The sequence below is a fragment of the Nicotiana sylvestris genome, chromosome 12 (assembly GCF_000393655.2).
Source record: "Nicotiana sylvestris chromosome 12, ASM39365v2, whole genome shotgun sequence".
NCBI lineage: Eukaryota > Viridiplantae > Streptophyta > Magnoliopsida > Solanales > Solanaceae > Nicotiana > Nicotiana sylvestris.
This window is the reverse complement of record NC_091068.1, coordinates 17,975,587-18,047,078: the sequence shown is the minus strand read 5'-3', so window position 1 is coordinate 18,047,078 and position 71,492 is coordinate 17,975,587. Positions and strand designations below refer to the sequence as shown.

The 71,492-nt window shown below is 39.4% G+C and overlaps 5 protein-coding genes across 5 annotated transcripts; 2 read left to right on the top strand and 3 right to left on the bottom strand.

The window, feature by feature from the left end:
- The first annotated feature begins 23,515 nt into the window (after window positions 1–23,515).
- Window positions 23,516–36,480, top strand: LOC104220125 (protein KAKU4). The gene is made up of 11 exons (XM_009770940.2): window positions 23,516–23,868; window positions 26,104–26,159; window positions 28,388–28,464; window positions 31,505–31,623; window positions 31,747–31,874; window positions 32,456–32,629; window positions 35,067–35,283; window positions 35,362–35,441; window positions 35,578–35,665; window positions 35,802–35,895; window positions 35,968–36,480. The coding sequence occupies exons 1-11, from the start codon at window positions 23,613–23,615 to the stop codon at window positions 36,281–36,283; spliced, it is 1,605 nt and encodes a 534-aa protein (XP_009769242.1). The 5' UTR covers window positions 23,516–23,612; the 3' UTR covers window positions 36,284–36,480.
- Window positions 36,481–37,207: 727 nt separating this feature from the next.
- On the bottom strand, window positions 37,208–41,740 carry LOC104220126 (cytoplasmic 60S subunit biogenesis factor REI1 homolog 1). Its single transcript, XM_009770941.2, is given in 7 exon segments — window positions 37,208–37,805; window positions 37,885–38,103; window positions 38,214–38,266; window positions 38,268–38,328; window positions 39,146–39,201; window positions 39,283–39,867; window positions 41,511–41,740. Coding segments are annotated over 7 exon segments (1,239 nt in total). The 5' UTR covers window positions 41,616–41,740; the 3' UTR covers window positions 37,208–37,645.
- A 1,771-nt stretch (window positions 41,741–43,511) lies between these two features.
- On the top strand, window positions 43,512–45,379 carry LOC138882741 (protein FAR1-RELATED SEQUENCE 5-like). The gene is made up of 3 exons (XM_070163370.1): window positions 43,512–43,947; window positions 44,122–44,732; window positions 44,936–45,379. The coding sequence occupies exons 1-3, from the start codon at window positions 43,512–43,514 to the stop codon at window positions 45,377–45,379; spliced, it is 1,491 nt and encodes a 496-aa protein (XP_070019471.1).
- A 686-nt stretch (window positions 45,380–46,065) lies between these two features.
- Window positions 46,066–51,559, bottom strand: LOC138868100 (uncharacterized). The gene is made up of 11 exons (XM_070163368.1): window positions 51,329–51,559; window positions 49,492–50,319; window positions 49,184–49,387; window positions 48,863–48,994; window positions 48,675–48,780; window positions 48,506–48,571; window positions 48,309–48,374; window positions 47,839–48,235; window positions 47,605–47,731; window positions 46,398–46,936; window positions 46,066–46,312 (listed from the first exon to the last, which is right to left on the bottom strand). Exons 1-11 carry the CDS (start codon window positions 51,557–51,559, stop codon window positions 46,066–46,068), a joined length of 2,943 nt encoding a protein of 980 aa, XP_070019469.1.
- A 2,468-nt stretch (window positions 51,560–54,027) lies between these two features.
- Window positions 54,028–59,176, bottom strand: LOC104220129 (probable E3 ubiquitin-protein ligase RHG1A). Its single transcript, XM_009770945.2, has 6 exons — window positions 59,021–59,176; window positions 56,062–57,195; window positions 55,914–55,964; window positions 55,731–55,829; window positions 55,122–55,286; window positions 54,028–54,433 (listed from the first exon to the last, which is right to left on the bottom strand). The coding sequence occupies exons 2-6, from the start codon at window positions 57,169–57,171 to the stop codon at window positions 54,281–54,283; spliced, it is 1,578 nt and encodes a 525-aa protein (XP_009769247.1). The 5' UTR covers window positions 57,172–57,195; window positions 59,021–59,176; the 3' UTR covers window positions 54,028–54,280.
- Between the last annotated feature and the right edge of the window lie 12,316 nt (window positions 59,177–71,492).

The window sequence follows — 71,492 nt, the reverse complement described above, 5'->3', positions numbered from 1 at the left end:
GAAGATACTGAATAAAGCTCATGTGCCCAATGAAATTGCAGTAAAACACCTTGAAACAATTGCCAACAAAAATTTTGAGGTAAACAGGGTAACGTTCTCTGATGACACATAAAGCTCTCTACTTGACTGTCAAATGTGAAGATTCGGCAATTACTCGGGCGTTTGTGGATAACGGCTCGAGTGCCAATATTTGTCCCTTATCCACCCTGAACCAGTTGAAAATTGACCATGGTAGAATCCATAAGAACAGCATTTGCGTCCGAGGATTTGACGGAAGCGAAATAGCCACCGTGGGGGATATTATACTTGAGTTGACCATCGGTCCGGTCCAGTTTATCATAGAGTTCCAGGTATTGGATGTCGCGGTATCTTATAACCTTTTGTTGGGATGACCGTGGATCCACGCGGCCAAAGCGGTGCCATCCACCTTGCATCAAATGGTCAAGTTCGAATGGGACAGACAAGATGTCGTGCTACATGGGGAGGACACTGCGTGCACCATGGGAGACGCCATTGTGCCCTTCATAGAAACCAATGATGACAAAGGTCCCTGGGTTTACCAGATTTTCGATGTAGTGTCAGCAAACAAAGTTCCCGAGGGTGAAATCATTCCACACCCCAGGGTAGCTTCCGCAACGGTCATGATGGTTTCAGAAATGCTGGGTAATGGGTTTATGCCAGGAAAAGGCCTGGGGGCTGAGCTTCAAGGGATTGTTCAACCTGTCTCCTTGCCCAAGAATTTGGAGACCTTTGGATTAGGGTTCAAACCTACTGTGGCAGATGTAAAGCAAGCGCAGAAAATGAAGAAGAGAGTTTGGTTTCTTCCCAAACCAGTTCCGCGTCTCTCCAGATCCTTTATTAGAGCAAGTGCCAAGGGGTCACCGGTCCCGAAAATTCTCGGACCATTGATTGGGATGGACGGGGATTTGAATCAGAGCTTCGAAAGGCTGTTTGTTGATGTCCATGTGATAGAAGTTGGAGAGGGTTCCAGCAGAGCAGACATACAGTTTGTGGGGCTTGAGGCCAAAACCAATAATTGGACGGTTACTCCTCTTCCTACCCGGGGGGAGTCCTAGTAGTAGGCTTTGATTTTTGCTTTCTTGTTTTCGGATTATTCCAGGGTGTAATCCAAATCTCATTTTATTTTGTAAAAGTGTGAACCCTGTTATCCCGCATTTTAATAAAATTCTCTTCTCTTGTCTCATTTTGATTTTTTTTTCCTGAACAGTTCTCTTTTTACTGGTTCTAATGATATGGCATGCACGGCGGATCTTCGACCAAGTCTAATAAATCAATCTGACTCCGACTTAATGATACAAGAGATCGATTGTGACAATGAGTCTGAATATGACGAGGATGAAGCCTTCGAAGAAATAAACCGAGAACTGTGCCAATTTGAAGAGAAACCCAAGCCTAATCTGAATGACACCGAGGCTGTAAATCTAGGGGATGCAAACAATGTCAGAGAAACCAAAATCAGCATCCACATTGAGCCAAACGTCAGGGAGGAACTAATCAAAACCCTCATTGAGTTTAAAGATGTCTTTGCATGGTCATATGACGATATGCTGGGACTAAGCACCGATCTAGTGGTTCACAAATTGCCCACTGACCCGGCTTACCCTCCAGTCAAGCAAAACCTGAGGAAGTTTAGAACAGAGATGAGTGTGAAGATCAAAGAAGAGGTGACTAAGCAGCTGCAGGCGAAGGTTATTCGGGTCACTCGATATCCCGATTGGTTGGCCAATGTGGTACCAGTGCCGAAGAAGGATGGAAAAATCAGGGTATGTGTCGACTACCACAATCTCAACAAAGCAAGTCCTAAGGATAATTTTCCATTGCCCAACATCCATATCCTGATCGATAATTGTGCTGGGCGCGAGATCGGATCCTTTGTGGACTTCTATGCAGGATATCATCAGATCTTAATGGACGAAGAAGATGCGGAAAAGACGGCTTTCATTACACCATGGGGAACTTACTGCTACCGGGTAATGCCATTCGGACTGAAGAATGCTGGGGCAACGTACATGCGAGCAATGACTACTGTGTTTCATAACATGATACACAACAAAATTGAAGTGTACGTAGATGATGTGATCATAAAGTTTTGGCGTCAGGAAGACCATGTAGCAGACCTAAGGATATTCTTTCAAAGACTTCGAAGGTATGATATTAATCTCAACCCGACCAAATGCGCCTTCGGGGTTCCATCAGGAAAGCTGTTAGGATTCATCGTCAGTCGACGGGGTATTGAGTTGGACCCATCCAAGATTTGCCACCGCCAAAGAACAAAACGGAGGTAATGAGTCTATTGGGAAGACTAAATTATATTAGCAGGTTCATCGCTCAACTCACGGCGACTTGTGAACCCATATTTTGGCTGCTGAAGAAAGATGCTGCGGTAGACTGGACGGCGGAGTGTCAAGAGGCTTTCGACCAGATCAAAGGGTATCTGTCCAATCCACCTGTGTTGGTTCCACCTGAGCCGGGGAGACCATTAATTCTTTATCTGACGGTCCTGGAGAATTCGTTTGGCTGCATGTTGGGGCAACACGACATTACAGGAAGGAAGGAGCAGGCCATTTATTATCTTAGCAAGAAGTTTACAGTGTATGAGGTTAAGTACACTCAACTCGAGAGGACATGTTGCGCCCTAACTTGGGTTGCTCAGAAGTTGAAACACTACTTGTCCTCGTATACTACTTATCTCATTTCCCGTTTGGATCCATTAAAATACATTTTCCAGAAACCTATGCCTACGGGAAGGTTAGCAAAATGGCAAATCTTGCTCACAGAGTTTGATATCGTCTATGTGACGAGGACGACCATGAAAGCGCAAGCGTTGGCCGATCACTTGGCCGAGAATCCCGTTGATAAAGAATACGAGCCTCTGAGGACGTATTTCCCAGACGAGGAAGTAATGCATACAGGTGAGCTGGAATTATCCGAGTAACCAAGCTGGAAGCGTTTCTTTGATGGAGCCACAAACGCAAAAGGGGTTGGAATAGGAGCAGTACTCATTTCTGAAACAGGATGTCACTATCCTGTTACAGCTCAGCTATGCTTCTATTGTACCAACAACATGGCCGAGTATGAAGCACGCATTTTGGGTCTGCGATTAGCTGCAGACATGGATGTCCAGGATGTTTTGGTCTTGGGAGACTCGGACCTCCTGGTACATCAGATTCAAGGTGAGTGGGAAACACGGGATTTGAAACTCATACCATATCGACAATGTTTGCACGATCTGAGCAAGCGATTTCGATCAGTGGAATTCAGACATATCCCGAGAGTTCATAATGAGGTTGCCGATGCATTGTCCACCTTAGCATCAATGTTACACTACCCCGACAAAATGTATGTTGACCCCTTGCACATCCTGGTTCGTGATCAGCATGCTTATTACAGCGTGGTAGAAGAAGAAGTGGATGGCAAGCCATAGTTTTATGACATAAAAGAGTACCTCAAGATGGGGATATATCCGGAGCAGGCCACTGGAGACCAAAAAAGAGCCCTTCGGCGTTTGTCAAATGGTTTCTTCCTCAGTGGAGGAGTGTTGTACAGAAGAACACCAGACTTGGGATTGCTAAGATGTATAGACGCCGGTCAAGCCACGACAGTTATGACAGAGGTGCATGCTGGAGTTTGTGGGCCACATATGAGCGGATATGTATTGGCAAAGACGATTCTTCGAGCAGGGTACTATTGGCTAACTATAGAGCATGATTGTATCAATTTCGTGAGGAAATGCCATCAATGTCAGATACACGGAGATCTGATTCATTCTCCGCCGACAGAATTGCATACAATGTCAGCGCCATAGCCATTTGTCGCATGGGGCATGGATGTCATTGGGCCTATTGAGCCGGCAGCGACCAACAGCCATAGGTTCATTCTGGTGACCATCGACTACTTCACCAAGTGGGTTGAAGCTAAAACTTTCAAGTCGGTAACCAAGAAGGCAGTGGTGGATTTTGTTCACTCCCATATCATCTGCAGATTTGGGGTCCCAAAAGTGATCATCACGGATAATGGTGCAAATCTTAACAGCAATTTGATGAGAGAGGTATGCCAATAGTTTAAGATTACACACCGCAATTCCACCCCATATCGTCCCAAGGCGAATGGAGCAGTTGAAGCAGCCAATAAGAACATCAAGAAGATACTGAGGAAGATGGTAGAAGGATCTAGACAATGGCATGAGAAATTACCCTTTGCCTTGTTGGGTTATCGCACTACAGTCCGAACTTCCATAGGTGCTACTCTTTATTTGTTGGTATACGGAAGTGAAGCAGTAATACCAGCAGAGGTCGAAATTCCATCCCTCCGAATTGTCGCTGAAGCCGGGATTGACGACGACGAATGGGTCAAAGCTCGACTGGAGCAGTTGAATTTAATAGATGAAAAAAGATTGGTAGCAGTGTGTCATGGCCAGTTGTATCAGAAAAGAATGGCAAGAGCATACAATAAGAAGGTGCGCCCCAGAAAATTTGAAGTAGTGCAGCAAGTATTGAAACGGATCCTCCCACATCAGATCGAAGCAAAAGGCAAGTTTGCCCCAAATTGGCAAGGGCCTTATGTCGTGACCAGAGTGTTGTCCAACAGCGCTTTATGTCTAACAGATATCGAAGGAAGATGCATCGACATGGCTATCAATTCTGATGTAGTCAAAAGATATTATGCGTAATTTCTTTTATTATGATAGTTATTGGTTCGTTTGTTCGTACTTGGTACTTATTGGATAGTGAAATGACGGAGGCAATTCTTTCTTCTATCCAAACACTTTTAACCTTTGCTCCCCCCCTTTGAGCCTTAGTTATTCTTTTATACCCCTCTTTTGGAATCACTAATGGGAAAAAATATATGAAAAAAAAAGAAAAGAAATTAAAAGAAAAATTAAAACAAGATAAAGGTCATAAGAAAACAGAGGAACTGTGGGAACTACGTTTGACCTGATTCCTCAAAGAGGAGACGTAGGCGCCTCACGGCTCGGTCATAGGGCACCCTAGTGTGCATAGTGTGCATAGCTCCACATAGTGTAAATGTAAAAATCCCCAAGCAAGAAAACTGGGGTAGGAGTTATGTTTTGAAGTTTCAAAAAGGGGTTGATTCCAAGAGTTGTAGTGTTTCACCCGTCGAAGTTATTTTTGAATTTTGATAGCCTTTCTTTAAACTCACACAAAACCAACATCGATGTCCCAAAAACACCTCCCGATCAATATCCGAGAGGTGCTGAGTCAAGCAAATGAAAACCGAGAATAATACACTGATCCCCAGCAAAGAAGATGATCATAAATTGGAAATGAATTGATAGCCGAAAAGAATTCCCGGAAGAGAGAGTCATATCGGCAGCACTTCCCCGTTGGAAAATAAAATGAGAGAGTCTTATCGGTGAAAACCTTCACAGGCACCATAAGGCGACGAAAGATGAGAGAAATAAAATGAGAGAGTCTTATTGGTGAAAACCTTCACATGCACCATAAGGCGACGAGAGCTAAGATAAAGGAAAGAGTCTTATTAGTGAAAACCCATCGAAGGGCACTATAAGGCGCAAGATAGATTGGCAAAAGGATCCGCATCTGCAAAGAGGTGGGCACATATTTATCCCCAGCAAGTAAGACCATCAGGAAGGTTGATTGATACAAATAGACTGGGTCGATTAATCCGTAATGCACGACATGATCGTTGGGACCGGTCCTACCATCCAGATAAGTTCTTTCCTTTTCTTCTTCCCCAGCATTTGTTCAGAAAGATTTTTCTCTTTACTTTTCATTTTTCTGTCTAAAAAGACTTTTCCAGAAATTTGTTTTGAAAAGGATTTTTCAGAGTTTACTACCAGGGGCCAAAATGGTACAAAGCAAAATGCGAATGGGACAGGCCAAAGCCGAGGCAATAAGACAAAAGGCGTTTGTTGCAAAACCAAATGACAAACTGGCTTAGAAAGTTAAGGGGGGACATGGAAAAGAAGCGGAAAACGACGGTTGAGGGACTTATGAACCAAGTTCCAAGAAGATCCCCAGCAAAACTTTGATAGATCACGGACCAAGGTCCGAGGTGGTCAGACACCACAGAAAGGGGGAAGGAAGAGAAAATTAATCCGCCGCAAGATAACCCTAACAGTCCTATCCCCAATAACGTTATCCCAGGTGATAACATTCTATGCCCTATAGTGCTGGGAGGAAATAAACTTTTAAGGGAGTAGTTTTGGAGTTGGAAGGGACTCCCACAGCTTGTTTTGAAACAAAAGAGCGGGGAAGGGATAAAGGGAAAACCATCCCCAGCAGAAATATCATCCACAACAAGCAATTTTATCCCCAACCAGTTTTGGGAGCGCAGAGCAAGGGAAAGGGAAATGGAAAGGAAAATCATCCCCCAGTAGGAGTGACACGATCACTCACCATATTAAAACTAATGAGATTCTCTTTAATTTCTACAGGAAAATAAAGGTTGATGATGGCAGAAAGACACGCCACAAGGAAGGTCACTAGGACCGGGGCAGAAAATTTTCTGCCGTTGTCAAAAATTTTCTCGGAGGAACGAGGAAACAAATTCAAATATTTTATGTCTTAGTTAAATAGGCGCCAACCTGTATAATGAGAGGAATATTTTTATGTCTTAGTTTAATAGGCGCCCACCTGTATAATGAGAGGAATGTTTTCATGTCTTAGTTAAATAGGCGCCCACCTGTATAATGAGAGGAATATTTTTATGTCTTAGTTAAATAGGCGCCCACCTGTATAATGAGAGGAATATTTTTATGTCATAGTTAAATAGGCGCCCACCTGTATAATGAGAGGAATATTTTCATGTCTTAGTTAAATAGGCGCCCACCTGTATAATGAGAGGAATATTTTTATGTCTTAGTTAAATAGGCGTCCACCTATATAATGAGAGGAATATTTTTATGCTTTAGTTAAATAGGCGCCCACCTGTATAATGAGAGGAATATTTTTATGTCTTAGTTAAATAGGCGCCCACCTGTATAATGAGAGGAATATTTTTATGTCTTAGTTAAATAGGCGCCCACCTGTATAATGAGAGGAATACTTTTATGTTTTAGTTAAATATGCGCGCACCTGTATAATGAGAGGAATACTTTTATGTCTTAGTTAAATAGGCTCCCACATGTATAATGAGAGGAATATTTTTATGTCTTAGTTAAACAGGCGCCCACCTGTATAATGAGAGGAATATTTTTATGTCTTAGTTAAACAGGCGCCCACCTCTATAATGAGAGGAATATTTTTATGTCTTAGTTAAATAGGCGCCCACCTGTATAATGAGAGGAATATTTTTATGTCTTGGTTAAATAGGCGCCCACCTGTATAATGAGAGGAATATTTTCACGTCTTAGTTAAATAGGCGTCCACCTGTATAATGAGAGGAATACTTTTTAGTCTTTACATTTCATGTCTCAGGCGCCCACCTGTATAACGAGAGGAATACTTTTCAATCTTATACTGCAGATCTTGAAATCAGTAACCCACCGGAAGGCAGAAGGTTACAATAGGAATCCCCAGCAGGAAACAATAAAAATCCCCAGCACCGGAAAGCAGAGGGTTGCAATAAGAGGTCCCAGCACAAATTCAAGCGCATGAGTCAAAAGGAAGAAAAGACGCGTCTTGAAAGAAGCGGCCTGTGAACATTAAATTATGCCCAGCATAACAAATATGATGAAGAAAGCCGTATCCCCAGAGGAACCACCAAAAGCTTAATGAAGGAAGCCATATCCCCAGCGGACCGAACAAAATGAGGAAAACTGGTATTCAGAAAGGCAAAGGGCCAGTGTCATCCCCCAAACTCATGGAAGAAAAGAACCGGAAGAAACACAATCCGACAAGAAAGCAAGGCAACAAGAAAAAGTTGAAGATAGATGAAATCTTATGATCCGTAGTCTAGCCAAGCTTCTTGTTTTCTTTTAAGCACGGTGTAACAAGGAGATCGGTAAGCAGTGATAACAGCATGCAGCAGTAGTAACATTGCAGTTCCATGGTAGTCCCAGCTACCAAAACTTCCCGAACTACATTAACCTAATTCCCTTCTAGCCAGGGATATGTAGGAAACCTTTGAAGCAAAGGTTCGGTTAAATCTTTTTAAAAAAAAAACAAAAACAAATGCTTCACACGGAGTCTTCCAACGAGCAAAGTCGCTCCTGTCTGCTCACTTTATCTTTGCAAGAAAGCTCCTTGTTCTTTCGGACAAATAGGGGCAGCTGTGAGCACGTGATTTTTGCTTCACGGAAACTACTCCAAAAGAAATCGGAAAAGAAATAAAAGAAGTTACCTTCGGGTACAATTTTGAGGATTTGTGTGACATTTTGATAATTGTTTTGTCCGTAAATCCTCACCTTGCTATAATTAGAAAAAAAAACATATGTTGCATGCATTTAGGAAAATGGTACATTTAGGAATTAATTAACCATTATTTGGTTTTAAAAGCGAAAATCACAAAAATACGCATTTCTATTCTATCTGTTGTCATGGTAATTTTATTAAAAGTTTTAAATTCGTGGATAATTGTTGTTAGGTGTTTATGTATTTTAATCTTGGGTTTTAGGAAATTTTTGTTTAAATTATAAGAAGGAAAATACCGAATTTGGGCCAAAATTTAAATGAAAAATCAGGCCCAAACCAATTACCACAACCCAGTCCAAACCCAGGCTTCCCAGGCACGCCCCCAAACGACGCCGTATTAGCGTCCCCATTCTGAGCCATTGATTGATTCAAATGAATGGTCCAGATCAGGCCATTCACTTACCCAAACGACGTCGTATAGGGCTATCTGATCTCAACCGTTAACCCAATCCCATCCAACGGCCTCAGGTCATCCCCATATGCCCGACCTATTTAACCCCGGACCAGCCCGACCTCCTTTTGGTTGGAAAGACACCGTTCCCTTTAAGTGAAGGGATCCTGGCCCTCGATTTCACCTGATCCAACGTCCAGGATCCATTTTCCCCCTCCCTATATAAGCCCTTCATCACACCGCACGCCCCATATCCAAACCACACCCCCACCTCCCGTTCATCATCGTCTCTCAAGAGACGAACCCGTTCCAAACCTTAGCCGCCCCCATACACTCTCACCATAAACCCGGCGGCAACGAAGCCGGTGACCACCAAAGTAACACCCCTGATGCACCTAACCACCCTGAACACGGATCTGTTACCCCCTTGCCTCAAATCATCCCCCACCGTCTCGAATCTTAATTTGAAGATTCGAGCCCAACCCTGACCTACACCAACCCACCCCATTTTCACACCAGTCACCACCCTGGCCTCACTCATGACCAAACCAAGCTTGGTTTGGTCCGAATCTACCCACAAATCCTCAAGCCCTAAATCAGACTGTTCGAACCCTAGAACACAAGAACTTTTGGGAATCCGACCAGTTTTAATGGAGAGTTGGGGTCTAATGGACCTTAATCGAAGTGTTCTCGGTTGAGAACACCTCGATTAAAGTCTGTTCGACCTCAAAATGGGCAAACCCAGTCAAAGCTGGGGTCGTTTGTTGTTGAGCTTCCAGAGTGAGTTCCCTTTTTCTTTTCTATTTTTGTTTAAATGTTGTTTGAGTTGGTCAGCATGTTTAATTAGTTTGTTTGGTATTTCTGATATTTTCTTCCAATTTGTTCTCCATCTTCGTAAGACCTTTTTATTTGGTAGATTGTTCTTCTGTTTATGTTTGAATACGTGTGGTGATATACATGTTTCAATTTGATTAATATCGTCGAATAGATAATTCATATAGATTCCCTGTGTCGTGCAAAGTTGTTGAAGGCAGTTGATGCCCCGTTCATGTTGTTCGTTTAATCGGCTGATTGTTCTATTTTATAATTAGTATAGTCGATTAGATAAATGTCGTCGATTAGTACTGAATGTGCAAATATTCTAATTCGTATGGCTTCTTATGACTAATCGAATCATTGTCATTTAGCTGATTGTTTGACATTATCTGTGAATGGTTTGTAGCTGCAATGTTATAGCTAGAACTCAGTTTAGGTTAGCTTGAATTTGAACTTTCAGAAGTTCAAAATTTCCTGCTGTTGAAATAGGGTAAAATAGTAATAACCAGGGGGTTAACAGGGGTAGTTTGGGGGTGTGAAAAGATCAAAAATGGTTAGTTTAAGTTAGGCTTACATAGGGTACTAAAATAGGATTAAACTAATACAATAGTGGGGAACAAAACTTGGTAGCATGGGGGGGTAATTGAATATTATAGACTGCCATACCTTTGAGTAGAAAACACATGCTAAGGGGTTGTCAGGAGGATGGGCATTGGGCATTTTGATTAGTTTAAAAGAGTTATGGGCAGAGTTGAGGGCTGGGGAAACGAGGCAGCCTGGGGCTTGCTTGTGTTTTACCTATAAATAGGTTCATTAGACATCAGAAAAAAGGGGGAGGGAGCAGGAAAAAAAATCAGAAATTAGAGGCTGGACAATTTTAAGTGTTGAGAGTGAAAAGAGTGCTGGTTTTCTGAACATAACAAGCAGAAGTCACTGTGTTTCTGCACCTATTTTCTTTCTCTGCTTTGGTCTGGTTTGGTTGGGTGCACTGCTGAGTTTTCAGTTAGCTTCCCTGGGTTCCTTACTTGCTAAAAACTGTTTCAGTCTAAGTGTCTTGGTTCTCTGTTTGGACTGAAAGTCCACTAGTTGTTGCTGTTGGGTTTTCTAAAATTTCTGCTGGGTTTTCACTTAAGTTGCTGCTGAGTTTGGGTTTATTATTGGGCCATCCCTGTTGCTGCTGTTGCTGTGTTGTTGCATACTACCCTGCTGATCATTCCTCTTTTCTTTTGCTTTCCTATAGCAGGTACACGACTGATACACTATCAATGTAAGCTTAAATTTGAAGCTTGAATACAAAGAAATTGGAAGAGTTGAAGTTATTCTGAATTAGCTTAGAAATGTACTGAAAAATAGTTTGTCAGTATGATAATTTACTTTCCCTAATAGAACTATGTAGTTAGCTGTGATGTAACTGAACTTTTATGCATATCATTTAGTTGGAAGACCCTGTGTGTTGCTTATAATTGAGAGTGATTAATGTTGTAGTAGCCATGTTCTATTAGTTCCTTATCATTTTGTCAAGAAGCATGTTAGGTACCCAATAGTTCCTGCTTTAAACAAATGGCCTGTTTTAAGTTGGTGGGAATATGGCTTGATTAAGGCAAATAGTACGTTTCATTTCAGTTCCCCCCCCCATTTGTTTTTAAATGCCAAACATATATCAAACACATTAAATATGCCCAATTGGAATAAGGGTGGCCCAGGCCGAGTTTAACTTTATGCACATTGGGCCTAGGCCTGTGATATCTAAACAACTGCTCATATACGTGTTCATGTTTCGGATTTTGCAAATCATATTCGGAACCCAACTATAACTAACTTGTAAGCATGTAAGTAAAGTTGGACCATTCTTCTTCTTTCATTATTCGAGACAAATTCAATAGAAAACATAGCCACTATAGGATCGTCCTTTTAAAATAAACGAGATTAGCCTCGCCAAAAAAAATGCAAATTGCGGGGCCCTCAATAATTGATCATAATAAATACTTAGAATTTGGGACGGACTGTTTAGTGAATTTCACTGCCTTCCCCAAAGATAATAACGCGTTAGACTCTTTAGACGCGATTTAATTAAATTACATCCTTAAACTCGGGTGCACATTTATGTGACCCAAATCCAAATCTCAACGGAGTCGAAATGTGTCTCTAATCACGGGTACATTGATTGTGACGTGGTTCGAGATGTGTGTCCATGACGTTGCAAATCCCTTTTAAAAATAAGAATGAGATGAGCCTCACCGAATAAAAAATACAAAAATTGCAGGGCCCTCAGTAAATATTTGCTTTAAGATTGCTTAGATTCCGGGACGGGCCGTTTAGCAAATTTCACGGCCCTACCCAAAATAATAATACGCTAGTTGCTTTAGGCGCGTATTTAATAATGTTAACTTCCTAAACTCGGGTGCACATTTATGTGACCCAAATCCGAATCTCAACAGAGTTGAAATATGCCTACAACCACGGGTGCATTGATGTGACGTGGTTCGAGATGTGTTTCCACGATGTTGCAATTCTTGATAAAAATAATAATTATGACAAAAGCGGTTAAAAGTTAAAATTCGCACATAGGTTCAATATGTATTAAATCAGATAATCAAGCCGAATATGACAATTGAGCGACCGTGCTGGAACCACAGAACTCGGGAATGCCTAACACCTTCTCCCGGGTTAACAGAATTCCTTATCCGGATTTCTGGTTCGCAGACTGTAATACCGAGTCATTCTTTTCCTCGATTCGGGATTAATTTGGTGACTTGGGACACCCTAAATCTCCCAAGTGACGACTCTAAAATAAATAAACAAATCCCGTTTCGATTGTCCTTTAATTGGAAAAACTCTTTCACCCCTCGCGGGGGCGAAAAAAGGAGGTGTGACAGTAGGTACTGTCTAGCCTCGTCACTACTTCTCCGGGGTTAGGCCAGGCACTTACCAACACATGAGGTCGGTTGTGCTGATGCTACACTCTGTGCATTTTTGGTGCACAGATCAGGGAGTAGCTTACGGACCGCAGCAGTAGGACTTCTGGGAGCTATCTTCAGTCCAGGGACTCTCGAGGTAGCCTAGATGGCATTCGCAGGCCGAAGTCCCTTTCCATGTTTTTTGTTTGTTTATCTTGTATCAGACAAACATGATGTATTTTCCCTTCAAACATTGATTGTAGTATTTTGTAGTAGTCCGTGAGCTAGTGACACCAGACTCTGGGTAGCATTTTGGTTCAAACTTCCGCACTTTTAGTTTTCAGTTGCTTTAGATTTAAAGTCTTTCGCTTAGATTTTGTCTCGTTTATTATATTGTTTGAAAGAAAGCAGGAAAGGTGTTTTAAATATTTGGCTTGCCTAGCTCCGATAGTAGGCACCATCACAACACCCGATGGTGGGAAATCCGGGTCCTGACAAGTTGGTATCAGAGCACTAGGTTACTTAGGTCTCACAACTCACGGACAAGCTCAGTAGAGTCTGAGGGATCGGTACGGAGACATCTGTATTTATCCCGTAGAGGCTACTGAGTTAGGAAAACTTCACCTTGTTCATTCTTGTCGTGCGATTCTGTTTCTCAAGTACTGATTGTCTTTCCACTATGTTCTTTCGCAGATGGCAAGGACACGTGCTTCCTCTTCTACCGCGCAACAGCCTGAACCCCCAGCAGCAGCCCCTATTAAGGGCAAAGGGCGAGGCCGAGGTCGTGCCAGAGGCCGAGGCCGGGGCAGAGCTCAGCCCTGAGCAGCATTTCCAGCGACGGAGCCTCAGGTAGATTTTGAGGATGAGGTTCCGGCCCCAGCTGTTCCAGTGGGCCCAGCTCAGGTCCCAGAGGGTTTCATAGCCACTCTAGTGCTTCAGGACGCTTTGGTCCGACTGGTAGGCTTTATGGAGGGCATTTCTAGAGTGGGTTTGCTTCCCGTAGCTCCAACCATATCTCAGGCTGGGGGAGGAGTTCAGACTCCCGATACTCGTACTCCAGAGCCGGTAGCTCCTCAGGCTCAGGTTCCAGCAGTTCAACCAGCCATGGTAGTTCAGCCAGCTATGGCAGCCCAGCCAGGTATTGCGGCTCAGTCCAGCGATGGTGCGGCTATGTCCGCGGATGCTTTGTGGAGGCTTGATCATTTCACCAAGCTCTTCACAACCACATATAGTGGCACCCCCTCAGAGGATGCTCAGGATTTCATATTCAGTTGTCATGAGGTTCTACGGACTCTGGGCATTGTAGAGACCAATGAGGTCGACTTCGCCACTTTTCGCCTGGCAGGATCCGCCAAGACTTGGTGGAGGGATTTCTGTTTAGCCAGGCCAGCAGGGTCACCATCATTGACCTGGGATCAGTTTTCAGAGTTATTTCTGGGGAAGTTTCTTCCAGTTACTCAGCAAGATGCTCTTCGTAGGCAGTTTAAGCGTCTCCATCAGGGTCCTATGACGGTCACCTAGTATGAGACCCGGTTCATTGATCTTGCTCGTCATGCCATTGGGATACTCCCCACTGATAGAGAGAGGGTGCAGAGGTTTATTGATGGGTTGGCCCAGCCGATCCGTGTTCAGATGGCCATGAGTGCCGGTAGTGAGATTTCATTTCAGGAGGCGGTAGATGGTGCCCGCCGGATAGAGATGGTGCCCGCCGGATAGAGATGGCACTTGCTCAGGGAGGTGGTCATGGGTCTGATAAGAGGCCCCGTCATTCTGGTAGATTCAGTGGTACCTCGTCTGGAGGTAGGGATTCTTATGGTAGAGGCCATCCTTCGAGGCCCTTTCAGTCAGCTCTCTAGGCTTCTCATGGTACACCAAGTGGTCGTGGTTCTCAGTCGTAGTATTCTGACCAGTAGCTCTTCAGTTCACCATCAGCACTTATCAGTGCACCACCACTTCGTTTTTCTCAGCAGCCAAGGGCTTGTTATACTTGCAGCGATGTGAGTCACATTGCTAGATATTGCCCTCGAGCTTCCAGCAGCTCGCAGTAGCAGGGTTCTCGCCCGATGATCCAGGCACCAGTTGCCCCACAGCCTGCCCAGCCAGCTAGAGGCTGGGGTAGAGGACATAGAGGTGGAGGTAGAGGTCTTAGAGGTGGAGCTCAGACCGCTAGAGGTAGGGGTCAGCCAGCAGCAGATCGTCCCAGGGATATGATTCAAGGAGGTGGGGCCCAGCCCCGTTGTTATGCCTTGCCAGCCAGGCCAGAGGCTGAGTCATCAGATGTTGTGATTACAGGTACTATTCTGGTCTGTGATAGGGATGATTCTGTGCTATTTGATCCCGGATCTATGTATTCATATGTGTCATCCTATTTTGCACCCTATTTGGTTATGCCTAGTGAGGCCTTGAGTATTCCTGTATATGTGTCTACGCCAGTGGGGAATTCTATAGTGGTGGACCGGGTTCATCATTCATGTGTTGTGGTATTCAGGGGTCTTGAGACCGGTGTTGACTTGTTGCTCTTGGATATGGTGGATTTCGACGTCATATTAGGGATGGATTGGTTGTCCCCGTATCATGCGATCTTGGATTGTCATGCCAAGATCGTGACCTTAGCCTTACCAGGTTTACCCCGCTTAGAGTGGAGAAGGACTTCTGGTTATTGTACCCGCAGTGTTATCTCGTATGTGAAAGCTCGGCGTATGGTCGAGAATGGATGTTTGGCCTACTTGGCGTATGTTCGCGATTCTAATGCGGAGGCCTCTTCTATTGATTCTGTGCCCGTTGTTCGGGAGTTTCCTGAGGTTTTCCCTTCAGACCTGCCGGGTATGCCGCCCGACAGGGATATCGACTTTTGTATTGATTTGGCTCCGGGCACTCAACCCATTTCTATCCCGCCATATCGTATGGCCCCGCCGGAGTTGAAAGAGTTAAAGGAACAGCTGCAGGATTTGCTTGAGAAAGGTTTCATTAGACCCAGTGTTTCGCCTTGGGGTGCGTCGGTGTTGTTTGTTAAGAAAAAGGATGGTTCGATGAGAATGTGCATTGATTACCAGCAATTGAACAAGGTTACAATTAAGAATAAGTACCCACTGCCGAGGATCGACGATTTATTCGACCAGCTTCAGGGTGTGAGGGTGTTTTCAAAGATAGATTTGAGATCTGGCTACCACCAGCTGAGGATTAGGGCATCTGATGTCCCTAAGATAGCATTTCGCACTCGGTATGGGCACTATGAGTTTTTGGTCATGTCATTTGGATTGACTAATACCCCAGCAACGTTCATGGAGTTGATGAACCGAGTGTTCAGACCTTATCTGGATTTGTTCGTGATAGTCTTCATTGACGATATTCTTATATACTCCCGTAGTCAGGAGGAGCATGAGCAACACCTCAGAGTGGTCCTTCAGACCCTAAAGGATAGTCAGTTGTATGCTAAGTTCTCAAAGTGCGAGTTTTGGTTGAGTTCGGTCGCATTCCTGGGTCATGTCGTATCAGTAGCAGGTATTCAGGTAGACCCGAAGAAGATAGAGGCAGTCAAGAACTGGCCTCGACCAGCTTCACCTACGGATATTCAGAGTTTCCTGGGGTTAGCAGGTTACTACTGTCGGTTCGTGGAGGGGGTTTCATCCATTGCAGCCCCTATGACCAGATTGACCCAGAAGGGTGTCCAGTTCAGGTGGTCAGACGGGTGTGAGGCGAGCTTTCAGAAGCTCAAGACGGCTTTGACTACGGCACCAGTATTGGTTTTGCCCACAGGTTCAGGGCCATATACGGTCTATTGTGATGCATCTCGTATTGGGCTTGGTGCAGTGTTGATGCAGGAAGGCAAAGTCATTGCTTATGCTTCGAGGCAGTTGAAGATCCACGAGAAGAATTATCCGGTTCATGATCTCGAGTTGGCAGCCATTGTTCATGCCCTGAAGATCTGGAGGCATTACTTATATGGCGTGACGTGTGAGGTTTACACTGATCACAAGAGTCTTCAGTATCTGTTCAAGCAGAAAGAGTTGAATTTGAGGCAGAGGAGGTGGTTAGAGTTGCTAAAGGATTATGATGTTACTATCTTATACCACCCGGGGAAGGCCAATGTGGTGGCCGATGCATTGAGCAGGAAGTCCGCCAGCATGGGTAGTCTTGCTTATATTCCAGTCAGCCAGAGATCGCTTGCTTTGGATGTTCAGGCCTTGGCCAATCGTCTTGTGAGGTTGGATATTTCTGAGCCTAGCAGAGTGTTAGCTTGCACGGTTGCTCGTTCCTCACTATTAGAGCGTATCCGCGAGCGGCAGTTTGAGGATCCCCATTTGTGTGTCTTGAGAGACACGGTGCAGCGTGGAGGTGCCAAGAAAGTAACCTTAGATGATGATGGTGTATTGAGATTGCAGGGGCGAGTTTGTGTGCCCAATGTTGATGGGATTCGAGAGTTGATCTTAGCGGAGGCCCACAGTTCTCGGTATTCTATTCACCCGGGCGCCGCGAAGATGTACCAGGATCTGAGGCAGCACTATTGGTGGCGTAAGATAAAGAAAGACATCATTGCGCATGTGGCTCGGTGTTTGAATTGTCAGCAGGTTAAGTACGAGCATCAAAGACCCGGTGGTCTATTTCAGAGGATTGCACTTCCCGAGTGGAAGTGGGAGAGGATTATGATGGATTTCGTTACTGGACTCCCGATGACTCGGAAAAAGTTTGATGCAGTTTGGGTCATTGTTGATAGGCTGACCAAGTCAGCGCATTTTGTTCCTGTTGCATCCACCTATTCGTCCGAAAGGTTAGCCGAGATTTATATCAGGGAGATTGTTCGCCTTCATGGGGTGCCGCTATCTATCATTTCAGATCGGGGTACGCAGTTTACCGCACATTTCTGGAGAGCGATTCAGCGAGCGTTGGGCACCCAGGTTGAGTTGAGTACAACATTTCATCCCCAGATGGACGGTTAGTCCGAGAGGACTATTCAGATTCTTGAGGACATGCTCCGAGCCTGTGTCATTGATTTTGGAGGCTCGTGGGACCAGTTTTTGCCTTTAGCAGAGTTCGCCTACAACAACAGCTACCAGTCCAGCATTCAGATGGCTCCGTATGAGGCGTTGTATGGTAGGCGATGTCGGTCTCCAGTTGGATGGTTTGAGCCGGGAGAGGCTCGATTATTGGGTACGGATCTGGTTCAGGAGACCTTGGACAAGGTCAGGATTATTCAGGATAGACTTCGTACAGCTCAGTCCAGACAGAAGAGTTATGCAGACCGCAAGGTCAGAAATGTTGCTTTCATGGTCGGTGAGCGGGTATTGCTCCGTGTATCGCCTATGAAGGGCATGATGAGATTTGGGAAGAAGGGCAAGCTCATCCCTAGGTTCATCGGTCCATTTGAGATTCTTGATCGTGTGGGAGAGGTGGCTTATAGACTTGCCTTGCCACCTAGCTTGTCAGCTGTGCATCCCGTGTTTCATGTATCTATACTCCGGAAGTATCGCGGAGATCCATCGCACGTGTTGGATTTCAGCACTGTCCAATTGGACAAGGATCTGTCATATGAGGAGGAGCCGGTGGCTATTCTAGACCGGCAGGTTCGACAGTTGAGGTCGAAGAGTTTTCCTTTGGTGCATGTTCAGTGGAGAGGTCAGCCTCCTGAGGCATCGACCTGGGAGTCCGAGTCCGATATGCGGAGCCGTTATCCTCATTTATTTCCCGACTCAAGTACTTCTTTCTTTTGTTCGTTTGAGGACCAACAGTTGTTTTAGAGGTGGAGAATGTGACGACCCGAAGGGTCATCACCGTAGTTCTTCCTTGTTCCGCGCTTTTGAGGCCTTGAAAACCTCGCTTTTAGTTGCCTCGATTGGCGTGCGCAGTTCGGGCGCGTAGCCGGAAAGTTTTTATGTTAGAATATGTGAATTATGTGAAACATTTGATGAATTTTGGTATTAATATGCATAATGTTGACTTCGGTCAACATTTTGGGTAAACGGACCCGGACCTGTGATTCGACGGTCCCGGAGGGTCCGTAGAAAAATATGGGACTTGGGCGTGTGCCCGGAATCAAATTCTGAGGTCCCAAGCCCGAGAAATGAATTTTTGAAAGAAATTGTTTTTCTGAAATTTGATATGAAAATTTGAAATGAAAAAGGGGTTAGAAAATATAGGTATCGGGCTCGTATTTTGGTTCCGACGCCCGGTACAAGTCTTAAATATGTGTTAAGCACTATCTGTAAAGTTTGGCTAAAAACGGACGTCATATGACGTGTTTCGGACTTAAAATGGAGAATTTGAGTTATGAAAGTTGAAGAAAGAAAATCATGTGTTTGAGGCTTGATCCTATGTATATGATGTTATTTTGGCGATTTGATCGCACGAGTAAGTCCGTAAGATGTTTTTAAGGTTGTGTGCATGTTTGGTTTGGAGCCCCGAGGGCTCGGGTGAGTTTTGAATGGGGCCCGGGAGGTCTTGGACTTAAGAAGATGCAGGTTCAGGTGTTGCAGACACCAGCGCGACCGTGGTCATTTCCGCGCGGTCCGCGCTGGAGCCGCGCGACCGCGATGCATTTTTGTGCGGTCCGTGTGGCTGAGTCTGAGGGCTAGGGTTTCAGGTTAACCAGCGCGGCCGCGCACTAAAACAGTGCGGTCCGCGCTGGAAGGGTTCAGAGAAGCCCCAATTTTTCTCCCACCCGGCGCGGCCGCAACACATTTTTGTGCGGTCCGCGCCAAGTCCTCAGAAAAGTATACAAGTTCGGAAAATCTCAGTCATTTTTCACTTTTCAAAAACCCAAAACCTAAGAGGTGATTTTCCCAATAACTTTTCTTCCCCAAAACGATTGGTAAGTGATTTCTAACTTAATTTCTTTATTCCTCAACATCTTTTAACATAATTTCAACTTCAAATCAAAGATTTTCTTGGGGAAAATTGGGTGTTTTGGGTAGAACCTAGGTTTTCTACAAATTGAGAAGTTGGACCTCAATGTGGGGTCTGATTTAAAAACAAATCATATATTTGGATTCATGGGGGAATGAGTAACTGGGTTTTGGTCCGAACCTCAACATGTGGGTCCGGGGGTATTTTTGACCTTTTTGGGAACCACTTATATATGATATTATGGGATCGTGTGGCACGCCGTCCACTTATATATGATATTATGGGATCGTGTGGCACGCCGTCCACTTATATATGATATTATGGGATCGTGTGGCACGCCGTCCACTTATATATGATATTATGGGATCGTGTGGCACGCCGTCCACTTATATATGATATTATGGGATCGTGTGGCACGCCGTCCACTTATATATGATATTATGGGATCGTGTGGCACGCCGTCCACTTATATATGATATTATGGGATCGTGTGGCACGCCGTCCACTTATATATGATATTATGGGATCGTGTGGCACGCCGTCCACTTATATATGATATTATGGGATCGTGTGGCACGCCGTCCACTTATATATGATATTATGGGATCGTGTGGCACGCCGTCCACTTATATATGATATTATGGGATCGTGTGGCACGCCGTCCACTTATATATGATATTATGGGATCGTGTGGCACGCCGTCCACTTATATATGATATTATGGGATCGTGTGGCACGCCGTCCACTTATATATGATATTATGGGATCGTGTGGCACGCCGTCCACTTATATATGATATTATGGGATCGTGTGGCACGCCGTCCACTTATATATGATATTATGGGATCGTGTGGCACGCCGTCCACTTATATATGATATTATGGGATCGTGTGGCACGCCGTCCACTTATATATGATATTATGGGATCGTGTGGCACGCCGTCCACTATATATATCATGGAAACCAGAGTTTCTTCTGTTTATTTCCGATATTTCATTTTTATCTGTTACTCCCCGATAGCATGTCCCCTCCCAGTTTTACTTTGTATTATCTTGTTATTGTTTTCTTGCACTTGTTGTATATATATCTGTACAGGTTAATTGTGGTAGGTACTGTCTAGCCTCGTCACTACTTCGCCGGGGTTAGGCCAGGCACTTACCAGCACATGGGGTCGGTTGTGCTGATGCTACACTCTGTGCATTTTTGGTGCACAGATCAGGGAGCAGCTTACGGACCGCAGCAGTAGGACTTCTGGGAGCTATCTTCAGTCCAGGGACTCTCGAGGTAGCCTAGCTGGCGTTCGCAGGCCGAAGTCCCTTTCCATGTTTTTTGTTTGTTTATCTTGTATCAGACAAACATGATGTATTTTCCCTTCAGACATTGATTGTAGTATTCTGTAGTAGTCCGTGAGCTAGTGACACCAGACTCTGGGTAGCATTTTGGTTCAAACTTCCGCACTTTTGGTTTTCAGTTGCTTTAGATTTAAAGTCTTCCGCTTAGATTTTGTCTCGTTTATTATATTGTTTGAAAGAAAACAGGAAAGGTGTTTTAAATATTTGGCTTGCCTAGCTCCGATAGTAGGCGCCATCACGACACCCGATGGTGGGCCGGGTCGTGACATAGACAGTGCTATCTTAGCTAGCATGAAGAAGTATATCGATCATTGATTGCCAAGTTAATTGATCAAAGCAAAATACTTTCCAGTTTCTACTCAATAGAAGATGATACTAACAACTGTTACGAGGAAGAATATTTGATAATTTAGCATCAAATAAATTCCACCACACAGGTACAATGTCTAATTTATTGTTTCTCATGTATGTTAATATCGTGTATGTATATAATGGACAAAGTTAAAGTTGATCTTCCATTTTATATAAGTTACTTTTGAAGAAAATTATGCTCTTCATGCGAGTTTTAAGAAACTTATATCTATTAATGGTTTATGTAATGATACAAGAATGGTATGTAGAGGTTGTGACAACGTCATACATATAGAAATCTTGATGGGTCAATGTGTTTTCACGCACGTATTTATCCCTACAATTCAACTTTTACTCTTACAAAAATGAAGAATATCTTTTTAAATTTGTTCGAAAATAATTTTTTAATCTTAAATACAATAACAGAATACACAACTTTTCTACAAAGTATATGCGAGCATCACTAGCAAAAATGGATATGATGTCTAATAGTATTTAGTATAGAATTTATCTCAAATTTATTTTTCCTTATGTAAAAAATCAAAAAAAAAAAATCCTTATTGTAACCCTTAATCTTTTTTATATAACCCGTTGGTTACTAACAACTATTCCCTCCATTTCAATTTATTTGACACAATTTTCTTTTTACTTTATCTAAAAAGATAATAGTACATTTATATATTTAAAGTAATTTAATTTTAAAATTTCCTTTTACCAATAGTGCGCTTAATGAGAAGTTTCTATAGCCTTACAAATTAAAAGTGTCACAAAAGCTCATACTCTTTAAACTTTTAAGACCATAAATTTTAAAAGTCTTACTTTTTCTTAAACTTCACGCCGAGTTAAACTATACATTTCAAAACTAAGGGGCCGTTTGGTAGGACGTATTTCGGAAAATGATATATGCATTAGCTTTGGTATTATTAATCCCTTGTTTGGTAGTGTTTTTCAACTTATGTATAACTAATATTTGTATTAGTTATACATCCTATTCAGTACCATAATTTTTAATACATGAAGTCGTTTGGTAGAGTGTATAAGAATAATGCTGAATAGAGTCTACTAATAATGCTGGTATTAATTATGGTTGCATTAGTTATGCTGACATTAGTTATGCTCAAATATTTCTTATCCATTGTTTGGTTTGATGTATTAAAGCATTGCATAATTTCTAAAAGAATCATTTGTTTACAAAAATACCCTCGTAACCAGTCCATCACTTTATCCCTTTAAAAGATAAATGTGTTGAGGAATGTTTTTATCTGGAATAGGTTTAAAAAAATATTTGATTTGTCTACCTATATTGTATTATAGAACTTAATATTTATTTATAAAAATAAAATATGCTAAGTATTTATTTATTTAATAAGGATGTAATTTTATTTCTCACTTTCTTGGATTATTTCAAACTTGCATTAATATAATAGCATATTTTAATCAAGCATAAATTTTGAAAGACAATTTTATCTTTAAGCTAATGCATGCATTAAAACATTTATAAGCTAATGCATGCATTAAAACCCATAGCATTGTTAATACCATGGTTTCTTATGCATTAGTTATGCATAGGATAATACCAAATAGGATATATAACTGATGCTTGCATAACTAATGCATATGTTCAAAAAGTGTACCAAACAAAGTATTACTCATACACAAAGCTAATGCATACATTATTTTACCTAATGCATCATACCAAATGACCCCGAATAAGCATGTATAAAGATAAAAATATCATTTTAATACACCAAATCGAACAGTCGATAAGAAATAACTACAACATAAGTAATTTCAACATTACTAATATAACCCATTCAGTACTATTCTTACACACCCTACCAAACGACTTTGGTGGAATCATTTAGTTCGCAGACAAGGTTATTTTGGGATTGTAATTCTGGAATTATAATCCTAAATTAATAATCCCTTAAATTATATAAGGCTATTGTTTTGTTTGGCTCGTTGGATTAAAATTAGGATATACCATACAATCCAAAGCATGTCTTTAGTTTGAAAGTGAATAAGCTTGGATAACATTTTGTTTCCTATTTTAACCTTGGTCAAAAAATAAAGAGGTTGCAGTGCAAAAAGAAGAAGGATAAGGTGGTCATTTCAATAACTTTTCAGGATAACTAATCTCGGTATTAATTGTTCCACCTAAAAGATGGAATAATTAAATCTCAGTTTATGATATAATTTTATATTGCACTTGATTAATAAAACAAACCAAACATAATACGGAGTATAAATTTAATCCTAAATTTTATACCACCTATCTCATGAATCAAATGACCCCAAAGTATAAGCCTTTCTTTTTTACTCGTCCTCGTTTGTTAACCGAATAAACTTCGGATTTCAAAAGTTATGCTCTAAATTTTTAGTTTTTTAAGCTTTCGGTTTTAACTTCCAAAAAAAAAAAAAAAAAACGATCAGAAGGAACCAAAAAAAAGAAGAAAAAAAGAAGAGAAACTGCTAACAGATAACAAGAAAGAACCTGTATAATGCAACTTCTTTTTGAATCCCCTTAACCTCTCTTTCTCAGACAAAACAAAAACGCAGAAAACCAACAAAAACACACCCGCTTTCACTCTGGGCAAATTACCACGCCATGGATTCCCGTTCCGGTGGAAAATTTGTGACGAACAGGCGAAAGAGATACGCCGTCGGTCCATACGACCGTCCACCACCACCACCACCGCCGCCGGAAGAACAACAACCGTTTCCAAAAAGCCCTAATTGGCTTACCAGCCGTGTTGTTCCGGCGACGCGTACGATTCTCTCCGGCGCCGCTAAGATTTTAACATCTGTCTTCAATTCCGACTCGTCTTCTTCCTCGTCTTCCTCCGACGCTGATTCCATGTTTGGTACTCTTCTTCAAATCTCTCTCTTTTTGCTTGTGATCTAAAAAGTGATTATTTACGAAATGCCACTTAATATTCATCTTAAAGTAGTGAATTCTCACTTTTTGTGCATTCTGGTGCCTTTATTTGATGTTTGTTTGAGTATTATGTTTGCATTTTGGTGTTAATTTTTTTTATTTTTTTTAAATTTTTGTTTGAGTACTTTGAAGAAAAGTTCCTCTTTTCATGTTTTTGGTGTTGTAATTAAATTATAGTAGGTTGGCTTAATTTCTGTGATTTTTGTTTAAAATACCAGCTTTGCTGGAAATGTTATAGCAGTATTCTGCTAGGTGATTTTAGTTTAGCCTGTGTGAGAGATTTTAGTCCAGTTAATTTTTTTCGTGATCTAAAAAGGGATAGATTTCAAAATACCACTTAGCATTCATGTTAAAGTAGTGGAATTTTATATTTTATTTTTTACATTTTGGTCTCTTTGATGTATTTGTTTGAGTATTATGTAAAAATTTTATCTTTTCATGGTTTTTGTATTGCATTTTTTTTTTGCATCGGATTGGCTTTAATTTTGTGATTTTTGTGCAAAATCTAACTTTTCCCAAAATGTTATGGTATGTACTAGGTGGTTTTAGTTTTTTTGGTTGTGCGTGTGTGTAGGAGATCTTAGTTCAGTTACTTCATTAATACATTTATTTGAAGTTCTAGAGGGAGAGAGAGAATTTGAGATTATTAAAGTTGGTGGATGTAGTCTTCAGAAGATACTTTTGAGTTGGTAACGATTTTCGTTAATAACTTCTCAAAAGGTTATTTTTTGTTAAGAACTATGGAACTGATAATTAAGAGTATTAAGTTTGGACTATAAAGATTTAATGCCCGCACCTGACATGATTTCTTGAGCATTCTTTATGACATTGACAAGACAAGAGGGGTTGCTCTGATGGTAAGCAACCTCCACTTCCAACCAAGAGGTTGTGAGTTCGAGTCTCCCCAAGAGCAAGGTGGGAAGTTCTTGGAGGGAAGGATGCCGAGGGTCTATTTGGAAACAGCCTCTCTACCCCAGGTAGTGGTAAGGAATCCGCTTAGTCAGGAAAAACAATAATATTTACATATGTAATTTGTACTGAAAAAAATATAAATTTGGTATATATAGTAAAGGTTAAACCCACTTGATACACTTTCTTTAATAACTGAGAAATTCCCGAGGGTTGTGAGACACGGTTCAGAACTCGGTGGATTATGGACCCCTCTTCTGCCGTTCTCTGCTTAACTACTATGCTTTTGTCTTTGGTAGGGTTCGAACCCGTGACTTATGCCTAACCCACACATTATGCGTTGCGCTCTTACCATTAGACCAAAGCCCCGAGGCAAATACGTGCCTTAAAAATCATAAATATAGTATATGTAGTAAAGGTTAAACCCACTTGATACATTGACGTGACTTAATGTATTGGTTAGGTGGTATTACACCTGTGAAGCTGCATGTTATAACTCTGCCTTGCCTTTGAGTATTTGATTTTATTTATCTCGTCTTTTTGAAGAAAGGAGACCCGTTTCTTACTTAAAAAGGGAATGGCAAGTAAAAGCGTGTAGCAATTCCTTTACGCTTGACAGATGCACATTCAGCGAAGCGGTTCGTTGGAAAAAAGTACTAGTTGCATATGTGAATTGTATTAAAAATATAGATGTAGTATATGTAGTAAAGGCTGTATATGGTCCCTGTACATTTGTACAAGATGGTGTGGTTTTCTTAGCGCTTAAATAAAGTGGGCAGTCTGAAAAAGACGCGTTGACACTTGTTATAACCCCCCCCCCCCCAACCACCACAAAAAAAAAACATAAATAGGAAAAAGGAAAAGGTAGTAGCAAAGTGTCGCCTACCGTACTTGGTGCAGCCCTTAACGCCGATTGCACTATGGTTTTGCTCAAATCAAATTGCTCGCAATATCCCGCATATGAGTTATGCATGTCGAGATGCATTGCTTGTTCTATGTGCCACTTGGAATTTTGAAACTCCCTTGCATTCATTATATAGTCTTGACATGTGTAGGAAGAATGCCTCATTCAAGCTTTAAATATGTAAAGCTTTCTTGTGCCGGTACTATTAACTATCTCTTTGACAATTTAGCATCGTTTCATCTCTGTATAATTCAAATACCATTGTGGCTGATAAAACCAGTTCTCATGGGATTGTCCTCTCATTTTCTATTTGTTCCTCGACTAGCTGACGTCTGGCTTTTATTGTAGCGGATGATGCTAGAGAACAGGACGATATTGGCTTGGAAGTGGATGAGTTAAACAAGGTAATTTCACAAATCTGCTTATGTTATTGATTTTCAAGCATTAAGAATTGCGTGATTTTATACCATGATTCTCCTAGTGATACTAGTTTGTTCGGTTGGTTTGGGTGAAAGTTATCTGTTGCATATTTAAGTGTTTGTGATTTTGTACCATGATACTAGTTTGTTCGGTTGGTTTGGATGAGAGTTATCTGTAGCATATAGGGTTTCCTTTTCAATGGGGGATACCGTTGGTTTGGATGTTCTTTTTTTTTTTTTTTTGATAAGTGAGTTGGTTAGGATGTATTAATGTGGTTCACCCTTGTTGTCTGTCCTCTGTCAATGTAAAGGAGAAAAATAGAGGACCATTTTTACCTGTTTCATATTTGAGCTGTGCTGTTAGGAGATTATTACCTCTGAGGAAAGATAGTCCTCATAATCCAATATTCCTGCATACTATCTCTATTTTGTATTCCAATAGTAGTGGTAAGAACTGAAGAACTAGTCATGAATTTTCTACACAAGTGGAGAGAAGTAGTATCATCCTGTGGAATGGAACTAGGTGACTACCCCTTTATTTTAGGTAAGCCTAGGTAACCGCAAAAAAACTACTTTCAATAAAGCACAGTTAGAACTTATCGAAAAGTAAAGCACGGTTAGGAAAGTGTCTATGGGGATTTGCTATTAAAAGATGATTCTTCATGGGAGAGCATAATTGTTATAAAATACGGGAGTGGCATGAGTGAATAACTTTTAGAAGAGATGACATACTCATATAGGCTTATATAAATAGAAGTACTCATATAAGGAAAATATGTTGAAAAAAAATTGTGAGGGGAGTGGTCTAGTAGTTTAGTGGTCAATGAAGTGGATGCAAACATGGAGACTAGGGTTTAAATTACAGTAGAGACAAAAAACATTAGGTGGTTTCTACCTTCTGCCTAAGCCTTGGTGGATAGTGTTACTCTATACCTATGCCGATGGGAGGTAACAGGTACCCAGTGGAATAGTCGAGTTGTGCGCAAGTTGACTCGGAGATTACTTAATTTTAGTTAGTAAATTGGAAGTGAATTTTGTTTCACAGAAAACAAGTTTATAATGATGGCAAATTTCCTAACCAGGAATAATGTTAACATATCGTGGAACCTACAATTCAGGAGACCTTACCGTGGCCAGGAACTGGACTAGTTGGAGGACTTTTTCATAAAGATTTTATGGTTATATCTAAATTGATTCGTAAGTTAATCGCAGGAAAGAGTTGGTTGATCTAAAAAATAATCTTTCTGTCCGTGATGACCAATGGAAGGATATGAAATGCCTACATGGTAATTTATATACAACTCGTGTCTTGAGAAAGATCTATTGCATGGTGTTCAACATGGAATGTCTTCCTAATAATCAATCAACTATCATTCAGTCCCAAACTAGTTGAGCTAAGTCATGTGAATACTCTGTAAGCATTGCACTATGTTCATGTCCATTTCATTTAGTACTAAATTATTTGTTTTATAGGCAAGTTAGAGGTTCTTTAAAGCAAGAAGTTACCTATATACCTCGCAAATCCGTACACGGACACAAGTCTTTAACTGGAATAAAATTCCTGGCAAATACTAGACCTTAACTAAGTGTGATAGAATAGTTCAACCTTAATACCAACTGGTTGATATCGTCTAGATGGACCCTTTTCCTCCATAGTGTTTTATTCTTGGCCAATTCCATAATATTCCAGAGATTGTAGGTCTTTTAAGACAACGTTTCTTCATGTATTTTTAGGTCTACCTTGTCCATCGTTGAGAATCCGTCTCATAAAGTTCATTCTCTCACTCCCCTAGGTGGCTACTGGCTAGGTCTACCTTGTTCCATCACCTTCCATCAACATATTGCCATGACTATGAGTTTGTGCATTTGAAACGCCATCGTAACAATAATGTAGAGAAGAGAAAACAGATTGTTGTAGACCGCATCTTTATGTGCAAAAAAAAAAAAAAGAGGTTTCTCTTTCCCAAGAACCAAAGGAAAAAAAAAGGGAAAAAGGGAGAGGATGTTGATCATGTATATGCCCCTTTCTGGTCATTTTTTTTTTGTAGAAAAGGAAAATACCATTTCTAGAGTTTGCTAGATACTTTTGAGCTGAAAACGAAAGATTTACTTGTAAAGTTTTCGACACCAAGTTGCTGTAATATGATTACTTACTTTTGGATTATCAAAAAAGAAATATTTATACTCTTTTTAACTTTCTTTTTGGAACGAAGGATCCTCAATTAAGTGGGGAGAGAACTACAATGAAGCACCTAATTGAGCAGCTACTTATGCAGGAGACATTTTCAAGGTTAGTACAAACCTTTTATTTATTTAGTCTGCTGAAATTTCTGTTTTATTAGTGTTAAATTGATCGATATTCTTTGTATGAGACTTGTGTCTTATCTTTCTGTGATTTTTCCTGTCTTTCCGTCTCCAGTCTTTGTGGAAGTTCACTTACCTTATTCTTAAACTTTAACTTTATATCTTAGCTTTTTATGCGAGTGTCATATTGGCCTTGATTTGTTTGAATTTTTTTATTTAATTGCTTCCTAAGTTTACTTGATGCGGAGCTTAAAGTTAATTTTATTGTTCTATCGCTTGTCTGCTCCCTTTGGCCAGTTTGGTAGTTCTTCTAGGGTTTGCTAACATTTGAAACTCGTCATGCTGATGTAGTTTGTATAATTTTCTGGGAAAAGGATAACAAGAAGTTCAAATTTGGATTTTTTCGTGATTCAGACTCATGATTCTTCCCTGATTCATACTCATGATAAACATTCTCTTTATATTTCATTAGAGGCCTTTTTTGGTGTGTTTAGCTCTCGTATCCTGTTTCAAACATCAACTTTTATTACACTTCTCAAAAGATAGGAAAAAAAGAGAGATTAGCTTTTTCTGAGTTTTCCTTGTTTAGGCTTATTTTTTTTATTTATAAAATTTCTGCAATTTGATGAAAATGGGTGTCATTTGTGTCTGATTTTGGGGTTGAGTTGTTGTTTATGGTTTGAGTTCCAGGGATAGCATCATATGTTTAGTTGGTTAGCTGGTTCTGAAATTCTTTTGCAATTGGCATAGTTCTTAATATATAAATGGTTTGCAATGCCTCCAATTCATAGGAATAAGTGCATTTACTCTTTCACTTGATGCTCAAGAGATCTAGCAATGTTTGAGAGAACGTCTGTTCTTCCTAGAGCTACGTTTCTCTTTTTCCATTCTATTTGAAATTGTTCATTTTTCTTTTGTGTTCTGAAATACTATCAACTGACACCTATTTTCATATCTTTTTAACCCTTTTTGTCATTTTTGAACCATGAGGTCCTTGAATTTAAAGGCCCAATGGTTCTCTTTTTGTATCTGCTATCGTCATATCTTGTTTGGTTTTAACAAGAGGAAGACCCTCATGCTTGTCCTAAATTTCAGTGGGATATAATTTTGAAGCTAGTTTAGCTCCTGAACCTGATTACCAATAGATTTAGAAGATCAATTCGTAGTCATATCTTCAGTGAATAAAATACACACACACACACACAGAGTTACGACCTACCATCTAACAAAGTAAGATGCTTAGACTATCTAATTGAATGGGTGTTAGATTTTAATACAACTTTTTTTTTTTATGAGGATGTTGATATAATTGTTTACTTCTAATATTGAAAGAATGAAGAAAATGTTATGATCGCGTAAAAGCTAAAAAGAAGGAATTGGATAACAAGAAAGTTTTATAGAATCTAGAAAGAAAGTGAGCAGTGAGGAAAATCTTTCAATAGCTGCATAAAAGTTAGAGTATCAAGCAAAGTACCTATGTATATTGCTCTCCCAAGCTGATATACGAATGTTAATTGCATACTCATTTCTCCTAATAAAAACAAGTTGCATTATATTTCTAATACTTGTCAATTACATGGTCTGTCACAGCTTATGCAGCATGTTTGACTCTGTTCAGAGATTAAAAAGTTAGTTTGGCTTGTATATTCTATTATCAATAGTTGAAAGAAGTTACTTGTAAAAAACTATTATAGTTGAAAAAAGCTTGATAAGTAGTAGTTGAAAACTTAGTGGAGATGGATACCATGTATTGTGTTTTAAATCTGAATTGCTAAATCAAATTTTAACTTTGATGATGTGAAAGTCGTCTAGGATATTTCCAACTGTAGGAGTTGGGACATCCAAAATGGGAAGTGTCGCATAAATTGGATGTAGTAAGTATTGAACAGAAGAAAGATTTCCCAGCACATCTGGGAACTGTTACCACATGATGTCTTAAGTAGTAATCAAAGGGTAAAAAATGCACGCAAGGGTGTGAGCTACTAGTCAATAAAGTGGGTGTAAACCTTAGAGACTAGGGTTCAAATCCCAGCAGAGACAAAAAGCACTAGGTGATTTTTTTCCATCTACCTAAGACTTAGTGAGCAGAGTTACTCGTGTGGGAGGTAGCAGGTACTCGGTGGAATAGTCAAGGTGCGCAAGCTGGACCGGACAAATAAAGTAATATAAATGTACAGTTGAGGTTACGTGAACAGTAAACTACTGTGGCAAGAAATTGTTCTGCCTACTTGTGTCATTTCCGAAATTTGAAGTAACCTCTGAATCTGAGATAATACTGAATATAGAGTTGGAATTTCAATTTTCTGTTGGGGAAGAAAATGAAGAAGACGAGCAAGGAAGAATATAGTAATGTGGTTGCTCTTCCTCTTTCTGCACTTTGGGGGGGGGGGGGTAAGTAAGAAACAGGTCTGGGCTGCTAGCAATTTGGAAGAAAAGGTTTAGACTTGATATTAGCAGGTTTGAGGATGGGATTCATATTTAGTACATACAATAAGCAAGTCCAACTAGATAAAGCGGGTAGGCTTCTCTCAATAGCTACATCTTGTGGTAAGTGTCATACCAGAAGCTGAGCTCATGTAATACTGGTGATTGCCCATTTTGCATTGAATGCGGTGGTAGATGCTATTACCTTGTACTTGCCCTAGAACTGAGGAACACTTCCACTAAAAAAGTCCATTCATCCCTTTACATGTACATTTGTAAATAAGCATACAGTGTGCATATTTTTGCTTCTTTTTAATGTATGCATGTCTCTGTTTTTCATAGAAAAAGACAGACAGTTTCTTCTTTGTATGTTTGTCTTCAATTTAGTCGTTCCTTTGCGAGTTGTCCTTAAATACTGCTGTGGATTGATGCATGCTGAATGGAAAATTGAATAGGACTCCAACTCTTTGACAGTCAGATGACATGCATGTGTAGCATTCGAGCAAAATATGGGGGAAAAAATAGAAAAACGAGAGCGGAAAAAAAGATGGTTATTTTGTTTAAATTTCTTTCTCAACCTTATTCTAATGTTGACTTTGCAGGAAGGAGCGTGATAGGTTAGTAACAATCATCAACTCAAGGGTTGTTGATTTTTCATCACTAGAAGGAGAAGGCAGCTTTGGTTTGCGCTCCGCAATACCTGATCAAGCAATTGCAGATGGTAATAGCAAAGAATCTTTCATTCTCAAAAAAATAATTTAAAGAATCTTTCATGTGGTTTGGCTTCCGTTCTTCCCGCAGTGTGTTTGCATAAAAGCTGAATAGTCATCTATCTCTCATTCAGATACGCTGAACCTCAGCAGTCGTGCAATTGTAGAAGCAAGGAAATGGTTAGAGGAAAAGAGAGAGGAAAAGAGAGACGGACTGGGTTTAGATATTACTCACGGAGGTTTAAGCTCTGGAGTTAAAAACGTGAGTAAAATCTTTATCTCTGTGTAAGTCTTTCATTTTGCAACCATCTCATGGTTTATTTTAATTTACTACATTATGATTTCCCAGCTTTATCAACTTGAAGTTGTTTACAGTACTTTTTTCTTCACTGGCACGAATGTCTTCCTGTAGTTTCTTGACCAGATTTGTGTCCTCTCTTTTACGTACCTAAGCTTATTTTCTTTGAGTCTCTACATACTTTACCTTGTAAATACGAAAAAAAACTTTAAGAAGAGGTCATTGTAGTGTTGAGTCTAAATTGATTCTGGAAACTTGAAAAATGAGATAGTCTCTTTCCCGCTTAGTCTTGAATTAGTTGCGTAGTTTATCTGTGTACTTTATTAGAATCATTTTTTATATGTGTATTTTATCTGTAATATTAATGCTACTTCTAACTCTCATCATTACGGTAAGGAGCTTATTGTTGCTAGTCGTTTCCTATGTAATATTTGCCCGAACAAAGATTTCTAATTTTTACTGTTGTCAGCTATGTGGTACCGCAATGGAGCCCATGTAATAATTTGTCTTGATGCTGTCTTTGATATCTTGCTTGTGTAACGTAGGTGGATGATACTTTTGGCTCACCGGTAGATTTGGCTAAGTCATATATGAAGGTTCGTCCTCCATGGGCCTCTCCTACTGTTGATCATAGTGGACTTGGAACCCCCTCACATCTGAAGGCAAAGCTCTTTGAGGAAGGAACACCGTATACTGGGGATTCTTCCTCTTCCTTAAAGGTATTTGAAGATTTCGGAATTGCGTTCATTGCTGCCGTTTCACGTTCAATTTGGAGTATGTACACCCTTATTTATGGAATAGTGGTTATGGTTCAGAAATAATATTTATTGAATGGTGGTTAAACCTTGGTTTGCTAACATTAGACAACAATGTCCTAAATTACCACTGCAAGATTTGATGATTCAAAGAGCCGAAATTTGGTTAGTTATTTCAGATAGAACTGATCTGAAGGATTTGAAAAGCAATAAATTGGAGACTGGTGCTATTTTCTTGTTAGAAAGTTGAAAAAATAAGATGAGACAGTGACAGAGAAGAAAGGTTGCTTAGATGCTGTTGAGAATATTGTGTATATTAGTTACAATCAATTAGGGAGATATTGTTTAATTGTAGTCATGTAGTCTTAATTTGTTTCCTAGGTTAGAAAAGTTGTTTGTACTGTTTAAACATCCAATAGCTTAGGAGAATGACGAAGCTTCTCTCTCCCGTGTATTTTCTCTTTCTCACATGGTATCAGAGCAGGAAGAGATTCTGGCTTCTAGTCTCACCGCAACCCATTATCAAAAAGAATCTCCACGTGCTTGGCCATGAAAAGAATCAAGCCCACACATGAGGAGGTGTATTGATGAGATAATTATAGAAGTGTGCTCTCTTTAACATCATAAACTTTTAGATGAGATAGTCACATGCTTTAACAGTATATACTGACTAATGTCATATGGTGTGAATCCAAGTATATTTATGTTGACCGATCGCCAGACAGAAATAGAGGAATACCCACAAACGTGGTGCTTTTTAGTTTACATCGTAGTTAGAAATTGATGATGCTTTAATTCTTGTATACCATTTAGTTGAGTTCGTTTTTTGAATAAGAGCATATCTTGTCATTAGGTGAAGAAGGGATGCTAAGGAGAATTCTAATGTTCTATGCCTGAAGTAAAGAATGAGTAATTATGGCCTAGGATAGAATGGAAGGGGATGCAATAGCTGTCATAAATCCAACCTTGGATCCATTCCTCTTGCTTGTCATATCCACTTTTCCTTGTATACTAGAGGGCTAAATCATGGTGCATTTATTTGATATTTTGGTGTAGAATAATGGTGCTTTATTTTCCTGCTTTCTTTTTATTAAAATTCTGCTTTACTTTCCTTTTTCTTTATCTACAAATTTCGGAATTGTTTTACCTTTTTTTTTTGGGGAGGTGGTGGGGGGAAGTACTCAGATACTCTGTGATGACTGTTTTTGTCTCTTACATTCCAAACTTCCTACCTCTGTCAGGTGGCAGACTAAACTTCTAAAAGGCTTATAAAATGAATTTCCATTACTCCCTCCTACTGCATTCTCTCTCTTTTGTTGTCTCCTACTGCATTGTTGTCTCATGAGTGGTTCATTTTCCCTAGGCACTTATGTGTTGCCTTCATTTTGAAAGAACTATGATAGGTTTTGTAACTTTTGCATTATTTGATTTTTGGGTTATTGCTGATAATAAAGGTAGCTAAAGCTCTTCGGAGATTTATCATGTTGACCTCAAGAATTTCTCAAAAATGTCTTGGTGCTTTTGACTGTGAATTTTTTCTCCTAATGGTTGCCAGCAGAAGCAGATCCACGATTTTAAGTTTATGGGTTCTTATGACGACCTTAAGCTAATATACAATAATAATTGGGTCCACAGTCAGATAATTTATAGATATTTTGTGGATTTTTAATACATATACAAGGTTTGGACAAAAGCTACCGGGTTCATGTGAACTATAGGATACATGGTATATTTGCCTCTGCTTGCCTGTTTAGTTGTTGCTTAGATAGTGTTCCATTTTTTATGCGCAGTTGATGTGTTATTTTAATTTTCTTAATAGGTAAAACACTTTTGTTAAAACCTTCCTCCCTCGACAATACCTTTTTCCTCGGAAATCTATATCTTATATTATGTCATGTTCCAAGCTATACCTTTGATCACACTTTATGACTTGAGTAGTAATTTGAAGGAGGCTCCATGCTTCTGAACTTAGTAAATCGGGCATGTCATGTTGCCAAAGATGATGAAACAGCTACCAAGCAGTAGTAAACCTTTTACTTTATCAATTTTCTATTATTTCCTCCTAGGCTTACCAGTAGTACTAAGACTATTTTTATATTATCTTAGTCATTGGTCTTTATTATTACATGTTGTGTTTGTTGTTGTTGTTGTTGTGTCGTTCACGCTCGTCACCATAATACATTGTTGTCACATTTGTTTACTACTTGGTTGCTTTATCTTATTTCTACTGTTCCTTGAGCTGAGGGTCTATCGAAAACAGCCTCTCTATCTTTATAAGGTAGGGGTAAGGTCAGCGTACACACTACCCTCTCCAGACCCTATTTATGGGATTACACTGGGTTTTTTGTTGTTGTTGTTGTTGTTGCTATCTTCTGATATGTGTTTTGCAACTGGATCACAGAAAAAGAATTCTTTTGCATCTGGCTCATGGAATATTCATGATGAAATACGAAAAGTACGGTCAAAAGCAACTGAGGATCTGTTACGTGCTCGCCCTTCCAAGGAAGAACCAAAATCTGCAGTTGGTAATTTGACAGGAACTAGTACCGGAGAGAAGATAAATAGCTCAAGTTCTTTGAGACTTACTAAACTGTCAGATGTACCAATTAAGTGGTCAGGTGTGTTAAGCTCTAATCTTGCCTCTTTCTGCTGCAAATCACTAGCTTTCTGTAGAACCTCATCTTTTCCCCTTTCAGATGTGGAAATAACACAAGATGGTGGAGAAAATATCGCTCAGCCTCTAAATCCTGCCTCTTCCGTTCAGCTCCATGATCAGGTAATTGTTTTAGGGGTTTCAGTTGCCTTATTCAGTATTTGTAACATATGGACTATAAAAATATAGCATCTCGTATGGACAACAGAATATCATGTTCGCTTTATACTCTTGTCTTAATACTATTCAAGCTTTACAGAGTATTGAGGCAAGTAGGGTTGGCGAGCATGCTGCTTGTGAATCGCACAGGCCCAATGGTCCAGCTTTCCCCTCGGAGCACAGTGATGGTACTTGAGGCTATTCTTTATAATATGTTTGTTGGTTTTATGTGAAGCTAATTCGAAGTAATGGTTTCAAAAGTTAACTATTTACTTTTTACCAGGACAATTTCTCTTGCACATCTAACTGTTTTTACATGTTCAGGTCTTCGTATAACTGGCGCTGATGCACAGGAAGTGACTCAAACAAATGCAGCACAAAGTTCTAATGGCTATGCATCAATAGAAATAGAACCTAGGTAAAAAATTAATGACGTAGCTCTTTTAGATTTCTGTAGCTGGATCCGCAATAATGCTGGTTCTGTCGACAGTTTGTCTGCAGGTCTAACATCAGGACAAAACAATGTGCATGTCGGCGGTGAGAAGCCGAAACCAGGAATGTTGAGTCAGCAGAAATTGACTGAATCTACCCAAGTCGAGGATAAGTGTGAGCTTCTTAGCGAATCTGCTGTGGATGTACCAGAAATGAACGAAACAACCGACAGTCCAGCTGCTTCGATGCCTAGTGAAGAATTATCACAGGAGGAACCGGGTATGGTACGTGAGTTGGCAAAGAATGGCAAAGTTGTGAAGCAGCAAGGTAAAAGGCCAGTCAGAAATGTGAGAAAGACTAGAGCAAAGAGGTAAATGACTAGATATGTAGACCAGGCAGTTTGTAGACCTGAACCTTCTGTATATTAGCTTGAAGAGGAAATTTAAGCTATTTTAAGAGGATACTTGATTAATTTAAGCTATTGTAGGGATTCATCTTTTCCTTTCTTTTTAGACCACGTTGTGTAGTTGTATTCTTAAGTTCGTGTAGGGGACTATTGCCATTCTCTCTCTCTCTCTCTCTCTCTCTCTCTCTCTCTCTCCCTCTCCCTCTCCCTCTCTCTCTCTTTGTGGCTTGTGTCGATTAGCACTAAATATGATGTCTCTTTCGGGCTTTTCTGTAATAAAATCATTTTTCTGTTGAATCGCCAAAAGTATGCTTTTTAAGTAATTAATATATATTTAACTCTCTTCGTCGCATTCTGCGAGAGATCTGAACCAGGAAATCTCTACTAATCTCCAATTTGGGTGCTGAGGATTGATGATTTTTTGTCATTGTTTTTCTTAAGCGTGTATTTGGAGTTAATGCCTTTTCAGATGTTTCAGGTTTAGATTTTAAATAAAAAACAATCAAGATTTAACTACTCAATATATCTCTAGTATCTTCAAGCAGGCATATCAAGAAAATTGTCCTCGAAGTCTGTTTTGATCTTTTGTCGAACTATGATTCAAAACTTTCCCCTTTAGTCACTTTTAAATCAAAATTTCGAGAGTTCTAAATTGGTACCTTGTTTGGAGAGAATAATTTTTTGGACAAGATGTAAACTTTTGATTAGATTATTTCCCTTTTGCCTTTACTTTTTCTACCTACTCTTCCATGAGTTTCTGCCATCAAATCCATTTGCAATATCGAGTCTTGGATTTGGTTCTTTCCTATCGTACTATCTCTTTCCTTTGTTATTCTTTCTTTTTATGGGAAAGCATTTGTTAAAGGAAGTGATGTAAATACATGAAATGCTATTATAGAAGCTAACGAAATATAATAAAAAGTTATAAAACAACTTTTACAAACGACCATAAAAGCTGTGAAGAATTAAAGAAGGCATGATGCTGAAACTTTGAGAAAATGTTGTCACTTCCACACCCGAAAAAAAATATTCCCAGTTCACCTAGCAAAATCAATATACCTAATACAGATAAGAGACAACCTAGCAAGATGATTAACTCTTAATCAACTTCACTTTCCTGTTCTCCAGCCAGGTGAAAAACTTAAGACCATGGATCTAATTCAATTAATCCACCTACCAATTTCCAGCAAAGAGTTTACCAATCAGCCGTCTGAGAAGGAAAACAATATTGCTATATGGTGTATCCAAAAACCAAAGTTGCTAGATAAATATTATAGCACTCATAGAAATATTGCAAGATAAGCCGTATAGTGCATTCATATGGAAGGGACTAATATGGTATATTTTTAGGGAGGTTACGAATGACATTGCTTTTCATGCCAATCTTAGAGCGCATTGCATCTACGCCACATCTGTTCATGGCCTTCAACACCTTCATCTTAACCATGTGCTCCCACGATTGCACGGTTGCTAGACCCATGCTTCGATACCTGAGACGAGAAAAGATTGTTCGCTAAAATGACTAATATTAGTTGTCAATGCGTGCCATGTAACAAGTCAAATATATACCTCGAGGTTAAGGCAGCGGTTATAACTACGTCATTAGTGCGAGTAGGCCTTGGCTTCTGGCGGTAATATCGCAAAAACTCTCTTGATCCAAGTGCTTTAACAGACACTCCAACATCAGTTCTTGTGGTTATTATGAGTTCAGGTCCACCACTTCCAAGTTCCACCCTGTTGTCAACATCATCGGACAAAACGAGCTGCTTTCCAGTTGCATCCACATAGCTATACTATGGGAAACACAATTCTTAGTAAATATATAACACAAGGAGAATGATAATTAAGTATACATTCTAGTTTTAATATCTTGGAAACTATCTTATCAACAAGCATACCTGCTGCTATAGTCATAAAACTCTTCTAATTCCGCTTCTTCATCATCACCGCCTGTCACCATAATGCACTTTGCAATGACTTTTTGCTTCCATATGCTTCCGAACTGCTTCTAAACTACTGAAAGAATCTTCTCATTAACTCTCTCGCCGTATCGCCAAGCCGGGTCTTTCTCTTTCGAACTTTGAGACATTTTAATATTCCTATTAAGATATAAGAAAAAAACATAATCAATAAACTGAAAATACATATAATAATAATATATATAATAATTAATTATATAAACTGAAATATACATTTAAAAAATCGCATAAACTAAAAATAATACATATATATAATTAATTTTATATGCTGAAATATAATAATAAATGAAATACATATAATAATTAAATATATATGCTGATATATAATAATCGAACGAAAAGGAAAAAGAGAAAAAATGGTTCCTTACTCTGTTCTGGACTGTAGAAAGTAGAAACAAAGAAAGAAAGAAGAAGAAGAAGAAAAATGAAGAAGAAGAAGAAGAAAAATGAAGAAGAAGAAGAAGAGCGACTGGTCTAAAGAAGAAAGCAGAAGAAAGAAAAAAGAAAAAAACGAGAAGAACTGAAGAAGAAATTACCTGGGTAAGGTCTTCGAGGTCGACTGGTCGAGCGACTGAAGAAGAAGATGGAACCCTAGCTTTTTTTGTCGACTGAAGAAGAAGAAGAGCGACTGGTCGAGCCCTCTGTTTTTGGTCGAAGAAGGGGATTGGGGTTTTTTGTCAATTTAGCGTCTGTTTTGTCGCTTTATCGCTTTCGCCGCTTCCTCGCTTCGTCGCTTTTTCCCGTGAAGCGTGCGCTTCTGCAGATCACGTCGCCTTAAGGAGCTGGAAGCGACACACTGTCGCGTCGAGTCGCTTCGCGCTTTAAGCGACGAAGTGCTCGCTTTTCTGAACACTGTGAAAGGGTGACATCTATCGTTGCAGTACAGACACATAAAATCCCTTTTAACCTGAGGACATAAAAAATGCATACGTAAGTATCTAAATAAACTGGAAGAAACAAAAAGAAAAAAGATACCTAAAATATTTACCTTGAGACCAAGATAAGTAAGAAAACCTTTAGGATCCTTCAGATACTCGACATCAGGAATGAAGAACCCATGCTTCTTGTGCATATGGGCCAGGCAACTTTCTATCGTATCGTGTTTTAAATCACACATGAAACAACAACACGGATCCAACTCATCAATGTGTTCATCAAGATCACTATCTTCATCGATAGTACCATTAGGAGTACTTCCGTTCATCTTTAATTGATTCAACGAGATAGTCGCCTCACCAACCATCTCTTCTTCTGAATCGACCTCCTCCCACTCGCTTTCATCACTTCCATTAATATCTTCATCTGCCCTGTCGGAAGGCTCATGTGAAGGTTGGCGTGGAAGAGGCTTGATGATAACACTATTCTCATAGTGATGACCTGGCTCTCGCGAAGCCCGTGCTAAGTGACTTTTAGATTGCAGATGCTGAGCATGAGCCTTAGAACTTCTGTATTCTTTGCCACAATTACCACAGCTATATAGCAAAGGAGTTTCGCTTAATCTTCTATTTTCTTCTGCAAGTGCAGATTGCCTGGCTATAAAGAGTGCCTCTGTCAATCCAGGAACTCCGGCAACCTGAGATAAAAGTCAAGGAACACAACAATGAGTATTATCCATGCACAACAATGTCACAAACAACGGTGACGGCACAAATTACTCCCCAGATTCTAAAAAGAAAGAGCTTCTTTTTAATACCCGGTAATCCCCAGCCATCACTTAAATACCAACCTTTGGTCAAAGCAGGGTTTGAACCCGTGATGTGCGCCTAACCCACACATCACGAGCTACGCTCTTACCACTAGACCAAAGAATTCTAAGATGGGTGAGTAATGCAACAATTAATGCGTTTGCTCCTCTACCCTTCTTCGCGTAAATACCAACCTTTGGTCAAAGCAGGGTTCGAACCTGTGATGTGCGCCTAACCCGCACATCACAAACTCGAGTTGTATGCTCTTATCACTACAACAATATACCCAGTAAAATTCCATTAGTGGAGTTTGGGGAGAGTAGAGTTTACGCATACCTTACCCCTACCCCGAAAAGGGTAGGGAGGCTATTTCCGGCAGACTCTCGGCTCAACAGGAGAGACAATAATATCAGAAAAGAAACAAAAGAAAAGGCATGTAACAACAAAAGATGCCAGAAAGAAAATAACAACGAATAAGTAAAAGGACAATAATATAAAACTATGCAAAACAACAATGTGAACACAACATAGACCGCTAGCAAACCTAATCAAAACTCTATCAGACTACCCGATACAAAGAGGGAAAGAACTCTCGACTACCCCCTAGCCTACCACCCTAATGCTTGACCTCCACTTGTTCCTATCAAGAGCCTTGTCCTCGGAAATCTGAAGCCGCGCCATGTCCTGCCTGATCACCTCGCCCCAATACTTCTTAGGCCGCCCTCTACCTCTTCTCGTACCTGCCAAAGTCACCCGCTCACACCTCCTAACCGGTGCCTCTAGGCTTCTCCTCCGCACGTGTCCGAACCATCTAAGCCGCGCTTCCCGCATCTTGTCATCCACGGGAGCCACGCCCACCCTCTCCCGAATATGTTCATTCCTAGTGTGCCCACACATCCATCTCAACATCCTCATTTCTGCTACTTTCATCTTCTAGATATGTGAATTCTTGACTGACCAACACTCAGGTCCATACAACATGGCCGGTCTAACCACCGTCTTATCACTAGACCCAAGAATTCTAAAATGGGTGATTAATGCAACAATTTTGCAAAATGCAACTCTCTAATCATCATTGCTTTCAGTTGCTCATCGAACTTGCATCAATGGCAAAAACAGAACACCTCACCTAAAAACTTAATTCTCTCATCTAAAAACTTAATCACACCATTCAACAAAGTACAACACAAAGGAAAGAGAATATCCCATCAAAATACACAGGAGAAAAAAAAAGAATCTTCACGCAAGAAAAATCATTCTAAACGAACAAAAGCATAATTCTAAACAAAAATGATCAACACAAAACTCCAAGAAAAACAAATCTAGTAGTATTCATTTTCAAGTACTAACAAACATGATAGAGATCATAATCAGTCATAAAAAAGTAAAAAACAAAAACCAAACAAACAAAACAGAGTTTTTGCAGGCAGTAAAACACAAAAGAAAGAAGAAATCCCATAAATACACTGAAACAAAAATTATGCAACAAAAAAATTATTTTACTTTTAAAAAAAAGGGTATTTAGCAGTACCTTGCGTTTAAGATTATAATGGTGCCATTCAGATTTGTAATGAAGTTTTTGCTCATTTTCATAAAAAAACTCCTTGTTACAGGCGTTACAAGCTAAGCCCCGCATTTCAAATCTTTTTCTTTTTTCTGCTTTTTTTGAGTCGAACTCCGTTTGAAATTGAAGGTCTCCATATATTCACAGGTCGGCCAAATTAAGGAAGAGATACTCTGAACCAAATGCCGTCGCAAGCACAAACGTATTTGCCAGATACTAGTGGAAAGGGTTTTTGGCACTTTTGGTCCTTGTGTTTTGAGTTAATATAAAATTTATCCCAAACAATTGGGAGTTGTCAAATTTAGCTCATTAGGAGTATAATTTATTGAGTTTGGATATAAATTGGTTGATATTTGAAAAAAAGTATTATTTAAAGTTAAGTTAAAAAATAATATTTGGAAGTTAACTGAAATAATGTCTATGGACGAACATAATATTTTTAAAATATTTATACAATTAGGTTACTTATTAGTTAATCAGGGGCGAAATTAGTATTTCAAGTTTATGAGTTCGGAATTCTAACCATTTTAAGTTATTGGGTTCTACATTATTAAATGGGATTTTTACCTATCTATACCATATATCAAACATTATTACCAAAAATGTTCATAATTTGTTATTTACCCATGTAGTCCACACTTTTACTACAAATTATATACCAATCCAAAAATAGATAAATTTTGCCATTAAAAAAGCCCTAAAATGAAGGCACCAAATCTGATGGGATTCTGTCAAGGATTTTATTCCAATTTTGAAATGAAGGCGATTTTCGTTCCTGATGAAGGCACCAGTTGCGTAATTCTCTCCTTCCTCAACAGAAAGAGATTTCACAAAAAACGCAATCAAATTGTACAATTACTGAAGAGAGACTATATCTGTTCTTCGTCTCAAATTGTACAAAATTGCTCTTCGTCGATATCAGTATTCAAATTGTAGAAACTATATCTCTTCTTCGTCTTTTTTCCTATCAACTACACGAAATCATGTCAAAAATCCCAATAATGCTGAAATCGAATGGTAATTGGGATAACTATGGCAGATTTAGAGATTTTGAAGTTGATGCCATTGTGGTAGATGATAATGCAAACTACGGAATTCTCAGTTCTACAATTGCAGAACAATTATCGATTGATACATCGGATAAAATTATAGAAATCAAATACATTGTGAACGAGAATTGTCCTCCAATGGAGATTAGGAATGATATGGGGGTTCGTGCTTACATGGAAACCAAAAAGGAGAATAAAAACTTAGGTTCGTATCCTTTATGTATAAGCGTAAGAGATTTCAATATGGAATTGGCAATCAACAATGAAAGCACCAGTGCAGGTATGTTTGATTCGACATTGCAGAGAGTTATGGTGTTACTATGTTATCTACAATATTACTACAATTACCTACAATTAAACTACAAAGCTCACATAGTACTGAAAAGGATAAAGCAATGTTGCTTTCAAAATTATCTACATAGAAACTACATTTATGAATTTATTGTTTGCAGGTTCGTCTGGATCCCTAAACTTACTTGAATTTCCATCCTCACCAGCTATAGAGGAATATCAAAGTGAAATAATAACTGAATCTACGCAAACATATATTGAAGAAGGACAAGTTTATCAGGACAAGCAAACAGTAGCTGCTGCAATGAAGAATTATTCAGTGATGCACAAGTTCCAGTTCAGAGTAAAAAGATCCAGTCATAGAAGGTATGTAGTTATTTGTGGATAATATATCAGCAAAATCAGTGTATGATTGAAGATAGGTGGGTTTTATAAATTGTAGTTAAATTGTAGTCAATTTGTAGTTAATTGTAGTTTTTTCATAAATTTGTGTAAATATTGTATTTCTTTTGTAGCTACTGGCTTATATGTGTTGGAAAGCTGTAAATGGCATTTCAAGGCAACGCCAATTAATGATTCGGCAATGTTCAAGATAAGAAGTTTCAGTCGTCAACACACATGCTGCCTAATGGACGAAACATTCATACAGCGCAAACGTACTGCAGCAGTACTTGGTAGCATGGTCGTTCCAAAGTATTGTGATCCTAAGACTGTTTACACACCAAAGGACATACAAACTGACATGTTATCCGAACATGGACTGAACCTAAGCTACATGCAAGCATGGAGAGCAAAGGAAAAAGCTTTACAGTTTTTGAGAGGGAATCCGTGTGACTCCTACAACAAATTACCCAAATATTTTTATATTCTTGAGAAGAATTATCCTGGTTCTGTTGTTAAATTGAAGAAGGCAGCAGATGATTGCTTCTTATACGCATTTGTTGCTCTTTGTACATCAATAAATGGTTGGCAACATTGTAGGCCGGTAGTAGTGGTTGATGGGACATTCTTAAAGTCAGCCTACAGGGGGATTATGCTGACAGCAAGCACCATGGATGCAGCAGGTAAATAATGGAATAATTTTGTACTTATTTGTAGACAGTCTTTAAAATGCAGTTAAATTGTAGTTATGTTGTAGTTATTTTGTAGTTATATAAAAGAATGTAGTTAGCATGTCTATATTTCTCAATATATATTGTAGTTGTTATTTAATCATATTTTATGTCTTAAAAATGTAGGTACTATTTTTCCCTTGGCATATGCTGTGGTTGATTCTGAAAACGACGCGTCTTGGAAGTGGTTCTTTGAGCAATTCAAGGAGGCATATGGTGAAAGACCTTCAATGTGTGTTGTTTCAGATAGGCATGAGAGTATACTGAAGGCAACATCAGTTGTCTATCCGGGATTGGCACACTACTCTTGCATGTGGCATATATGGACAAATATAAGGTCAAAATTCAAGAAGGGACATCTACAATTACATGAATTGTACTTTGCTACAGCACGGTCATACACTATGGATGAATTTAATGAAAGGATGTTGAAGATTGAAGAGGTAGACCTGCGTGTAAAGTCTTACCTATATGATATTGGCTATCATAGATGGTCAAGAGTACATGCAACGGTAAATAGAACTTTTACTATGACGTCAAACATTGCCGAGTCATTGAATGCTGTAACAAAAGATGCAAGAGAGCTTCCAATATTTGATCTATTTGAGTATATGAGGACTCTTCTTGAACGTTGGACAAAAAAAAAGTTATCGAAGGCAAAGGGTACTTTCACATACCTTGGTCACAAATACAACAAAGAATTGGAAGACAACAGTACATTATCTCAGAAACTAAGGGTAAGATATTTTTTTTGGTGCAGTAGAATCAAAAAAGTACTAGCTGCAGTTTTTCCAGATTGTAGTTAAACTGTAGTCAAATTATCGGTAATAATAGTTTGTAGATGAGTTGTAATATATTTGTTGCTGATTTGTAGGTAAATTGTTGATAATCCATTTTAATGATTGATGTATTATTATTTCTGTTTGGTCTTCAATTGTAGGTGAGGGCTTCAACAGATCATATACATACTGTGTTAGATGGTGTGAAGCGGTACATTGTGTGTCTAGAAAACAAGAAATGTAGCTGTGGACAATTCCAACTTGATGAACTTCCATGTGCGCATGCTTTGGCAGCATTAAGGCATAGGAATGAAACATACGAAAACTATTGCTCTCCGTATTACACAAGGAAGAGCCTTCTGCTTACCTATGAAATGCCAGTAAATCCTCTTCCTGATGAAGGCAAATGGGAAGTGCCACAACATATTTTGGATGAGGTAGTAAAGCCACCGGCGGGAGATAAAAGGCAGCCAGGGAGACCTCACAAGGAAAGATATAAAACATTTGATGAAATAAAGTCAAAGAAATACAAGGTGTCATGTGGTAATTGTGGAGGTGAAGGGCATAACAAAAGAACTTGCAAGAATGCGCCGAAAAAGAAATGAATATCATGTAGTTAGAATAGTTATTCAAAATAAATGTTAGTGAGCTCAAATTATCGGATTTTCTTGTCTAATTGTTTAAGTTTTTGAAGATGAATAAGAAGTATAAACATCAATTTGTGTATCTGCACTATTTATGTTTTTATGTATTCTGTCAAGCATCTAAAGTTGTCTTTTTTTTATAGAATAGTTAAACTTTAATATTTACTGTATACAAAAAAACTGATATTAATAAAGAATGCATTCAACGTAAATTGTATCCAGATTGTAGTGAATATGTAGTTTAACTGTGTTAGAACTGTAGTCCTGTTATTCATATGTAGAGGAGTTGTAGTTAAAATGTAGTTTGACGTAGTTTAAATGTAGATAAATTGAATTTTTTTTATAAACCTTGTTGTTAAAAAATGGCTAAATTATTTATATGATTCCTGTATTTATTTTATCTTTCTGCTGTGTAACAAATGACAGTTATATACAGATATTACTTGGCACTTGAAGGTATTTATAAAAATAACTTGAAGATTAAAGTCAAATTGTAAGACAAAGTTGTTGCTGTAAAAATGTAATCAGAGTACTAGAGTATAATGTAATCAACAAAAAGTGTTGTAGAAAACCAAAATGACATATTTCCTACATTGTTTTCCAATTCAACTACCAAATTTCACAGACCAAACTAGGAACACAATAGTCTATTTCTTCTTTCGTTGCACTCTAGTCCTCTCGTTTTTTGCCGGAGCACCCTTCCTCCTTGCTAGCCTGCCAGTAACCTCACTCTCACTGATTGACCCATCTTCTTGCTTCTTTGTTGCATAGTCCCACAGTAGAGCTCCATAGCGTCTACGGTGTTGGTCAATATCAGAAAGATCTTCCTTTGGGATTGCCAAATCTCCAAGGCTAACATACTCCGCAAATGCAGCCACAAATACACCACAATCGCTGCATAAGATGAGAATTTTTCATTATATAACAAATGATTAAAATAAAAAAATTAAACATATAGAAAGGGAGATTATTTTTTTACACTGAGCCTTCCTTTTGTTGTGGAATCTCAGCAACCATCCATTGTATGTCGAGAGGGTCCGTAACTGGTTTTTCGATGTATGCCTTTGTGCTCTTGAAGTTAATGTCTTTACGTTTACCATAGAAACCAGTGCATGATAAATACAGAGGGATAATGATTGAAAACTTGTCAACCAATGTCTCTACTGTTTTATGACGGTTTGCTCTCACCATGGAATCATAAACATAAAGTTGTCTGTCCTTTATGTCAAAAACTAGCAACAACCAATGGAAGTTCTCTACAAGGTTCACAGGCATGAGCACATAGTCAACAAGATCCCAGGCAACATTAGCAAGAATTCTGTACCCAAGAATATATTCTCCAACATCATCCTCGGGTTTAACAACCGAATACCTTTGTTCCGGTGGAGAACTTATGAACTTGTCATAGATTCTTTCAATCTTTGTCTTGAACAAGCAATCCGTGGTTGTGAACCTAGTATTATTGTTGGGGCCATATTTGCCTCTTTTTCGCAGATAATACATAATAACATCAATGTGCTGCCAAAATAGAATAAACATATACAATAAGGTACGGTGTAACCACACTTGTCTACAAGACAGCTACAGATTAACTACAATTTGAATTTATTAAAAACTCTAACAGATTGCTGCAAATTAGCTACACTATAACTACAGAAATATAACAGTTAGTCCAAGTTCCTCACAAAATGTAATTTAATTGTAGTTTGTATGAACCATAGTGAACAAGTACTATATGTACAATTGACCCATCAGACTACAAAACAACTACACATTAACTATATTTATGCACTGTCTACATTTATTCACTATACAGAGGAACAAATGAAACATACCACCTAACTTAAGCTCCCAAAAATCAGCAAGTTCAACCTACAGTTAATATTAATAGGCACAATCACAAGCTCTACAATATTACTACAAGGTAACTACAGTTGTGGTACACGGAGATTCCAAGTCAGTCAAAAGTACCAAAATTCCAGTTTGTACATACAATCATCATCACATATGATACATAAGGTCCATAAAAAGCAAAATTTCACAGCTGAGACATAAATATAGTAACATATATATGTTGTCTACAATATTACTACAATTACACATCATAGCTGAAAAATAAACTACAATTACACTACACAGCTGAAGACAAAACAGATATTGTGAATGATTATGTTCTTTATACTTACTGTGTTATTGATGACTTGTCCGGGGTGAGCAAGGTCATAAAACCAGTCCTTCTTATCAATCTTTTCACAACCAAAATCCAACCAAGGCTTGATTTGGTTATCCTTCTTGGAAAAGTAATATTTCCTCCTGTAATAACAAAAAAAAGATGATCAAATACAAAAAATTTACAAAATGAATTACAATTTTAAAGTATAAAAATGGTGAACAGACAGTGTAAAATGAAGCATTCATACCTCCTAGATACTTTATCACTACGAATGTATAACCAGTTGGTGAACCTTTCTGTCAATTCAGGATCTACATTTTCACCTATGACACTTGTGAAGGGGTGCTTGAGGTAAAAAAATTTAGGTCCAACAGATGTGCTGCCTCCAGAACTATACAAAGATGTGAAAGGTGATCGTGCATGTTTTCCCGGTTGCCTTGTTCTACCGGGATGAACAGGGGTTGATTCATCTCGTATGGGCTCGCCATACATGACCAACTGTGATAAGTTTTCTGGCAGCTCAAAGTCATCCAATGTCAAACCTTTGTTTTCAATGCCTTCAGGAACAACTTTTTTATCAATGCCTTCAGGAACAACTTCAGTCACAGTCACACCGTGAATTGGCGACTGTGGAACTTCACCTTCTGTAGATAAGTGTAGATCTATGTAGATATGAACAATATTATGGAGTTATAGAGAATATAGAGAATATATTACCTGCTTGTTGTGGCTCAGCCACTTCATCAATTACTGGTTCTTCCTCAATATTTCCTTGTAGATGTTCTGGTGAAACATCAGCTTGAATGAATAATTGGGAATGAGAATTGTAGATATATGTAGGAATATGTAGTTAAGGTGTAAATTATTAAAATTTTGCATAAAAATCTTATTGTAATGAAGGAATGGTTCTGTACCTGCTTTATATGCCTCAGCTGCTTCTTGGAAGTCAGGATATAAGTCAACATGTGGTTGAAAATGTTCTAGAGAAATTGTAGTTGCAACACATAGTAAAAAAATGATTAGTATAATTTAATAATGCTGTCTTGAAATTTGTAGATATGTATGCAGGAATTTTGTAGATACCTGTATTGCTTGTGCTTCCATGCAGTTGATCACCAGCATTGAACTGGAATTGCTGGTTGTTATCTCCTTGATGTTGGTAATTATTTTTTGTTGAACTACCAGCAAACTACAATTTTGGGGAATATTTGAGACTACTTTATTCATATGTCTTAATTAGTCTTAGTACAAAATTATATGTAAATTCTTACCTTTGACTCATCCAAATCAAACCTCTTGTTTATCACATTCATAACACCCTTCAAAGATTGATCTATGAACTCTCGAAGGCTTGAGAGTTCCTCAAAAACATCCTTCCTATAGGCATCTAACTTTACATCAACCTAAAAATTAAATATATAATTAGTTGGTAATCTTATTCTAACTGCTACAGTTACACTACAATTCAACAAACTATAATTGTTATAGATTTATACCACAAATTAACTACAATGTATAACATACTATAATTGTTATGTAATGAAGTCAAAATGTAGCAAATTATGTCAATATATTGTAGTTATTCATAATACCTGCACAATCCCCTTTTCCAACTTCATGAGCTTGCTACTGACAGATTCAATGTCCTCTTGACAATCTGTATATTTGGGTTCAAATGATGGAGAAGCAGCAGTTGGAACATGTGATGGTTGAGCACCATGTTCATCTTCATATTGAATCTTGTCTGGCAGATTAAGCACTCCAAGCTCTTCTCCAGATTCAATCATGTTTGTGAACTGAATGATGAAAATAACAGTTAATTCAAGTGACAAAAAAATGTAGATTCAATGTAGTTATTATGAATGTAATTGTAGCATCATACAAAAGTGGAAAAAAATACCTTGATCCACTCAGGCTTGATCATCTTCTCTTCAATTGCAGTTAACCAAATCTGCCCCTTTGTAGCTGACCATCTTAAAATGCGAGGTATAGATTCAGAACATCTCGTAGCAAGCTCGGTGCTGACGGACGAGCAACACTCATATAGCCACACTTGCAAGGCTAATGAGCATCCCCGTATCAGATAAGAATGTACATGGGGATTAAGACGATGTCGGACAGATTCAATAACCTGCTTGAAGGATTTGATACCCCATGGGTATGACTCAAAATTACCAGACTCTATTAGAAAGAACATAAACTTGTCTATGAAAGTCACATTGTCTTTATCAGAAGGACAAACAAAAAATTCCAACATATAAAGAATGCACAACTTCACCGCATCCACATCGTTTGCCCATGCTTTATTAGTCACTACTTTTTTCAAATGCCATTTCTCAACCCTTTCTTTGTTTGGAAAATATGTATTCATTAAAGGGCTAATATAGGTGGAAGTGTAACCATAGTCTGAAAACTTATTCACACAATTAAGACCAGTTATCAACCCAAATTCTCTCAAGGAAAAATTCAATTTTTTACCCTTAAATAGTACTGAAAAATATGAGTCAGTAGACTTTGTCAATTCATACTTCATCAGAAGATGAAGTGTTTGGTTTTGCATACAGATTTTGGGGAGACCTAATAAGTAACCAAAACAAGTTTTTCTGAAAACCCTTAAAGCATTCAGAGAGAGTAAAGCTTGTATCTGGCTAGGTATGCTAGGATCACACAAACTGTGGAATCTAAGCACACCATAATCAACATTTTGTTGTGCAAAGTAAGGTCCATTCTGTAGAAAATATAAAATTAATGAACATTAGTAGTTTGCATAAAAAGGAAACAGTAATCTACATATAACTACATGACAAATACAAAATATAACTAGAAGAAGAATAGCCTACCCACACCTATAACTACAAAACAATAACAGAAGAACAATGCACGTGTAAACATTATCTACAGAATGTAACAGTTACTTCAAGTATGTCACATAAATGTAGATTAACTGTAGTTAGAATGAATTTAAATATATGAGCTATACAGGCTACAATAAAAAATAACATATCTACAATTTAACCATCAGACTACACATCAACTGCAAACTAACTACATTTATACACTGTCTAAGAATCACAGTTCCAATTAAACTACAAAATTGAGACAAAGAATCTACAGGATGTAACAGTTACTTCAAGTATGTCACATAAATGTAGATTAACTGTAGTTAGAATGAAGTTAAATATATGAGCTATACAGGCTGCAATAAAAATAACATATCTACAATTTAACCATCAGACTACACATCAACTACAAACTAACTACATTTATACACTGTCTAAGAGTCACAGTTCCAATTAGACTACAAAATTGAGACAAAGAATCTACAAAATTAGGACAACACCACATTTTACCAAAATACACTTGAACAATCAAAGAAGAACAATGCACTTGTAAACATTATCTACAGAATGTAACAGTTACTTCAATTAACTCACAACATGTAGATAAATTGTATTTAGAATGAAGTTAAATGTAGCAGCAATACAGGTTGCAATGAAAAATACCATCTCTACAATTTAACGATCAGACTACAAATCAACTACAAACTAACTACAGTATACACTGTCTAATAATCACAGTTCCATTAAACCTACAAAATTGTGAAAAATAATCTACAAAATTAGGACAATACCACATTTGGCCAAAAAACACTTGAACACTAAATTAACACTTGAACAACAGATTTTTACAACCAAAATCAAACTACAAAACAGTGAGGAAACATAAATAGTGTTTACCTTTATTGAAATTTTTTCCTTAACCAATTTTGGTACTTTTTTTGAGGGTTTCTTCTTCTTTGGTTTTGATGAAGAAGGAGAGACCTTGTGTTTTTTCACAGATTGAACTTTGGGAGAATCATCTACAAAATCGTCATCTACACTCAACTCTTTCCCCTTGCGTTTCAGTTGATTGTCGACTAGTTTATCAACTCCACCAACATCAACATCGTGCAAATGCTTGCTTCTCATTTCCGCACGAATTTGTCTAGGAGATGAAATACCAGTAGTTTGTTCACTTGCATGCGTCGTTTGTGGGTTTTTTGGTGGTGATTTTGGTGTTAAAACACCCAAATCAAAGGTTGGAATATCAGCTAATATAGCTTTTGATGATTTTTTTGGGGAGTGTTGGTTTTTTTCATGATTTAGGAGTTGAAGACAAAGATGGAAGTGAATTCAAATCGTGGGGGATACTATCAACTGAAGGTAATTAAGTGGAGAAGAAAGTGATGGTAATTGTGGGTGAGAAGAGATTGTACGAGAATGGAGGAAAAACTGAAGGTAAATCGTGGGGGTGGGGAACTGAAGGTAAATCGTAGGGGGTGTGGGGGGGTGGGAGGAGAGAGGGGCGGGTAAACCAAATAACGTGAAGATACAGTCCTATAATTATGCCTAATAAAAATGAACCCTTAATTATATCCCTAATTTGAATTATGGTATAGAAATGGTAATTTGGTATGCTTAAATGTAATAAACACAAACCTTAAACATTGAGGGTAATAAGTTTTGATATATGGTATAGATAGGTAAAAATCCCTTATTAAATTATAAATAATCACTGAATTGCTCCCGACAAATATAAGGTTTGAACCAAAGTTACTGTTCACTGAACCTGTAACCGAAACACTTACTCCGCCCTAGTAGGTAATTATAGGTAAACCTCTTGAATCTTGATAGACATTAATGTGTAATCTGATAAAAGTGGTAACTAACGTGCTACAAGTTATAGTGTAAAGAATATTTACATATATCACCTAATAAATTGTGCTGAAAATATGTTCATTTGCGGGTCAATTTGAATAAATGTCAGAAATAGAAGAAAAATATATTTTTGATTTGATTTATTAGATATAATCAGGAACAAGAAAACTGCTTCTTCAGTATGGTATGTAATCAAACAAGTGGTTCTGAATTGGATGAGCTGGGTTAGGACCCAGTGACCCACTATTTAGCCTCAATTGAAAACACTTATAGTCCTTATTGCAACCTTGTTTGTTAGCCCTTAACTGCATTAGTTGTACTTAACCATTAGAGATGATAGTTTGCAAAAGTGTGTTGCAAAGCAATGTATCCAAACAAGGGTTTGAAGAGCATTGGGGTCTTGTGGGGCGGGGGAGGCAGTGAAGTCATCAGGTCACCAACTTCCTTGACTCTGGCACTGGGATACATGAGAGAGTTGCAGAGACCTATATTTTTGGTAAACAGTCGCCCGGGTCTGGCCACTGCCCTTATGAGGCATCCCTTCTTTCGAAGTTATGGGGCTATTTTGTCGAGTTACTTAGAGAGAGTTGTCTCGCGCCCTTAAATATTCTCTACCTACCAACCTGTGTCGGTCTTGGGTACAGCTACCCTCTTACACAAAGTTGTTCGAACTTTTCATGGGAGTATGGCATGGGTTACTTCAATGTCGTAGTGTCTGGTATTCGAACATTGGCTCGAGACATTTTCTCTACCCCTTCTTCTCCCTGTTTAGCTCTTCTTTTAAGGGGTTATTGTGTAACAAGTGCATAATGTCCACCGAAATGCCCATGGGTTTTATCATCAACTTGATTAATTAATTTCAAATATAAAGATTTTCTATTATAACGGGTTATTCAAAAGGATTCCCCGCCCTTTCATCAAGTATTCTGCTTTTTCCTGGATATTCGAGTTAAAATATGACAAGATTTGAATCCATGACATTTTGTACCCAAAACAAATGTGTTACCAAGCTAAGCCACATCCCTTCAATTGCTCCACAATGTAATTATAGAGAATTCTTGTCTTGTTTTCCACATGGTTATTTACTCCGCCCTTTTCAAATATGATTTCAATATTATGTATAGCCGTACCTAAGGGCATATGGTTAAAGTAGAAAAGTGTTATGGCTCTCAGTTGCTTGTGGAGGTAGTAACAAACATACATTTCATCAATAAACTCTTAGTACAAGATACCTAATTGAAAGAGAACCACAAACCACTACATGGGGAAACAGAGAAAAATAAAAGCAGACAAGTGTCCATTAGAAGGTCTATTTTTTGTACTTTTGGTTGGACTGCCTACTTTGGATATTTAAGATTGATAGTTCATCAACCAATGTTCTAGATTGACCACAACTTCAAATGGTGTGAGCAATTTTAATGAATTTCCAACAATAAAAGAAAACAAATAAATGTGAACAGCAAATGATGAAAAGGGACGGCATTTTCCAGAACTCCGATTAACTTATCTCATTGAGCCTTTCTCCTAAGGTTGGTTTTGTCATATAATCGTAAACCATCCTTATACCTAAGTGATGTAGAGGCAAATGTGAATAGAGTACAACAACAAAAAACCAAGTGTAATCCCACAATGTGGGGTCTGAGGAGGGTAGTGTGTACGCAGACCTTACCCCTACCTTCAAATGCGGGAGTACGCAGATCAAAATCCGGAAGTGGAGTTGAGATGACAACACCAGTAAGTAAATTACAAAAACCACAAGGATTTAAGTAAAAAAGTAATCAAAGTTTATCAGCTATCACCACAAAGCCTGTAGTGGGGCTTGGGTTTATTGGTTGATGTGACAAGAACTGTATATGTACACAAAAGGAAAAAAAATTCAAACAATGAACAGAAAGTAAAGGTTTATTTGCAATCCACCCTAACTTGATGAATTTGTACATAGGGAAACTATTGAGCTTTCCCACATCTGGGGTTGGAATCTAAAAATGGAAACTAAGATGGTGTTGTAGATGGCTGTGATGGAGATGCTGAAGATTTGCATATAGGACACCAATTCTTGTGCCTCAACCACTGTTGTACACACTCCACATGATAACCATGTTCACATTCCAACCTTCCAATTTCATCTCCAATCATATACTCCTCCTGCAAAACATGTCATTACTTAACTGAGTTCCAACTTTGAATTTTTGATATGCAACATCCTAGATCATGCAGCGGCGGATACACCTTCCTACAACAGGTGTGATCCAACACCGCTTGAAAATAATGCAAAGATAACTTCAATTTTGAACAAGTGAAAAAGCCTTAGAACCTCTAAAAACCCAGACCCGAAACCACATAAAAGTCGAGCAGTGATAATATGTTGCCACCGCAAGTACAACATCCTGTGTACGCTTATAGATGCATGGAACTATGTCTAGAATAGGATAGACTTGCATAACATCTTTAACCAAACGTTGAGAGATTGGAAGTACTAATAGCAGAAGTAAATTTAGTGACATTCACTCAAATTATGTCTCTTATTAGGTCAAAAATATCTCCACTTCATCGTGTCAAGAACAGAGTTTGACAAGGCATAAACCTAGAGAACATTCCCTAATGAAAAATTACCTATCTGAAGAACTAAAACATCTTAGTATGTACAACGTAAAACTAATAATAACTGCACTGCAAATAATTGTGCATAGGAAAAAATACCAAAGTGAAAATGAAAGGAGCTATGAACTTAGAAAGGAAGGTGAAAAGCCTTACAAATGACGAATTAGATTAAAGCATAAAGCATCAGGCACTTGGAATATACAAAATATCACTTGAAATAAGTGAGGAAAACCTGGCAAATAGTGCATTTGATCTCATCTTCATTCCCATCGCTACCAAATTCCCCTATTTCTGAAGGCATAGCCTGATATATGCTTTTCTGGAGGCACTTTGACAATGCCTCCTCTGGTAGAGCTGTGCTAACACTGCCCATCCTCTCCTCAAGAGCTAATAATTCCTGTTAACACGCAAAAAAGATCAAGCTCTATAGGCTGTAGAAGATAGTGGAAACTTAAAATTGTACGAACCAGAAATGTATTCTTTTTGCTCCATATGAAAAGATTAATCAACACCCTTTGAGCTATCATGTGAAGTGTGAGCACAGCCCCATTCCCCTCGCACCCCCACCCACCCCCCACCTCTCCAAAAGAAAGGGCTTTTTTCATTTTTGTCCCATCAGCCGAAAATAATTACGTCCGCTAGCCCAAATATAGAAAACATATATACTGATTATGTATATAATATGTATATTAATACTTAATATACAAAATTTATACATTTGCCAGCTATTTTTTTTTGGGCAGCCATAAATGTAATTATCCCCCAAAAAACTAGACTTTCTGATGAAAATGAGTATTGCTGAACATAGTCAGTAATCATATACTGAAGTAGAAGTACAGACCTCATAGGACATATTGTCTATATCCAGTCTCATGCCTCTATGCTGGTCATAGAAGTTAAGGCCACCAAGAAACAAGTTGGTCTCCAACACAAGTAGTTGCTGCACATGGAAAAAAATAAGAGGTCATCATAAATACAAATAAAGAATTCCCCGGGTGGTCAGAAATACTCAAAGACAGAATACCTCGTATGTTAACTCTTCATCTTGTTCCATTCTCTCAAGTGCCACCAGTACCTGTACAGTAAAGCAGTGACCAAAATGAAATACTGTAACCATCAGGTAAGCCTCGGGAAGAAAACAAAGTTGACCGCAATTCCTTTGAGTAAAATACCTGAGCAACTCCATCCATGTTATATCGCTGCAAGGCGTCACGGTTTATTAATTGGTTGATGCCTAGGTCTGCTGAAGTCCCATGCACCTCAGCTGGGAAATCTTCAACATCATTTCCAGGAAAACTATAAGCACTGGAATCGCTCGAAGAGGCATCTGAGAAAAACTGACTTGATGACTGCAGACTGAGATTTAGAGATTCGGGCTGAGATGATGAATCTCGTATTGAATCCCTTAACCTAGGCACATTCATTGACCTACGAGTCCTAACTGATACAGCACGATTATCCACCCTAACATCGAAGTTTTTACTACCCCTTGAATCAGAAATTGTGATACCACCACGAGTTGGACGAATGACATCTCCTTCTTTTGGTGATGCCCCACTTACTTTCTTCCCTTTAGAGGATGAACTGCTTTCACCTTCTGAGTTCCTTCTTTTTACCATGTCCCTTCTACTAAATCTTGAATCTGTCGTTGAAGAGACATCTGATCCTGAATTGTATTTTAGATTTCTCGGCACATATCCAGCCCCACTAGAAGTTCCCCTTGTCCCTGTGCCAATTGCCTTCGATGATGAAGAAACAGAGGAACCTACTGGACTATTTTGATTGGAATACTTCGGACTAAATAGTCTACGAGGTTTACTGCTTGATGAAGCTCCACTAGAGCCACCTACTTCTGTCAATATAATTTTACTTGATCCAGTATCTCGCATTACTGAATCGAATTGGGGTTGCTGCGCTTTTGATGACTTCATGTGGTCTGAAACATCAGGCTCACCATGTAAACAAGTAGTTTCTGATTGATCATTTCCTACGTGAGAAAAAGATTTCCTGTGGGATTCCTTGAGTGACTTTCTAGCATTAGACGATGTTCTAGATGAACTCCCAACAACGTCTTTTCCATTTGAAGAAGTGAAAGAAGGCTTGAGAGGTCTTGGTTTCTCTGTACTTCTAACTTGCAGGCTCTTCATAGAGTTGAGTCGGCTGCTGCATCCATATCGGGAGCACAACTGAACATTTTCATCCCTGCTGTCGGCTATGTCCCTCAAACCTCTTCTGGGAACGTAAAGCCCATTAACAGCTCTTTTGCTCGAATATTCATCCATAGATTACATACAACCTCCTTATTTCTGTTAAAACCAAATAGCCTAAGGTTAGTATTAATAAGGCCTTAGAATCAAGAATTTAAACACTTGCTTTACCAAATTAAGACAGGACTAGGAAATAATTTTATCAATTAAATACTATAGCAATCTCCAAATTCCAAAAAGAATGATCAACTTCATAGCAACAGAGAAGAAACTTCATTCACTTTCAGGGTGATAAATATATAGAAAACTTCAAATCAAAATAAATTCATGAAGTCATAACCATTCATGGATGACAAAAACTTTCTCCAAGTCCTAATATCAAACTCAGTGAGTCAGTGTTTTCTTCAGAAACTTGTGAATCTTTTAATGGAAAGACCAATAGTAGTATTACTATTAAGACAACAGTAACGAAAGTGGCAATTAGTAATCACATCAATTGCATGTTAATCAACTATCATCTAGCATGCGCCTCGGAGAGCACGAACAAAGGCGTTCAATATTACGAGGATTTGTCATAATTTGACCATTTTTTAGCAGCACTTCTCTTTTTTAGGGACTTGGGACCAACTATGCGAAACTCATGGCAAGTAAACCTAAGTATTAGTAAAATTGCTCATACAACTCTGAATAATACAAATATAGATGATTTGCCCACAAATAATATTATAAAGATGGCTAAGCATTTACTGCAGCTGCCTAAAAGTGAATACCACTTGTTTTTCATCAATTCCTCATAAGATACCGTCAAACCTTTCTATAAGAGCATCGTTTGTTCCGGATATTTTTGAATGTTATAGCGAATTGCTATTATAGAGAATATATAGTATAACAAAACATGACATTTGGTTCCGAAAAAACGTGGCTTTTATAGTGAAGTGCTGTTATAGTATGTTGTTATAGAAAGGTCCGACTGTATTCCAAGAACCATACACATAAAGAACTATCCAGCAATCAGAAAAAAGAACTAACTGAAGAAAATACTTAAAAAGACTTGCTTATCAATTCAAAAATTGAACCTTCTACATAATATTTGAAACAAAGCTATCAAGAAAACCTCACAAAAAAAACATATAAAAAATTTCATCTTTGGCACATAAGTATTAAAAAAGATAGAGAATCCCAATAAAACTGAGCATAACAAGGAAAAATCATGTTAAATTCAAACTTCAACAATGAATAAAAAGACATCGGAGACAGAAACTTGGAGACAAACACATGTCAAGAAACTCATACTGTTCACATATCATCAGTCAGAGACCATTGAAATAACTTTTTTAGTTCACTAAGTATCAAAATACAATGAGAAATTATAAAAACAAAACAAAACAATAACTCCAATAAAATTGAGCATAATAAGAAAAAATAAAACGGAAATATCAACTTTTAAAATGAAAAGATTACGATAAGAACCTATCAAGGAAACCAAACAACATCACACATGTTCAAAAAATCAAAATTTTGATATATCAACAGTCAAAGACTATTGAAAATAGCTTTTCCAATTCTTTAAACTCATACCCATATCAAATATTACAAAAAAAAGTGTATTATAGTTATCATATCATCAGTCAAAGACTATTAAAAATAGCCTTTTAATTTCTGCAAATATCAAAATATTAAGAGAAAGGGAAATTACAACAGAATCCCAATGAAATTGAGCACAAATAACAAATAATAAGAGTGAAAAAATCAAATTTTAAAATGATTTATTACCAGAAGAGCCTATCAAAAATAGCAACTAGAACAAAACCCCGTGTCAAGAAAATCATACTATTGATATATAATCAGTCAAAAGACTACCGAAAATAGCTTTTTAAATTTTATCATTAGTCATCAAAAAAGATTAACACTTTTTTTTCTCTACCTTCTTCTCTTCTTTGTTGTTCTTCGTCTTCTTTACACAAAAGGAAAAGAAAATGTGAAGAAAAGGCCTTTTTAGAGAGAGAAAAGTGTAAATAATGTAGGATCCTAAGCAGGTGGAGAGGGACTAATAAGAGAGAAAAAATGACAGAGAGGAAAATATTCTCAAACGGATAAATATACTGAAATGCCGTCCTACCAATGTATTTAAGAAGAGATATCAGCCGTTGGATTAGAATTTTAATTAGAAAGTCAAAAATAATGGACCACGTTTACTTGTTGTCCCCACTTTACTTAAACAGTACCACGGACTATCAATTCTTTAAAATAAAAAATTAAAAAATTCACTCTTTTTCGAGGGACAAGAAAAAGTAATAAATTCAGTTTTTTCTTATTAAAAAAGTGATAATATGTTCTCTCTTTGAAAAGAAGACCCGAAAAGGGTAAAAATCAATTTTACCAAAGTATAATAAATCACTCTCCTTAATTTTTTTTGTTTTTTTTATTTTTTAATGGTGGAAAAGTTCGTACGATTAGAAACAGAAATATTTGGGACATCCAGTCAAGAACTTCCACCTGTAGAAGATGAGAGTAGCAAAGATGAGGATGTTGAGATGGATGTATGGGTGTACCAGGAGAGATAGGATTAAAAATGAAGCTATCCGAGACAGAGTGGGAGTAGCCTCCGTGAAGGACAAGATGCGGCAGTCGAGGCTGAGATGGTTCGGACATGTTAAAGAGAAGAAGCATTGATGCTCCTGTCAGGAGGTGTGAGAGGTTGACCATGGAGAGTTTGAGAAGAGGTCGAGGTAGGCGTAAGAAGTACTGGAGAGAGGTGATTAGACACGACATGGCGCTGATTCAGCTCACTGAGGATATGACCCTTGATAGGAGGGTGTGGAGGTCGAGGATTAAGGTACAAGGTTAGTAGGTAGTTTATAGTTGTTCACTGATAGTCTTAGTAGCATACATGTCCCTTCATATTCTTAGAGTTCTATTACGTTATGTGGTTGTGTTCGCCTCAAGTTGTATTCCCTGCTGCTATTATTTGGTACTACTTATCCTTTATTCCCCCCCCTCTTTTCTCTTCCTTCCTTACTTTCCACTTCTTCTTCTTGTCTTTCCTGAGCCGAGCGTCTATTAAAAACAACCTCCCTACCTGTATTAGGTAGGGGTAATGTCTGCGTACAGACCACCCTCCTCAGACCCCATCTGTTAGGATCAAACTGTGTTTGTTGTTGTTGTTGTTGTTGTATGGTAGGAGTAGCCCCAGAGCATCTCCAACCCTCCCCATTTCTTCAAAATACAGTCCTTTTTTGTCAAAATATGGCTCCAATGCTCCCTTATTTTTGCCCCGAAAATGGGGATGAATAGTCTTTTCCATTACTATTCATCCTTACTTTATTATTATTTTTATTATTTAACTCTTTTAATTCATCTCTTTAGATATACCTAATTATGTTTATGTAATATCGTTATAATATTAATTTTACTTCTTAACTTTGGCGTATAATTTTGATAAATTAATTTTCGTACATTTATTATTTTTATGAAATTATAAGTTAATTATTATAATAATTGTACAAAAAATATATAACCATCTCAAAAAATGAATGATGCAAAATAAAAGATTAGATGTTGCTAAATTAAGGACAAAGATGCTCATTTTGTACTTCGTAATGCATTACAACAACAACGACCCAGTAAAATCCCACAAGTGGGGTCTGGGGAGGGTAGTATGTATGCAGACCTTACCCCTATCCCAAAGTAGTAGAGAGGCTGTTTCCGGAAGACCCTCGGCTCAAGATAATAAAAAAAACAAAAAGGAGAGAATATTAGTTTCACCACAGAGATCATAGGAAAAATAGGAACATAAAATGCAGAAAGAAAAATGCAAAACAAAAATGATGGTTAGTCAATAGGTCCTGCACCGAAAAGAGAAAATAGTAAGACACTGCAACGCCCTTAGCTATTTCAGACAAAAACCCTACCAGACTAGGCTCACAACAGTACAAGGTAACGCAAGACTCAGCTACCTCCTAGCCTACAACCGTAATACTCGACCTCCATAACTTCCTATCAAGTGTCATGTCCTCGGAAAATCTGAAGCCTCGCCATATCCTGCCTGATCACTTCTCCCCAATACTTCTTAGGCCGCCCTCTACCTCTTCTCGTGCCCTCCACAACCAGTCGCTCACACCTCCTTACTGGAGCATCTGGGCTTCTCCTCTGTACATGTCCGAACCATCCCGTACTTCGTAATGCATTAATATATCATTTATGGGAGTATACTAGAGGTGAAAGTTGAATATTTATGTAATATTTAATTTAACTTTTACCATAGTGTAATATGTATTTAATTATATTGTATCTCAATGATTTTACTTTTATTTATATTATCCGTTAATATATATAATCTATAATATTTGCTTACAAATTATATTATTTAAAAATCTATGGTATAAAATAATTTCATATTAAATTATATGTGATGAATATGTAAAAAAAAAGATAGCATTTCTTTAATAGAAATAAGAAAATAAAATTTAAATAAAAGATAATAATATAATATTGAAGAGAGAGAAGAATATAAAATGGAATATTCTTTTTTGGAGTAAAAAATTGAGTAATGATTGGAGTAACTTACTCCATTTTGGAAGAGAAAGTGAAGGCAAGGGTTGGAGATGGCCTCAATGGAGTACAAGATGCGAGATACAGGGCTTAGATGATTTGGGCATGTCAAGAGAAGAAGCATAGATGCTCTAGTGAGGAGGTTATTTACCTTGAAAATGGTAATTACAATTAAATTTGATTTGATGGTTCTAAAAATACGTGATCTGTTTTTATGCTAGTTGTTAGGCAATAGATGCTAAGTGTGATATTAGAAAATAAGGTAAGATCTTAAATATAGTACGTTACGCAAACTGAGAGGCTGAGAATCAGGGTCTCGAGCCAGGTTACATGAGGCTTCGAAGTCGATCTAGGTTCTAAGCTGTGGAAGGTCGATGAAGGGCTAACAGTATTGAGAGCTTTGATGAAGGCTCTTTATGATCACTAATGAGCAATAATGAAGAACAATCAATAGAACACAATAAATGTAAATAATAGAATCAAAAGAGAATGTGTTAAAAAGAGTAGATAATGTTCTTGTATTGAATGTTGTAAAGTGATATTATGTATCAGATATTATATGTGTTACAAAATGACAAGGGTCCCCTTTATATATAAGGAAAAAATCCCAACATAGTACATATGCATTTATTACAAGGATTTGAGGCTGGTACAACCATTTAATGCCACGGTACGGGCTTGAACTAGCCTAATAGACGTGGTTAACTTTAGTCACGTGCCTTGGGAACTTCCCGTTTGTCCATCATAGCCTTTGATTTGCACTGCCTCAGGGTCGATCGTTGAGAACCCTTGGGGTTGAACCCTGAGCTAAACTTCGATCCTTCTGGGGGCGATCTTTACGAGGTGTTTTAACTATCATAAAATTAAACCCTCTGATTTTTACCGTATATAGATAGTCCCCTTGTTTCTTAGAATGAAAATGGTAAGAAACGATCTTGAATTCTTGGTACCATCATCATGACGTCAGTCCATTAGAGCATTAAATGCCATGACTCAAAATACTGCACAACACTTGCTATCAAACACAACTATCAAGAAGCCCATGAATCGCTACTGGCTCGGCCTTTCCACTTCCCAAACGCCACCCATATGGCTTCTATAAATACCCCAACCGTTTGTTATTCACATTTTTACAGCATCTTCAATTTTCCAGAGTTGAATTCATTGTCTTCTACATTCTTCTCCCTTCTGCGCTTGCCTTCTTACTTTCTTTCTCAGAAACTTGTTTTATAGTTATGGCTAGGACCTCTAGAACGGTTCCTCAAAAAGAGGGTGTTGCTTCTTCGTCTCGCCCATCCAGGGGTAAACCAAAAGTACCCCCAACTGTCGAGCAATGTACCCCTACCAAATTCGATATTGTATCCGATTTCTTCGTCGAGAATCCTCCTTCTATGCCAAGTCGATGTGAACACGTGTCTCGGTACATCAGCGTGGTGACCTATACGCACAAAGTGAGGGAAAATTGTCGATGGGGGGAGGCAACGTTGGTAGAAATCCCCAATTCCGGGGAAAGCATAGTGGACCATAAAGCTGGATTCCTCAGCGTATACACATACCCATTTACTTTAGGTCCCGCAGATTCTTCGGATCCTTCTTCCTCATTGATAGATCTGGTGATTCTGAATTTTTGCCATGTGTACGAAGTGACGCTCGGCCAGATCTATCCTTCTTTCTGGAGGATAGTTCATATGCTTCGGTACTTTTCCAACAAGGTCGGGGGTATGACATTCACTCTTAATTATTTGATCAGACTATACAGCCCTCGTCTCTTTCGGGGTTTGATCAAGCTTCATCCTCAATCCGCGAGGCCGTTCTTTTTTAGCATCGATGAGGACAAGTATCGAGGGTGGATGAGCTGGTTTGTCCAAGTGAGGACCTCAGACATTATCCCGACAAATAAGATGCTATTCCCGAAGGAGTGAAATATGAACCGTAAATGCCTTTACCTTGAGCATATTTTATTGCCTTTTCATCCTCTTCTGAAAAAATGATCCTCTTTTGATTATGCAACTACCATTTGGTACCCTGGTGCGGTCTATTGGGATAGATAAAACAATTGGATTTCGCCTTCCCTTATCTCGATCATTCTTGGCGTGATTTGGCCAAAACGCGTTGGCAGACCAACAACCACGGTACGCTATTTACTACTATCTCCACCATGCTTCCTTATGAATATATTTTTTATGGTGGTGAGTTTGATGTATCATGCTTGTGTAGGCCTCGGGGATTGAGTGTCGATGAGGCCGGCTCCTGCTGGTGAAGAGGGAACCTCGAAACCCAGCAAGGGTAAGAAAAGGAATAAAGAAAATTCGGCCAAGTCTTCAATTAAAACCGACGCCACAGTCTCGACTTCGACTGTTGTGGCAAGTCCCCGAGCCGAGGATGAAGGTGATGATGATGATGAAGGTCCTTTGGTAAAAAAGGACGAGACGAGATGCAGATTCTTTGCAAGTCATTGGGCGGAAAGCCACTGAATCGGGGGTGGTCGGCACAGACCAAACCCGTGCTGAGATGACCCTCGAGGAGGGTGCGGACGTAAGTCCTTGAGTTCCAAGTTGGACATGGTATAGTCTGCGCCGATGATCCAGCTACTGGTGACTTTGGAGGGCCTGAACCCAAAGCTTCTCGGGGGCGAGACTAAACCCTTAGAGAGATTAATGCCCTGGGTAGCTTTAATTTGGGCCATTCGTACTCACCGGGGGGAATTCAGGGATGCACAGGACCAAGTTGCCGCCGATATGGGGGCTTCCCATAGGGGGGAAGATATTCTCGGAGACATCTTCGTCGGTGTTGATGAGGACGTTGACCTTGATGCTCTCGTTTCTCTCGAGGAGGCAGAGAGTTTTCAACAACAGGTGATACTCTTGACATATCGTTTGCACTTTAAATTTTTGTTCTTGACTTTCTAGCTTTTCTGTGTTTTTGCAGGCTAAGAAAATGTATGACCATTCCTTCTCTAGGATTCTAGACAATCTTTCATATTGTAGTAAGGAGATCGAGAAGCTTACCTTAGAGTTAAAGGAGTCAAAGGTCGCCTCTACCCGAGAGGGGGATGAGTTGAGTAGGCTTCAGGCTCTTTTGGAGGGAGTGCTTCGAAAAAGAGTTGGCCTTGCCGAGAAGGTAACACGGTATCCATGAACTCATTCATCATTCTCATAATTTAGTGCTTACCGACTTTTTTTTTCTTTGTAGATCGGGCAAAAGGATGCCCTTACGGGGCAACTTCGAGAAGAGGTTGCTACTAAGAATGCAGAGATCTTCGAGCTGAGGAGGCAAAATGAGGTCATGACCTCGGAGAGATACCTCTTGCTGATGGAGTTGACATCGACCTAGGGTCTTCTTTGAAATCCTCAGGAAGAGGCTGTTGCACTATCAGCGGCCAAGTCTGAGGCCGAAGAGAATGTGTCTTCATACATAAAAGATGTCGCAAGTGCGAATGAACTAGCCCGAGAGATATCAGAAAAGGCAGAGCAGAAGCTGACTCGGGCCATCGCTTAGGCTCATGCAAAGGCAAGGAGGCAGGCTCTTGAGGAAGCAAGCGCTAAAGGCGCCGATCTCCCAGCTGAGACTGAGGAATCCCGAGACTTGGAGGAAGAATCGGCATTCTCGGCCACTTCGGAAGAGGGTTCCGGAGATGATCAAAAGAGCAGTGGTGGTGAAGAGTAGACCTACGTTGTTTTCCTTTCTTTTTTGTGTATGCATTTCTTGTGAGAGAAGGTCTTGTAACGATGCCCCTTGTAAATATATTTTTAGCAATGTAAGAAAATTTTTCTGCTTCAAGTCTTTGAATTTTTTAGACTTCAGTGTCCACATGGAGTTAGCCTTCGAATTTTGATGTTGGCTCCTCGGAGCCCATACTTGGAGTAATTGGGACCCTCGAGATCGGGCACCATATCGAGATTAGGTCGATGGCCTTTTAGAATCGATGCTTATAATAGCAGAAATCCTCAAGGTCTCAACGGGTCCCGAGCGCTGTGTGATAGCATCAATTATGCAACGCGGTTATGAGGCAACCGGGGTGGTCCCACCGGTACACTTCCCCAAAAAGTGGCACTGACATGGTCAGAATTAATTGGCCCTCAGGATAGGCGAACAGCCGCTGCTCGCCCTATATATGCATTTGCTCATTGCTCAACTGAGATCTCCGCTACTTTGAGTAATTATCCCTCTTATAGAACTCTTATTCTTTGTGCTAGTTCTCTCACTATTTCAACTCAAAGATTTTTCCCAAGTCTTTATCCTCCTCTTCTTATTTTACCATAGCCATGGCTGCTACATCCAAATCCGTTCACCAAGGAGAGGAGAGTTCTGCCTCCATTTCGTGCTCGGTCGGTGGTACACCGCTAGTGTCTGGTGAGCTAACCTCGAGATGTTTTTTCTCGAGGAGAGACTTTACATTAGGGAGACCTCCCAACGTTTAGGGCTATCGGGAGCATGCATCGAGGTTTATTTTCTCAATAAAGGAGGAACACCCTGAGATGGTTAAGAAGGACTGCAGATGGGGTGGAAAAGTGGTACTGCAGGAACCTTCCCCAGAGGAGAGCGTTATGGCTCATGTCGAGGGGTTTTTGAACGTATATACATACCCCTTTACTTTGGGCCCTCTTGATAGGGTCGTGCTTGAATTTTGTTGGAGATATCAGGTTACCTTGGCACAGGTTCACCCATCGTTTTGGAGGATAGTGCTGATGATAAGATATTTTGTAAATAAGGCCGGGCTCGAGTTCACCCTCAGCCATCTTATTAGATTGTATCAGCCCTTGCATTATCGAGGCCTGATTACTCTACGACATCGATCCACCCGGCCCTTTATTGCTATCAATGAAGGACCGAGGGTGGATGAGCCTTTCGTCCGAGTGAGAACTGTCGATATTATCCCTGTAGAGTTTCTTCCATTTCTTAAGAATTGGAACTTTACACGTAAGTGGTACACTCGTGTTCTTATTATTTCAATCCATAGTGGAGGTGGACCCTGTAAAGATGCTTTCTTTTTCTTTTTTGCAGCGATCCCATAGATGCCACGCGTGGTTTCTGACCTGGCTGATTGATCTCGGAAACTGGAAGCTTGCTAGACCTATGACGAGCGTAAGTGGCGAGATCTGGCTAAGGGTAGATGGGAGGCAAAACATCACGGTACGTGGTGTGTGGCTCGCTTTCTTTGAAAGTTACTTTCTTTTATGTGTACTAACTCCATCACCGCAGGCAATGGAGATTTTTTAGATGAGACCGTCCCCCCCAGGAGAGGAGAAAGAATCGTCGACTTTGGGGTCAAGGACTGATAACAAACGGAAGGATCCCTCGAAGGACGAGGGTGCTTGTAGCGAGGCAAGCCCTATTCAAAGGCTTAAATGAGTTGTATCTACTGAGCCTGTGGCATCCGAGGCTTCTATCTTTGGAAATGTGGTTCATCCCTTGCCGCTCGGGATACAGGTGCTCAGCCTTCGTCCTCGCCCCCATCGAAGGTACTTCGAGGGATGTTCGAGACCAGGGACCGCCTAAATCAAGCGGGGTCTCGAGCGACCATGTCTCCACCGAGATCGGTTCAACTGGGGCCGGTAAGGCCAGGCCAGTGGATGCTCGCTCAACCTTTGAGGAGGCTCAACGTCTTTGTTCGGTGGTGAGTTTGACTCCGTAGATCTTCTGATTTTATCATTTTCATTTTCTCATTGAGCTTCTTTTTCATAGGACTTTGACAATCTCAAGTCCGAGTTGTTTCGCTGTGAAGCTCGGTTGAGGAAAACCTTGGATGGGGAGAAATCCCTCAGGCTTCTTTGTGATAAAAGGGGAAATGAACTGAGGCACCTTCGGTACGAGGTGAATCGAAGCCTGAACTATGAAAGCCACCTCGAGAAACAGGTAACATTTGCTCCGAGGGGATGCATGCTTCTTCTTCTTTCCTCAAAGATTAACATTTTTATACTTCAGTTGCAGAGCAAGACGGAGGATCTGGAACGCCTTTGGGGCGAGGTTGGCCAGGCCAAGCATGAGTGTGACGAGATAAGGGCTCATATTGATGCCCATATTGCTTCCAAGAAGAACACTTTGGCCAAGGTTTCTGCCCTCGAGATACAACTTCGGAATGCCCGTGAAAACAGCTCGATTCAGATAAGCAAGATTGCAAGTCTCGAGTCTGATCTTTTGAAGATGAAGGCTGAGGTCGTGGACACCTGGGCTGAGGCTGAAGAGATTCGGTCTAAGGCCGACAAAAAAATGGTAGTCTATTTAAAAGACGCCGCTGATGCTCGAGCTAAGTTGAGAGGTGCTTCCGATCGGGAGAGCAGAAGCATTGAATATGCCCAGTGCAAATGCCAAGTTCCATGCTAGGGGCTTCGATCTCTCGGAAGAGATAGCGCAGGCCAAGGCAGATGAATACGATGCCAAGTTCTTTTTTTCTAATGCCGAAGATAATGAGGAAGAGGTCGACGGGCCACAGTCCCCCGAGGGGGACGTAGACTAGGCTTTTTCTTTTGATTCTTTGTACAGTGTTCTCAGAGAACTTTGTAAATGTAGTTGTTTCTTCGTGTATATGTATAAAAGGAAATCTTTCGGTCTTATCCTTCAATCGAGGCAGAACCCTTGGGTTTGCAAATCGGCCTTAAGACTTGTTGGGATGGCCCGTAGGTTTTTACGCGTAGGGTCAGTACGACATCTTAATATAGACTAGCGATAGTGGATCTTACGCGTTGTGTCGGTATGACCTTTAATATAGGCTGGCAGCAGTGGCTCTTACGCGTTTACCCTTAGGCATTTTTAGTTAACTACTTTGAGTTCAATCTCCGAGTCGGGTTTCGACTCAAGCTCGTTGGCCCGTAAGTTTTTAAGCTGGCCCTTAGGCTCTTGCGCGTTGGGTCGGTACGACCTCTTAATATAGGCTGGCGACAATGGCTCTTATGCATAGGGTCGGTACGACCTCTAATATGGGTTGGCGACAGTAGCTCTTACACATAGGGTCGGTACGACCTCTAATATGGGCTTTATTTTTCCCTCGCTAAAGACTTTTTGAAGTTTTTGTGTTCACCCGACTCTTCGACGGTTCGATAAGAACCTCAATTGTGAGCCGTTAGGTAGCAATAATTGAGCACCCCGGGAGGTTTCGCTCGACAACTGAATTGTTTTGAAGCCTATTGTTTGGAGCTGACATGATCGAAGCTCTTTTTCTTATGCCGAGGGTAGCCTGATTAACCGGTTCTTTTCGAAGTTTTTTCGAAATAATTGAAGGCCTGTGATTTTGTAGCGACGGTCGGGCGTCCCCGAGTCGCGTTAGTTTGGCTGACACAACCTTGTGATCATAGTCATTGTATTTGACCGTAGCCTTTTAGTCCCCGAGTGAAGTAACTTCGGCATCTATATCAAGGGTATGCCTTTTTAGGGGCCTTACAAGTTCGAATATATAGCCTTAGCTTTAAGATCGGGATTATGCCTTTTGAATGTCTTATAAATTTGGTCACTTGGTACAAGTGTAAGTCATGCCTTGCTTGAGGTCTTACAGATTTGGTTACTTGGTACAAGTATAATTCATGCCTTGCTTGAGGTCTTACAGATTTGGTTACTTGGTACAAGTATAATATGCCTTGCTTGAGGTCTTACAGATCTGGGCATACCCGGAGGTATTGCAGCATTGATGATGCCTCATGGAGGGCTTATATTGTTGATAATGCCTTGTGGAGGTCTTACATTTTCTAGTATTTCCATGTGGAGGGATTTTGGGCTCGAGGTTGCCTGCTTGGGGTCTTACGACCTGGAGTTTCTGATGGCTCGATGGGGTGATAACCGACGACAGTCCCCGACACGTCGAAAGTTTTTTGGCTCTAGAGCCTTTCTTTGTAAACTCGGTTTTGCCTCGTTGAGGGCTTATGAGCTCGAATGTTTCCGACTCGGAGGTCATATGGGTTCGACCTTTTGATGTCAGTCCCCAAGTGTTCGGGAACATTCCGACTCTAGAGTTGTTTCTTGCAGAGGATAGCAGAATTCTTTGAGGCGTAGAGTTTTTTGATGGAGGAGAAAATATTCTTTGATTACTTGGCGCAAGTATACATGTTTTTTCCATCAAGGGCTCAATTATTCTATGCGGACACGGTTCATTCGACCGTTTTTCCCGATACATCATTTTCCTATTGAGACCCTTTTTGGCTCATCTTGACTTTTTCGAGAAGGTGATCTTCCGGGGGGGATGCCCCACAGTGTTCAAAGTTGATTGAAGAGAAGCCTTGAACACTCGTGAAATTCTCCTTAGGTAGCATATAGATGTTACCTCGTTAAAAACCTTGTCAGTAAAACCCTTCTTGGGATAAAACCCGATCGAAGGAAAAGAGTGCAACGTATGCTTTGAAACCTTAAGGTCTTCGAGCTGGATAACGCTTCGACTGTTCTGATCGGAGATCTATACGAAGGTTAGTGTAAGATGTAAACTAAAAAGGGGAATGTTCATACCTTAGTGGCGACGGTGCTTTTAGCCTCGATATGCCTCCAAAGTTTGCTTAGGGGACGTAGTACGGTCCTTTGTTTGTTTTATTCGGGTGTAGCCTAGGATGTTCCTCGTGATTGCTACTTTACTATTTGCTTATCCTTTAACTCCTTCGATGTTGAAGGGCATTGATGTCGGTGCCACATCGTGCACCACAAACATCTCCTTTTTTGCATGTTGTTCTCTATATACGGTTTTTATTCCATCTTTCATTGGAAACTTCATAATTTGATGCAGGGTTGATGGTACTGCTCTGATGCAGTGTATCCATGGCTTCCCAATCAAGGCGTTGTACCTCATGTGTCCTTCGATGACATGAAACTTAGCATTTTGTGTTGTTCTGACCACGTTAATCGGGAGGGTGATTTCCCCTTTGGTTGTCTCGCTCACCATATTGAATCCGTTGAGGACTCAAGAGGTGGGCATGGTCTAGTCGAGCAGCCCGAGCTTCTCCACAACCCTTGACCTGATAATGTTGGCCGAGCTACCTGGATCCACAAGTACACGTTTAATTTGAAATGTATTCACAAGAAAAGAAATTACCAATGCGTTGTTATGAGGCTGAGATAGGGTATCGATGTCCTCGTCGCTGAATGTGAGAGCTCCTTGGGTATTTAACCTCGAGTCTGCTTTTCCCTAGTGATGGATATTTTTGTTCTTTTGATAGTAGGTTCCTATGGGATGTCGATTCCTCCCATGATCATGTGGATGACATGTTACGGCTCATCTATTTCATTCTTTCTGTTCGCCTCTTTTTTTTGGAACTGATTTTTGGCTCAGTTGGTAAGGAACTCCCGGAGGTGTCCTTTGCTAAGTAGTCGGGCTACTTCTTCTTGGAGTTGTTTGCAGTCTTTGGTCCTATGACCATGTGTGCCATGGAATTCGCACACTAAGTTATGGTTCCTCTGTGACGGATCCGATTGTACGGGCCTTGGCCACATGCATCTGTAATTTTACCGATGGAAGATACGATGTCTAAAATGTCAACGTTGAAGTTGTATTCCGACAGGCGTGGTACCTCTGTTGGTCCTGTGTGCCTATTGAATTCGACTCTGCTCACGAGTCCCCAAGGGTTCTGACCTCGATCTGTTCTTCGATCATTTTTGGGGTATGTTACGCCTCAGGGCGTTTCTCATATCTTCGGTGTATGGTTGGTACCTTTCCTTGTTTGTCTTTGGCTCCTTTGCCAAGAGTCTGCTTGGATATATCAAGCCCGAGGGGGATCCCAGTTGGTCATCCTCGACCCTAATCTTCGATTGATATCGGTTGGGAACATCCGACCAAGTCACGGTAGGGTATTCAATCAAATCTGCTTCAGCTGCTTCGAAGCCACCGAGCTTCGCTCATTTAAGCCGTGGGTGAAGGCCTGCACTGCCAGTCA

Bases quoted from the DNA above. Each gene is read 5' to 3' on its own strand.
- LOC138882741 (XM_070163370.1), top strand. From the start codon at position 43,512: ATGGACGAAACATTCATACAGCGCAAACGTACTGCAGCAGTACTTGGT. The intron at 43,948-44,121 runs GTAAATAATGGA...TTAAAAATGTAG, and splicing joins AAGCACCATGGATGCAGCAG to GTACTATTTTTCCCTTGGCA. The intron at 44,733-44,935 runs GTAAGATATTTT...CTTCAATTGTAG, and splicing joins CATTATCTCAGAAACTAAGG to GTGAGGGCTTCAACAGATCA.
- LOC138868100 (XM_070163368.1), bottom strand. From the start codon at position 51,559: ATGAGAAGCAAGCATTTGCACGATGTTGATGTTGGTGGAGTTGATAAA. The intron at 48,236-48,308 runs GTAATATATTCT...ACTTATCTACAG, and splicing joins GGCTGAGCCACAACAAGCAG to AAGGTGAAGTTCCACAGTCG. The intron at 47,732-47,838 runs GTATGAATGCTT...TTGTTATTACAG, and splicing joins AGTGATAAAGTATCTAGGAG to GAGGAAATATTACTTTTCCA.
- LOC104220129 (XM_009770945.2), bottom strand. From the start codon at position 57,171: ATGGATGAATATTCGAGCAAAAGAGCTGTTAATGGGCTTTACGTTCCC. The intron at 55,830-55,913 runs GTATTCTGTCTT...TTCCATGTGCAG, and splicing joins ATGAAGAGTTAACATACGAG to CAACTACTTGTGTTGGAGAC. The intron at 55,287-55,730 runs GTCTGTACTTCT...GCGTGTTAACAG, and splicing joins TAGACAATATGTCCTATGAG to GAATTATTAGCTCTTGAGGA.
- LOC104220125 (XM_009770940.2), top strand. From the start codon at position 23,613: ATGGATTCCCGTTCCGGTGGAAAATTTGTGACGAACAGGCGAAAGAGA. The intron at 23,869-26,103 runs GTACTCTTCTTC...CTTTTATTGTAG, and splicing joins CGACGCTGATTCCATGTTTG to CGGATGATGCTAGAGAACAG. The intron at 35,442-35,577 runs GTAATTGTTTTA...CAAGCTTTACAG, and splicing joins CCGTTCAGCTCCATGATCAG to AGTATTGAGGCAAGTAGGGT.